Source organism: Apium graveolens, chromosome 1, assembly GCF_009905375.1.
Source record: "Apium graveolens cultivar Ventura chromosome 1, ASM990537v1, whole genome shotgun sequence".
Classification (NCBI taxonomy): Eukaryota; Viridiplantae; Streptophyta; class Magnoliopsida; order Apiales; family Apiaceae; genus Apium; species Apium graveolens.
In genome coordinates this window covers 140,056,427-140,128,515 of record NC_133647.1, presented here as the reverse complement: position 1 = coordinate 140,128,515, position 72,089 = coordinate 140,056,427, and the positions used below count along the sequence as shown (strand labels likewise).

The 72,089-nt window shown below is 36.0% G+C and overlaps 1 protein-coding gene and 1 pseudogene across 1 annotated transcript; one reads left to right on the top strand and one right to left on the bottom strand.

Moving 5' to 3' along the window:
• The first annotated feature begins 40,631 nt into the window (after positions 1 to 40,631).
• On the top strand, positions 40,632 to 41,886 carry LOC141707397 (uncharacterized). Its single transcript, XM_074510539.1, has 4 exons — positions 40,632 to 41,087; positions 41,162 to 41,428; positions 41,565 to 41,696; positions 41,794 to 41,886. Exons 1-4 carry the CDS (start codon positions 40,632 to 40,634, stop codon positions 41,884 to 41,886), a joined length of 948 nt encoding a protein of 315 aa, XP_074366640.1.
• A 1,905-nt stretch (positions 41,887 to 43,791) lies between these two features.
• LOC141707389 (uncharacterized) lies at positions 43,792 to 45,859 on the bottom strand (annotated as a pseudogene).
• Positions 45,860 to 72,089: the final 26,230 nt, after the last annotated feature.

The window sequence follows — 72,089 nt, the reverse complement described above, 5'->3', positions numbered from 1 at the left end:
TGAATAGGTTCTTGGTATTCTAAGCAGTGAATTCGTATTATCCGGATAGTCGCGATATGCTGAAAAGTATCCCTCACGATGTAGAATAAATATGATTAATTAATTAATCATATTTAATAAATTAGAGAATTTATATAAATAATGATAAAATAGTTTTATTATTATTTATTTCTACTACCGGCTTAATATTGAACCTACAGGGTCACACCATAAAAGAGAATGATTTAATGGTGGAGGAATTAATTAATAATGGCTGATAATTATTTATTTATGAAATAAATAATTAATTGGAAAATTTAATAATTGCTTAAATGAGATTTAATTGATTATAAATTAATTAAGAAAATGTTCTTAATATTATTAATTAAGAATTTAATTTTTGGAAATTAAATCAAGTGAGAGAATTGTTTCTAAAGAGTTTAGAAAAAGGATTAATAATTAAAAGGTGTTTTAATTATTAGTGAGAATAATAAAGGGTTAATAATAATATTTTATGGGAAAATTTTCAGCTGAAAATTTTTCCTATAAATATACTATTATAAATCCTATTTTTGCCAAAAACCAAAAAGATTTACAAAACCCTAATTCTCTCCATCTCCTCCTCCTTCATTACATCGTTTTCTTGGTGGATACTGGTGGAGTGCTTCACACTTGAGGAGCAGCTGCTAAGGATCTCCGTTCATCATTTTTGGATCGCCATTAAGGACCTCCATCTTTCCATTAACGTAAAGCTTCTTAAGGTAAACATACTGAACTACGAATTAAATATTATTTTCGCATGGATCCTGCGGAGGGTTTCGGTTTTTTTAAGATTTAAATTTACGTTTTCGCTGCGTTTATGTGCTAAAATCCCTTCAGTGGCATCAGAGCTACTTGCGAAAAGTTTTTAATTCGTTTATGTGTTTAACTGTTTTCGATATATGAGCATGTACGTGATTCGCCATGATTTGATGTTGATATAATATGCTTATATATGTAATCTGTATATATACTGATATATACATGATTTATGTTTGTTCTAATTATGAGAATCATATTAGATACGGATTCTGAATTGGCTGCTACAGATTTGCTGAAATCTGGGTCTGGTGTCCGATTTACACAAACGAATACCCTATTCCATAGGTAAACGAGCGGCTGAACAAAACTGATAGCTAAAGGTATCAACGACTCGTCTGTAAGGCGTTTGACGTCGTTTACTGCCCGTAAACAGTGATTTTTGTTTTTCTGATTTGATTCTGATTTTTCTGATTTTTGTCATATTTTCTTTTTATGATTAGATCATGGATAATATGATATGTTAAGATCATATTATGTGTTTTAACATGCTTTTATGTGTTGTATGAGCATGGTGGATGATTATGGCCTTTCGACCTTAGTGTAGTGGTTTTGGTTTTGGTTTTAAATACGACTTGCATGTCGTCAATCTTTGTAATCATAAATCTCGAATGTAACTCGATTTATTCTTGTAAGTTCATTAGATTAGTTTTACTTTCAATCATGTAATGTAATTGAAGACTCAAGAAGGCTATCCAATGGAGGTGATACAAAGAAGAAGATGAGGCATACAAGAAGTCTAAACAAAGAAGAAGACTTATGTAATAAGTAGTTGTATTTATTTCCATCACCATATTAGATTGACCTTGATCTTTATCATGAGCTTGATAAAAATCACATAGGATGGGGCCATAACCAAACACATTTACTTTATTGCACTTTACATTTACTTGTTTATTTAATTTTATATATGAGATATATGCCTATGTTTACCATGCGATGATAGATTTGGGTGAACTTAAATCAATATAAGGCGTGCTCTAGAAAATCTAGAATAGGAATCATTTCTTGCCTTAACAATAAATATTATGAATACGATCATGAGATTCTTGTGTTTATGAAACACATAATTGAATATGAATTTTCAATATTGAGAGAAAGAATGATTCTGTCAACAACAGATTTCTATCTGTAAGAAAGGGTTATTAAGTGCCTCTTGACAATGCTCCACCCGATCTGAGAATCATCCGATTATCGATTATTGATTTGAAATATTTAATTTAAAAGGAAGAATCTCTTTATAATATGATTATGATTGTAACATAATATAATCCCTCTAAAATTAAATAATATCAAGTAGTAATTGGCCAATGACACAACGGGCTTGTGTCGGTCATAGCCTTCCAACATGGTAGAAAGTGGTTCTTATTTTTAAATCATTGTCGTTTCGTGCTACAGCCGAGGGCTTTGATTTCGAAATAAGAAATACTTGTCTATTACATAGAGATGTGTACATTGAATTAGAATCTAAAGGTCGGTACGTGCTACAGCCGTTGGCCGTTGGAGACTGATTCAATTATACGAAACGTTAGGTTAGACTTGACTTAGAATATTGAGTTTGTCGTGCCACAGCCGTGACTCAATTATTCAAGAGGCTAAACTTATATTAGGGAATAACATAAGATGTAATTGACAAGAGTTGTCTACCTATTGAACATCACATGACGTTTCGTGCCACAACCGAGGTTGTGTGATGGAATGTAGGATCCCTATTCCCACTAGCATTATGAATGCTTAATTTTCACTTAGGGGGTTAAAAAAATTAGATAAACTAGTGGGAGACACTTATGAATAAAGACCCGATTCATATAGTGTTTTGAAATGAAATTGTTATGTGTTTATCATTTATAGATTTACTATATTCGTCATGTCTTCTGCACTATCACTCCGGAGCATACTAGATGCTCACAAGTTGACTGGTCCTAATTTAGCTGTTTGTTTTCACTGTAACAAGTTGGGGCACTGGAAGAGGAACTGCAAGGTTTACCTTGCAGAATTGAAGAAGAAGGGTAGTGAGACTACCGCTTCTGATTCATGCATGTTCATGATCGAAGTTAATATGTCACTAGGTCAAATTTCTACTTGGGTATTAGATACCGCCTGTGGTTCTCATATTTGCAATTCGTTGCAAGGACTAAAGGGAAGTAGGACTCTTGAAAAAGATGAGGTGATTCTACGTATGGGCAATGGAGCAAGGGTTGCGTCCATATCTGTAGGATCATTTAGTTTACATATGCCTACGGGCAAGACTATTATTCTGAATAATTGTTATTACGTTCCCTCTATTGTGAGGAATATTGTTTCTATCCCTATGTTGGATTTGGATGGTTTTTCATTTATTATTAAGAATAATGAATGTTCTATACTTAGAGATAATGTTCTTTATGGACGTGGTATTATAAATAATGGTCTGTATGTATGTGACGTAGAGCATTATTTACTTTAGATTGAACAAACTAATAAAAGAAAATGAGATGATGAAAATCTGACCTACTTATGGCACTGTATGCTAGGTCATATTAGTGAAAATAGACTGCGGACATTGCATAAGGAAGGGTTACTTGACCCCTTTGATTTTGAATCATATCCTACATGCGAGTCTTGTCTATTGGGTAAAATGACCAAATCTTCATTTAGTGGACATGGAGAGAGGGCTGCAGATTTGCTAGGATTGGTACACAAAGATGTATGTGGACCAATGTCTACGCAAGCCATGGGTGGATTTTCGTACTTCATTACTTTCATAGATGATAGATCTAGATTCGGATATGTGTATTTGATGAAACACAAGTTTGAAGCCTTTGAAAAGTTCAAAGAACATAAACATGAAGTGGAGAAACAAACCAAACACAGTATTCCTCTTCGATCAGATCGAGGTGGTGAATACTTGAATGGAGAGTTTCTAGATTATCTCAAAGAAAATGGTATAGTCTCCCAGTGGACTCCTCCATATACTCCACAGTTGAATGGGGTATCTGAAAGGAGAAATCAAACTTTGTTAGACATGGTTCGGTCCATGATGAGCTATGCGAATCTTCCAGTATTCCTATGGGGTTATGTATTGGAAACCTCAGCATATTTACTGAATAAGGTGCCTTCCAAATCTGTTCCTCAAACACCATATGAGATATGGAAAGAAAGGAAACCGAGTCTTAAACACGTTAAGATTTGGGGATGTCTAGCTTATGTCAAGAAAGTTGACCCAGATAAGCTGGAATCTCGATCCGTAAAATGTAATTTTGTGGGATATCCTAAAGAGACTTTGGGGTATTACTTTTACACCGATCATCGGGTGTTTGTCTCCAGACATGCTACCTTCTTGGAAAAGGAGTTTATCCTTGAAGGAAACAGTAGGAGCAAAATTGAACTTGATGAAGTTCAAGAAGCACAAACTACTACTGATCAAGTGGAAACACCTGTTCAGACTGGACAACCTTCTGTGGAACATCCCATTCTTTGGATAGGGAGAGTGTCTCGCCAACCTGAGAGGTATTATGGCCTTGTCATTGAGAATGGAAATGAGTTGTCAATCATTGATGATGATGACCCTGTGACCTATAATGAGGCTAGGAGTAGTGTTGACTCAGAGAAATGGCATAGTGCCATGAAATCTGAAATGGAATCTATGTATACCAACCAAGTATGGACTCTGGTTGAGGCGCCTGAAGGTGTTAAGCCTATTGGGTGCAAGTGGGTATACAAGGGAAAGATTGGAGTAGATGGCCAAGTGGAGACCTATAAGGCCAGGCTCGTGGCAAAAGGATTCAAACAAAGGCAAGGGATTGACTTTGATGAAACTTTTTCGCCTGTAGCCCTGTTAAAATCAATTCGGATTTTGCTTGCGATTGCTGCTTACTACGACTATGAGATCTGGCAAATGGACGTGAAAACGGCCTTCCTCAATGGGGAACTTGAGGAGGAAGTGTATATGACACAGCAAGAGGGTTTTCTTTCCAAGGGAAATGAACACCTAGTGTGTAAGCTGCTGCGAACCATATATGGTTTAAGGCAAGCTTCTCATAGATGGAACATCCGTTTTGATATGACAATCAAAGAGTTTGGTTTTATCAAAAACATAGATGAATCATGTGTCTACAAGAAGGTTAGTGGGAGCGCGGTAACATTTCTTGTATTGTATGTGGATGATATACTTCTTATAGGAAATGCTATACCGATGCTACAATCAGTCAAAGTATGGCTATCAAAGAACTTCACCATGAAGGACTTGGGAGAAACATCCTACATTCTCGGTATGAAGATCTATAGAGATAGATCTAGAAGAATGATAGGTCTTACCCAGGGTACATACATCCAGAAAGTGCTTAAAAGGTTTAGCATGGAAAACTCCGAAAGAGGTCTCATACCGATGAGCCATGGAGTGTCCCTTTCCGAAAAAATGTCTCCTAAGACACCTGAGGAAAGAGAGCGTATGAGTAAGATTCCTTATGCTTCAGCAATATGATCTATCATGTACGCGATGTTGTGTACAAGGCCTGATGTTGCTTATTTAATTAGTGTGACGAGCAGATATCAGTCCAATCCAGGTGAAGACCACTGAAAAGCAGTGAAAAACATCCTTAAGTACTTGCGAAGGACTCAGGACATTTTTCTTGTTTTTGGTGGTGAATCTGAGTTGAAAATAGAGGGTTATACTGACTCTAGTTTTCAATCAGAAAGTGATAGCAAATCCATGTCAGGGCTCTGAATGGTGGTCCAATTCAGATTGTTGAAAGAGGAGATGTCAACGTCGAGAGAGTTGACACACATAACAACGTAGCAGACCCACTCACAAAGCCACTTTATCAGAGTCACTTTGATCGTCATAAAGACAAGATGGGTATCAGATACCAGAGTGATTGGATTTAGTACAAGTGGGAGATTGAAATATATATGTCCTAATTCCAATCATGTATGAGGATTTAGGAATAACTTTTATGTAATCTGTTTTGATTTCATTGATATTAATAAAAGGCTTGTTTTGTTTTTATTGCGGGCTCTATCTATTTAAATGTTTAAATAAGATATACCACAGTTTAGAGTAAAGCTTTTTATGGATTGTGATGAGATCATAATAATGAGACCTAAAAGATGATAACTCTAAACTTAAATAGTTCATGGTCGTAGGATTACTAACTGGTAATTAATAATCCGCAAAGATCGGTACATTCTATGCTTGCTTCATTATGAAGGATGTCTGTTCTCATAGACATTTGTGTGGTGACACTATAGCTAGTATGTAGGTGCTTATTATAGAATAAGTTCACTGAACATGACTCACACAGCTGAACAACTGATGGAGTTCACTCACGTGTCAGCAGTTGTTCACATAGTGATAGTTGTACAAGTATCCTTAGACTTGAGGTCATCATAGTCATCTTGTGTACACTGAACTATGCTTTGGTTTAGTTCTTAGTCTCAAGGGACAATTATAAGGGCTCTACTGTGTATAGGAATTTGTACACGAAGATAGTGTATGATCAATAAAGGATCTACCCCTTCCAGTGTAGTAAGAGAATGTTCAATGCTGATCCACTTATGTTAGTTCAGGAATCTCTGGCCAGAGTGAATGAAATTAGAAAGCAGTTTCTAATTTACATTAAATAGAACTAAGCATAGTGAATGGGAAAGCAAGTGATTAAATAAGATAGGCTTGACAAAAGTTCCATGCCTTGTATTTAATCGTGACATTGCAGGGTAGAAGGAATTAATTGTACGGTAACTACTCACTGAATAGGTTCTTGGTATTCTAAGCAGTGAATTCGTATTATCCGGATAGTCGTGATATGCTGAGAAGTATCCCTCACGATGTACAATAAATATGATTAATTAATTAATCATATTTAATGAATTAGAGAATTTATATAAATAATGATAAAATAGTTTTATTATTATTTATTTCTACTACCGGCTTAATATTGAACCTACAGGGTCACACCAAAAAAGAGACTGATTTAATGGTGGAGGAATTAATTAATAATGGCTGATAATTATTTATTTATAAAATAAATAATTAATTGGCAAATTTAATAATTGATTAAATGAGATTTAATTGATTATAAATTAATTAAGAAAAAGTTCTTAATATTATTTATTAAGAATTTAATTTTTGGAAATTAAATCAAGTGAGAGAATTATTTCTAAAGAGTTTAGAAAAAGGATTAATAATTAAAAGGTGTTTTAATTATTAGTGAGAATAATAAAGGGTTAATAATAATAATATTTTATGAGAAAATTTTCAGCTGAAAATTTTGCCTATAAATATACTATTATAAACCCTATTTTTGCCAAAAACCAAAAAGATTTACAAAACCCTAATTCTCTCCATCTCCTCCTCCTTCATTACATCGTTTTCTTGGTGGATACCGGTGGAGTGCTTCACACTTGAGGAACAGCTGCTAAGGATCTCCGTTCATCATTTTTGGATCGCCATTAAAGACCTCCATCTTTCCATTAACGTAAAGCTTCTTAAGGTAAACATACTGAACTACGAATTAAATATTATTTTTCGCATGGATCCTGCGGAGGGTTTCGGTTTTTTTAAGATTTAAATTTACGTTTTCGCTGCGTTTATGTGCTAAAAACCCTTCACTTACAAGTTTGAACAACTAAAATTCAGAGAAATACTTACAGAATACAGCTTGATATTTTTCTGTGGAAAAATATATTTGCTTAGTTAATTGTTCTACTTGCTACACTAGATTTATATATCACCAAGTTTACATGACAATAAGACAAGATAATACAACAAAACATATCTAGTTTAACTCTTTGCTGCTTCACTACTCTATTCCATCATATTTGAATATCTTCACAATTGCATGGAAATAGTAATGCTTCTTTGTTCTCAAAATCCTTCTTAACAGGCTGCCATATTCCTTTTACAAACACCCAACGCATGTGACTGTGTTGTCACTGTCAACAGCTATTTGAATTTGATCATCCGTCGGGACTATGTTTGTCATCCGTCGGGAACTTTGTTGATCATCCATCGGGAGTCTTGTAGATCATCCATCGGGAGTCTATCTGTCACTTGACTCTATTTCACTTATACAGAATTATAAGACATCTCATATATACAATTAATCAACATATTCTGCATATCAATCTAGTAGTCAACATGACTTAGAAAACCCTACGCAATCTACTTGACTAATACATGTTATTTGCAGAAATGTGCTATAATACTCATTTGTTACATAAGCTATTCACTCGATGGATGTCAATTTGTCATCCCCCGGGACTATATTAGATCATCTGTCGAATGCTACAAATTTCACAAAGTTAAATCTACTAAGGTATTTTGTTTAACTTATCATCAAGTTCACAATATATTCCTAACAATCTCCCCCAATTTATGTCTACTGGAATTGTAGCCATAAATTAAGAGAAACTTGATGATAATAAAATACCCTAAAAATACAGATTAAAAAGTAGTAGATAAAACTAATAAGTGCTATAAAATATATTAAAAATTGAACAAAGCAAAGTGTACAAAGAGTTCTCACAATCATTTTCAAGGTGCTCCCCTAGTCTGAGCATATAATTCTATTTCCTTGATTGTCTGGATTTCTTCCCAAGCTTCCTGTTGTTTTCCTCTATTTGATTCTGGAGTTGTCTGTGGAATTTAATTTCATCAGCTTCAGATAGATCCAGCATTTCTTACATTTCCAATAGAGTCTCATTGGTAGAGATACTCAATTGGTCATCCAGTCTGAAGAATCTTCCAACTCCCTTATCATCCATGAATTCCATTAGCCAATAAGGCCTCAAATGCACTCTGTTTCCTATGAAGGGAATTGATAGGGTTTTTGGAAGTGCATCTTTGGCTTTATTACTCCTTAGCTCTCAATCTTCTTTAGAACTAATCTCCTTGCAGTCACATTAAATCCAAAGTTCTTCTTGAAGGATGAGTAGATCTTCATTAGTACTGAACAACTTTTTTCAAGAATCCTGTGAAGAGGCCATGTGATTTCTCTCCCTGCCTTGTACTTAAACACCAATCTTTCAGAAAGATGTCTGTGAGCATCAATTTCTCTTACTTCTTCCAGTTCATCCAAGTAGAGGTTTAAATCTGAAAACTCCTTGATATCACAGATATACAAAAGATCTTCCTTGTTGACTATAGGTTTAGATTTGGCTAAAGTCTTGGTTCTGAGAGTTACAAGCTTCAATTTCTTGGTTGCTTTAATCTTTGTCTTCTTTGGCTTGTTGAAGATAGGTAAGTTTAATTCAGGAATTGGTAGACTTTCCCAGTCTATTGGCTCATCCTTGGGAATAATAGGCTCACCATGAAAGTTCTTTGTTGGATCCACCTTGAATTCCTCATGCACCACTGAGGGCTTGGATGTTTGAGTTGAAGTTATAGACTGTTTGGGAATGAAGTCTTCTATTTTCTCATCACCAAAGTCCAATTTTTTTTAGAATGTAGCTTGTATCTGAATCTTCTTTTCTGTGGAGTTCATTTTGCATTTGTTGATTCTGAGCTCCAGTAATCACATGTGGTTTTTCAGAAATCTCAGTTGTAGATTTGATAACTTGAAGTTTGGCCAAGATAGCAACTTGCTCCTTCTTTTGTTTGAGCTTCTTAGCATCTAGAGCAGCCTGCTTCTTTTCTTGCTTGATCTTTTCTTTTTCTTCCTTTTTAGCTTCTACAAACAGAGGTTGTCTAGCCACTACACAGATTTCTTTTCCATTCCTGTAGATCTTGGAAATTCTCTTCTTTTGAACTGAATCAGATGGATCTTTATAAAATGCAATTGACCTTGCCAGCAGCTTCTTTTCATCTGGCCTAGGTGTCTCAAACAAAAGATCCACAGGGTGTTTTTCTTGAGAACTTTGAGTAGTTACTTTTAGGCTTCAGAATCATATTAGCTTTTAGAGATTTGATATATGAAGTTTGGCCTTTTTCCAAGTTGCCTAGACTCATTTCATGCACTGAGATATGTTTGACTTGAGAATGGTGATGAAAAGTCTTTTCTGGCTTCTGTAGATGTCCAAATTTCTTCTGAATATCTGCATCAATATTCTTCCATTTTCTATCTAGTTCCTTCTCAGCTGCTGCTACATCAATCTTTGTCAGTTTATCATTTTATTCCAGTTTTGCTGCTGTTAGATTGATGAGATCAATGCTATCCATAGCCGGTGGCTTAGTGAAAGCAATTGCCGGAATAATTACTTTGCTGACTTGAATGTTAAGCTGTTTCTCCCCCTCATTTGATGAACCTTTCTCCCCCTTTTTGTTAGCATCAAGTTGTTGAGATGAAGGGAGTTGTGCAGCTACCAACTGTTGGAGCAGAGCAGTCTCAGCTTCCTGATTAGCAAGTATTTTGGCCATTGACTTCTCCACATCAGATAACCTAGAGTCCATGGCCTCAACCTTTCTATTTAAATCAACTTCTTTCCTCAATTTCTGAGCTATCTCAGTCATGGTGGTTCCCGGAAGTCCAGCATCCAACCTTGCAATGAAATCCTGTTTTACATCAGAAATTTCTTGCTTCATTTCATCTACACTTTGACTGTGTTGGAGAGCTTGAATCTTGTGCAGCTGTAGAACTTCAAGATGTGCTGTAAGTTTGTGTTGGCACTTGTGGATGCTTGAATGGTTGTTTGGGTGTAATGAATGAGCTTGAACAATGTTGATTGGAGGTGTGAGTATGAACACACTTTGGTTAGCATCCAAGAAGGAATGTCCGCATCTCCCCCTATGCTCATGCTGTCTTCCTCATCATCCCTACCAGCACTCCCAAAAGAGTCTTCAGCTAGTTTAAAATCACTTCCAGTTGTTGATGGCATAGCAGTGATTGCATCCTTTGCCCTTTGTAGAGAAGCAGTTGTATGCACTAGGTTAAGCATCTTTTTCAGCCTCCTCATTGCCCTATCCCGCTAGAGTTTGATAAGTTGGAATATGATGAGTAAATGTCTCAGCATTCAGGGATATAGAATCTATGACAGCTTGATATTCTTGCTCAAATAGTTTCTTCCTTTCTGCATCACTGACATTCATTGACTCACTGGCAATGGTGTACACCCTTATAGCTCCAGTACCTGCATTTCTCTCGTGATCTCTCTTTTGTTGCATCAAGGGCTCCCCTAAGCTCACCACCCTCACACCCTCACCTTCACCTTCTAAGGTAGAACTCCCCTCACTCACTTTTTCCAGACCTGAAGAAATGGTTTGCATTGGTTCACTCCTTTCCTCTCCTTTTTCCTGGGAGCAACCCAGCCTCTCACTCAATTCACTCCCTGCCCTCAGTCCTAAGAGTGATTGTACTACTACTAGATCATTTGCACTTGTGATAATTATTGGGTTTTGAAGTTGTGCAGAGAGTACCTACGGATGAGGAACATCCATCGGAATAGTAGTTAGGTTAGCCGACGGATGACTACTGTTAGGCACATCCGTCGGGATACAATCACTACTCAACGGATGAATAATATCCACCGGGATAGAAGAAATGAAGGAGTTTGGAGTGGAGACTGTAGACTCTGTGTAGATTGATGAAAATTTAGGCACAGATGTTTCAATAGACTCAGAAAGAATTGGCAAGTGAGCCAACAAATCATCTAAAAGATGATGCTCACTTGCTTGGATTTTTGGCTTCTCCAATAAAGTTAAAGATGGAGAATTTGGAAGTGATGTATGAATCATGTCTACATCTAGTGAGTGTGTGGGTGAATTTGGTGTTTCAGGTACTTCAATTATTAATGATTTTGGCTGTGACTCCACATTTATTGGAGACACATCAAGCTGACTTTGAGATGGTGCAGTGACTGAGTCTTTAGCTCCAGTTTGCACTGTGTGTGTTCCCTGTGCATCCCCAAGGGTTTTAGATCTTTTCTTTCTGGCATAAGTCTGTGGTGAACTTGTGTCCCTAACCCTCTTGGCCCATGCCCCTGATTGGGAGCTTGTTTCAATAGTAACATCCTTTTGGGAGGATGAAACTAGAATTGAGCCGATTTCCTTATTAACAACCACAGTGTGTTGGGAAACTGTGGTGTGGCTAGGCTGGGGTACACTAATCTCACCAGCCTTATCCTTAGGGTTTCTTTGATTTTCACCCTGTCCCTCACCTAACTCACTCTCCTTCACACTCCCCTCTTTGTGTTTGGTAGTTTTTGCAACTGATTTCTTTTGAGAGAAATCGGAGGGGGCTTTCTTAGCTTTGAATTTTGAAATTGTTGTTTTGGTAGCTTGGGTAGGCATCTTTTGAGTCATTAACATAGATGCCATAGCTACACTTGAAGGCAAAGAAATTTGTGAGGTTTGAAGAGCAGGGACAGTGGTGCTTACCTCACTTACCTAAGGTCCTCCCATAATTGGAAAGTAGAAAAGGGGCACCTTTTAGTGGTGACTTGCTCTGTTGAGATCTACAATGATTCTCCTTTCTTGATCCCAACAATTCATTTTGTTGGTTGGGTTCTCAACAGCAATATTTTCAATAAGATGGTTAGCAAACATCATAAAGAATCTAGCATAATAGATACTTTTACCTCTCTTATTAAGTTCCCCTAACTTATAACCTAACTCAAACATGATCATGTCACTGAAGTTAAAGTACTTATCAATAACTAGCATATAAAGCATGTTAAGCATGACAATGTTAACAGAATCAAAATTACTTACTTTACCAGAAAATACTTTGGTAACTACATCACACACATAACTCCACTCTTTTCAAAGACCTAGTCTCCTAATTTCACTTAATTTAGAGGTAGGGAGAGCATAGCCAATAGAATTAAGCATTTTAACTAAATCAGTATCTGTGTGTGGAATAGTAGTAGTGTTTTCAGGAATTTTAAAGCAAGCTTGAATTGTATCACTGTTAATGCAGAACTGCTTACCTTTAAGAGTGAAAGTTATGGTCTTGTCAGAAGATTGGTACAAAGCAGTTGTCCATATCTCCTCCACAACTTCACAGTAGATTGTAGGTGATTCCAGCATAGTATAACTGAGTTTGCAGCCGTTCACAAAGTCCATCATTTTGTGAAAATCTCCAGATTGTGGAATCTCCTTGTTCACAAGAGCTACGGAGTTGTTCTTTTCATAGATGAATCCAGACTGGGACATGATTTTGACTACTGGTGCCATTGTTAAAGTATGGAAATTTACTGTTATTCCTAGTGAACTAACAATGAGATGTACAGAAGGGGGGTTGAATGTAAATCTCAAAACTTTTTTAAGTTTTGAGCAGTTTCAAAGGCTGTGTGTTTAAGATAAACAAGTGTGTGAATTGCTTTAAGCTAATACAGACAGATATATATTCAAGCACAAAAGTACAGAACACAACAGACCTTAAAAACTTTTCTGGTGGATTTGTTGTTCCACCAGAGATGGTATTTCAGAAAATCTGTGATTCAAGAAGTTGATCACAGCTGCATCCTAGTACAAACTAGATAATTTTTCTCAAGATTTTTCTAAACAGCTTTGGAAAAATTCTATTCTAATTACTAGCTGCTACTTGGTTTATATAACACCAAGTTTACAAGTGAAGACAAAGATAAAAAGTACAATAATAAAATAAGTTCTCCACTTGTTTCTTCTCCATTTTACTCCAGTGCATTGTTGACTTATTACCTCTTTATGCTAGAGTAGAACGGCTGCTTTTTTTGATGTTCCTGAAATAGGCTACCACATCTCAGTTATCTCTGTCAACCCACGTGCCTCTGTTTGTAGGTACAACTACCACTTGTCAACTGCTATTTAACAGAACATCCGTTGAAGCCTTCATCCGTTGATGGCTTTATCCGTTGATGTGTTAGCAGTTGAAGCTCTATCCGTTGATGCACTCATCCGTTGAAGGATGTTATCCGTTGAAGCTTTAGAGACATCCGTTGAAGCTTTGTTTCTCATCCATTGAAGGTCTTTAAGTTATCCGTTGACACCATTTCATTTATACAAAATTACAAGGCATGAAATATTTACAATTGGCCTTCCTATCTGCATATCCTTTAGTAGTCAACATGACTTATAATTTCCCTCAACATTTAAGAATTATATCTCAAATTCAGAGACTGAAATGTGCTACAACACTAGACTTATTTCTAAGTAAAGCTACACCATCAACGGATAGCCAAAGTGGTCTTATCCGTTGAGGCTACAAACACTAGATTTCTACATAAGTGTTTTGTTAAACATATCATCAAACTAATGCACATATATTCCTAACAATCTCCCCCTATTTATGTCTATAAGAATTGTAGACATAAATTCAAGGTTAACTTGATGATAACAAAACACTTAACAAATATATGAACTGAAACTAAGTAGAAATTTAAAAGTGCTGCAAAAGTGTATGTACTAGAAGGTAATTGAAGATTTACAGTGTTTCCAAGGGTGCTCCTCTAGCCTGAGCAAATCATCCTTTTTCTTCTTTGATCCCTGGTTTTCTTTCCTAGCCCTTTGTCATTTTCCTCAATTTGGAGTTGGAGTTGTCTGAAGAATTCAGCTTCATCTTCATCACTGATATCCAACTTAGATTGCATTTCTTTGAGAGTTTCATTGCTGGCAATCTTGAGTTGGTCTTCAAGTCTGAAAAATCTTCTGACTCCTTTATCATCTCTGAATTCCATCAACCAATGAGGTGATTTGTGAATTGTAGTTCCCCTTTCTTGAATGAGTAAGGTTCTGGGCAAAGCATTGGGCTCCCTCCAAGTTTTCCTTATGTTGGCAATCTTGTTGAGAATTTCAGTCTTGGCAGTCCTGGTAAAGCCAGAATCCTTTTGTATGGCTGAAAAGACTCTGATCAAGGTAGAGTAGCCTTCATTCAGAATCCTGTAGAGAGGCCATGTTCTTTCCCCAGCTCCTTTGTATCTGAACACCAATCTCTCTGGTAGCTGTCTGTAAGCAGCAATTCCCCTTACATCTTCCAGCTCATCCAGATAGAGTTCAATGTCTGAAATTTCTTTTATGTCACAGATGTGAACATAATCATCCTTAGAAATGGGTGGCTTAGGGTTAGGTTTATGTTTTTGAGTGAATTTCTTAGAGTTTAGGGGAGGTGTAGATTTGGATTTTCTTTTCTGTTTCTTTGGTAGTGGAAGAGTGGTTAAAAAGGTAGGCAAATTGATGGTGTCCCAATCAATAGGTTCCTCTTTTAGGATGATTGGTTCACCATGGATGTTTATAGTGGGATCAGCAACAAAGGGTTCAGGTATGGAAGGTAGAGATTTAGTTTCTTCAGTGTTGCCTTCACTCCTTCTATGTGCCTTGGCCTTTCTTCTGTTTCCCTTCTGCCATTCCTCTTTTTCCTCCATGTTTTCACCAAATATACTCCCAAAAACCTCATCTAAGTTTGCAATCTTGTCTTCACCCCTGACTTCAATTCCTTTCTCATTTTCAACTAGACTTGACTTTAGCTTTTGTTCAAGCTTTGCTTGTGCTCTTTTGTCAGCCTTGAGTTTTTCAGCTTCTTTCTTTAACCTTTTGGTTTCTTCCCTTTTGGCTATTGAGAATTTGGGATGTCCTTGCATCACACATATGCTCTTTCCCTCTCTAAAGATAATAGCCATGTTTCTCCTTACTGCCTCATCCATGGTCTCCTTGTGTTTCATGATGCTTGTACCCAAAACCTTGTCTTCATCAGGCTTTGGAAGAGTAAAGTCTACTTCTTTCATCTGAGCAAAGTCAAGAGGGTTCTTTGTGGAGTCCTTACTGGATCTGGTGTTGGGCTTGAGAACCATAGGTTTTAGATTCTTGAAAGAAGTCTCTCCAACCTTATTTCTCCTTTCTGGCTTGTGCTCCATATTGATTGGTTCAACCTTTGTGCTATGTTTCACAGATATTGATTTATCTTGTGTTGAGCCAAACAGTTGTTGCATCCTTTCATCAATTCTCCTCTTTTGCTCTTTCACTTAAATTTCAGCTGCTGCTAGCTGGATTAAATCAATTCCATCAGGCTTTCCTTTGATTTGAATGATTGGAGAAGTAGTGATGGCAGGAACTAGCACTTTAGATATTTGAATTTTTGTAGATGGCTCTCCTTCCCCTTCCCTTTTATTCTCCCCCTTTTTGTTATCATCAAGGAGAGGGGTCAAGCCCTGTGCTTTTGCCAGCTGCATAAGTAGATTTGTTTGAGATTGTTGGTTGTGAAGAATGGTGGCCACAGAATCTTCAATAACTTGAACTCTGTCTTCCAATTTGGCCAGCCTCTTTTCAGTATGTGATTCCTTTTTCAATCTCAACAAAATGTCCTGCATTGTACCAAAGGGCATGACTGAATCCAATTTTTCAGAATTGTAGGATTTCAAGTCAGCAATATCCTTTCTGAGTTCATCCACACTCAGATTCTGTCTTACTTGCTGCAACTTCATGAGATGCAGTGAGTCCAAGTGAGCTGTAAGGATAGCCTTTGTACCAGCATGAGAAGTTTTCTGAATGGCCTGTTTGATAGTACTGATTTGTTTGACTAAGGAGACATTGAATTGCCCTGTTGTAGACTCCTTTGTGAAGGCCCATTCAGGTAGATTTGGAATAGAACTAGGGCCTTCATCTCCCCCTAAGTTCATGCTTCCATCAGAAGAAACAAAGTCATCATCATCATCAGAATTTACTCCAAATTCTTCAAATGACTCACCAGCTGTTGAAGGCATCTTGTTAATAGCAGTTTTGTCCCTTTGAAGAGATGCTGTTGTATGTACTAGATGTAGTGTCTTTTCTGCCTCCACATTGCCCTGTGCAGCCAATACTTGATAGGCTGAAATAGGATGAGTAAAAGTGTCAGCATCCAAGGAAATGTTATCAATTACAGCTTTGTAATGTTGCTGAAATTGTCTTTCCTTTTCAGCATCATTCACAATCATTGACTCACTAGCAATGGCTGGATCCATCCTTATATCTGCTGTACCTGCCTTTCTCTCATTTTCTCTATGTTCTTGCATCAGGGGCTCCCCCTGGCTCACACAACTCACTCCCTCACCTTCACCTACTAAGGTGGTACTTCTCTCACTTACTTTTGCCATGCTGGAAGAAATAACATGCATATTTGAGCTCTCAATCTCTCCTTTTGCCTGGGAGCAACCCAGCCTCTCACTCAAATTGTCACTCCCTTCCCTCAGTCCTAGAATTGATTGTACAGTAATCAAGTCTTCTACACTTGGAATTGTTTCAGTTGTGTGTGTAGAGACTATCAACGGATGAGGAATAGCCGTTGAAGGTGAAACTGATGGTATCAACGGATAACTGCTGTTAAGCTTATCCGTTGAAGAACAACCACTTGTCAACGGATGAGTGATATCCGTTGAAGAAGGAAAAGAAGTAGAAGTTGAAAGTGATATAACTGTTGAATCTGTGTAGATTGATATGAGTTTTGGTGACACAGATCCTTCAATTACATCTGAAAGAATTTGCGAGTGATCCAACAAATCATCTAAAAGATGATGATCACCTGTATTTGAGTGGGGCTCCTCCCTGAGTTGTAAAGAGGGAGAATCAGGAATTGATGGGAATAACATATCCATATCTAGAGATGGTGAAGAAGTGTGTGGTGATTGATGTGTGTTAATTGTGAGAGAATGGGGCTGTGACTCCACATTTGTTGGGGCCACATCAAACTGAGTTTGAGAAGGCATAGATACAGATGGATGTATCTGTGCAGTGTGTGCACCCTGTGTAGAAGATTGGGTTCTAGCTCTCTTTCTTCTAATAAAGGCTTTTGTTGGTGAGTGTTTGGCTTTAGTGTCCCTCCCTCGTTTGTGTGTTCCTGGTTGGGAACTATTTTCAATAGTTACATCCTTTTGGGAGGATGCAGCTAGGGATATGCTAGTAACCTTTTCAACTACCACAACTTTTTGAGAAACTGTGGCTTGGCTAGCTTGGGAAGCACTTTTCTCTCCTTCCTTATCCTGGGGGTTTCTTTGATGTTCACCCCTCCCCTCACCACTCACACCCTGTTCACTCCCCTCAGGGTTAATGGTAGGTGTTACAACTGTTGTCTTTTGAGAAACAACAGAGGTGGTTTTCTTTGTCTTTGATTTTGAAAGTTTAGTTTTGGTGACCTTGGTAGGAATCTGTTGGGGCATTGTCACAGATTCCATGGCCACACTAGAAGATAAAGAAATAGAGGGGTTGTAAGAAGTAGGAGTTGTAGAAGCAATTACCTCACCTACCTGTGGTGCATTCATGATTGGTAAATATACCAATGGCACACTGCTGTTGAGATCCATTCTCAATAAATCTGCAAGAACTCTTTTCTCTTGTGCCCAGCACTTGAGTTTATTATTCTCATTCGTAATGACCAAACCTTCAGCAACATGGTTAGCCAATAACATAAAGAATCTAGCATAATAGATGGTATTAGGTCTATTAGCTTTGTTACCTAATCTAGTACCCAATTCTAGCATAATATAGTTGCTAAAATTAAAATACCTATCAGAAACAAGCATATAGAGCATATTAACAAGAGATGAAGTTATGGCATCAAAATTGCTAATTTTCCCATAGAAAACCTTGATAAAGGCATCCCCAAGAAAACTCCATTCTTTCCTAAGGCCTTTTCTTCTAATACTCCCTAAACTAGCAGAGTTAAGAGAATAACCTATGGAATCTAACATGCTGGATACATCATTATCAGTGTGTGGTGTCATGGCATTGTTCTCAGGTAATTTAAAACATGCTAGTAAGTCATCACAGTTAACACAGTGATTTTTACCTTTGAGAGTGAAGGAGATAGTCATATCTATGGAGTTGAACTCAGCAGATGTCCAAATCTCCTCAACTACTTCACAGTAAATCGTTGGGGCTTCCAGCATTGCATAGCTAAGTTTACAGTTTTTGATGAAGTCCATCATTTTGCGATAATCTGAGTGGGCTTCATTCTTTTCTACCAAAGCTATGAAATTGTTCTTCTCATAGATGAACCCAGATTGAGACATAATCTTTACTATTGGTGCCATTGTTGTGAGTAGAAATTGCAGAGAATAACTTGAAGGTTTTGCAGAGAGAAAATGGTAAAAGCTTTGAAATTTTAAGAAAGCGTAAAGTAAAAATGAAAAATCAGAAGGGCTTATATACTTTCTCAAATAAAAAAACATAAATAAGAGATTAAACAATAAATATGTGTAAGTGAATTTCAGCCGTTTAAGAATAAACTGTAAGTATTCTGAAAACTACCTTTAAAACAAATACATACAGCTGTATGTATGAGTATCAACGGTTAAGACAATAGAATCAACGGCTGTGAAACACTTGAATCGACTGATGTGATATTTCAACGGATAAGGTAAACTGTCATCCGTTGAAGAGCATTTCAGTTTTATCCGTTGACGGATAAAAATTCCAGAAATGTATATGACTTTCAACGGATAATGAACATCCGTTGACAGAACAATTTTGACTTTCAACGGATAGGGAATATCCGTTGATGAAATATTCTATGTTTAAAAATCAAATTTGTTCTTGCAGCTAATACATTTCAGGCTTCAATTCAAATTGCAAATAAGGACATGAATTTTAAGAGTAATTAAGCATACCTAGCTCACTTACCAATCTTATGAATGTTGATTCATCAAGTGGCTTAGTAAATATGTCTGCAATTTGTTGTTCACTTGGAACAAAATGAAGTTCCACTGTACCTTTCATCACATGTTCCTTAATGAAGTGGTACTTGATATCAATGTGCTTGGTCCTTGAGTGCTGCACATGATTCTCTGTTATGGCTATGGCACTTGTGTTGTCACAAAAAATAGGAATTCTATCAACATGTAGTCCATAATCAAGGAGTTGATTCCTCATCCATAACACTTGAGAGCAGCAACTTCCAGCAGCAATGTATTCAGCCTCAGCTGTAGAAGTAGAGACTGAATTTTGCTTTTTGTTAAACCATGATACAAGCTTGTTTCCCAGGAATTGGCAGGAGCCTGTTGTACTTTTCCTGTCTATTTTGCAACCTGCATAGTCTGCATCTGAGTAGCCAATTAGATCAAAACCAGACTCTCTAGGGTACCAAATTCCTAGATTTGGAGTCCCCTTGAGATATCTGAAAATTCTTTTAATAGCTACTAAGTGAGATTCTTTAGGGTCAGCTTGAAATCTAGCACAGAGACATGTAGAAAACATTATATCTGGTCTACTGGAAGTTAAATATAAAAGTGAACCAACCATGCCTCTATAACTTGTAATGTCCACAGACCTTTCAGTCTTATTTAATTCAAGTTTGGTGGCAGTGGCCATGGGAGTTTTTGCAGATGAACATTCTATTAAGTCTAACTTCTTTAAAAGATCATAAATATATTTAGTTTGACTAATGAAAATTCCATCACTAACTTGTTTAACTTATAAACCAAGAAAATAGGTTAGTTCTCCCATCAGGCTCATTTCATAATTACTTTGCATTAGCTTAGCAAACTTTTTACAAAGCTTATCATCTGTAGATCCAAATATTATGTCATCTACATAAATTTGAACAAGTATACTAGAGCCATTAACATTCCTAAAGAAGAGAGTTTTATCAACAGTACCTCTAGTGAAGTGATTCTCCAAAAGGAATTTTGATAAGGTTTCATACCAGGCTCTAGGTGCTTGCTTCAGTCCATAGAGTGCTTTCAACAGATAATACACATAGTCTGGAAAATTTGAATCTTCAAACCCTGGAGGTTGACTTACATAAACTTCTTCCTCCAATTTCCCATTTAGAAATGCACTCTTGACATCCATTTGATAGACTTTGAAATTGGCATGGGCTGCATAGGCTAGAAAAATTCTGATGGCTTCAAGTCTTGCAACAGGAGCATATGTCTCATCAAAATCTATTCCCTCTTGTTGAGAATAGCCTTTAGCAACCAATCTGGCTTTATTCCTTATGACAATGCCATTTTCATCCATCTTGTTTCTGAATACCCATTTTGTGTCAATAGGACTCTTGTTCTTTGGTTTGGGTACCAGCTTCCAAACTTTGTTTCTCTCAAATTGGTTCAGCTCTTCCTGCATAGCTAATATCCAATCTGGATCCAATAAAGCTTCTTCCACTTTCTTAGGTTCCTCCTGAGATAGAAAACTACTATACAGACATTCATCTTGAGTAGCTTTCCATGTTTGCACTTTAGATGATGCATCACCAATAATCAGTTCAAAGGGATGATTCTTGGTCCATTTCCTTTGAGGTGGAAGATGTGCTCTAGATGAGGTGGCCTCAGTATTGTCGTGATGTGAGACAGAGTTTTGATCAGTTGAAACTCCCCCTGAGTTGTTGGTCCTTTGCAGGGAACTTGGAGTTCTATCAACTGATGATGTAAATCGATTATCCGTTGATGAACTATGATCAACGGATGCTTCATTTTGTACTTCAACGGATGATGCACTATATCTTTCAACGGATACTGCATTGCCTCTATCAACGGATGCAGAATTTTGTGCATTATCCAAGGGCATGTTTTGAATTCCTTTTGAAGTGTCATCTCCATCAGTCTCCTCTTCACTATCATCACAATATATCTCAATGTTGTCAAATTTGAGTCTCTCATGGTGTCCCTTATCTGTTAGTCCATCAATCTCTTTATCATCAAACACAACATGCACAGATTCCATAACAATGTTGGTTCTTAGATTGTAGACCCTATAAGATTTTCCAGCTGAGTAACCAACAAATATCCCTTCATCAGCCTTTGCATCAAACTTCCCTTTATGGTCAGATTGATTTCTTAGTATAAAGCATTTACATCCAAAGACATGAAGAAAGTTTAGAGTTGGTTTTCTTCTCTTGAACAACTGATAAGGAGTCATGCCTTTAGCTTGATTGATCAAAGAAATATTCTGAGTGTAGCAGGCACAATTAACAGCTTCAGCCCAGAAATATGTTGGTAACTTTGATTCTTCAAGCATTGTTCTAGCAGCCTCAATTAAAGATCTGTTCTTTCTTTCAACTACCCCATTTTGCTGAGGTGTTCTTGGAGCTGAGAACTCATGCATGATTCCATTGTCTTCACAGAACAGCCTCATTGTCGAATTCTTGAACTCAGTTCCATTGTCACTCCTGATATTCCTAACCTTCAAGTCAGGATGATTATTGACTTGCCTGATGTGATTGATAATAATTTCACTTGCTTCATCCTTTGATCCAAGAAAATAGACCCATGAAAACTTTGAGAAATCATCTACAATCACTAAGCAATATCTTTTTCTTGCAATTGACAATACATTGACTGGTCCAAACAAATCCATATGTAGCAGCTGTAATGGTTCATCAATTGTTGTTTCAAGCTTCTTTTTGAATGATGCTTTCCTTTGTTTGCCTTTCTGACAAGCATCACACAAACCATCCCTTGAGAATTCAACAAGAGGAATTCCTCTAACTAAGTCCTTTTTGACTAGATCATTCATTGTCTTGAAATTCAAATGGGATAGCTTCTTGTGCCATAGCCAACTTTCAACTGGACTTGCTTTGCTGAAGAGACAAGTAATAGATTCTGCATCAGTAGAGTTGAAGTCAGCTAAGTACACATTTCCTTTTCTAACTCCAGTTAGAACCACTTTGTTGTCTTTCTTACTGGTGACAACACAGGCTTCAGAATTGAAGGAAATTGTATTCCCTCTATCACATAGTTGACTGATGCTCAGTAAGTTGTGCTTGAGACCATCAACTAATGCAACTTCATCAATGATGACATTCCTTGTTGAAATCAAGCCATATCCCATAGTAAACCCTTTGCTGTCATCTCCAAAGGTTATGCTAGGGCCAGCTCTCTCCTTAAACTCTGTGAGCAGGGAGAAATCTCCTGTCATGTGTCTTGAACAGCCACTGTCCAAGTACAATAGATTTCTTCTATTTCCCTGCACACCATAAAATCAATCAAGTTGATTTTGGTACCCAAATTTCCTTGGGTCCATTCATGTTAGCCTTTCTCCTAGACTTCATTCCTCCTGCATCTTTAGACTTAGGTAACTTTGAGTCAACCTTGATCTTAGATGTAGTTGGTTGAGGTGTAGGGTTAGTCACAGAATCATTTAGCACATTTGGAATTTGATAAGGCATGGATTGTGCAAACATGTTATTCCACATAGGCATATTGTATGGCATTTGAGGCATACTAAATGCAGCAAGATAAGGATTATTAAAGTATGGCATGTTTGCAAAATATACATAAGGATTCTGTTGAGACATAACAGGCATAGCATGCAGAGGTGATGCAGACATATTAGGCATGGAAGAGGGTACAGGTATGGGAGTTTTCTTAATAGATTTGCAATTAGCAGATAGATGATTAACACTATTACAATGCACACAGCTTTTTCTAGGAGCATACTTATCAGGTGTGTAATTGTTATGTTTGTTAACCCCTACCTTCCCATTTCTATTAGATTTCCTTTTAGTTTCCTTTTTATCCTCAACCACTTTGAGCCTATTCTTTAACTGTTCTAAGGTCATGTGTCCTATATTCACCTTACTGAAATCTTTGGATGTGCTTGCTTCTTCTTTGACAAAGTTCTTGGAAGTTGAACCAAACTTTTTGTTGAGTTTCTTTAGATTTTCACTTTTAGAAACATCTGCCTGTTTTAATTGAGGAACCTTCAACGGATGCTCCTTTTCTTCCTTCAACGGATAATTTTCATCATCCGTTGATTCCACATCCGTTGACAGCCCATCAATTAATTCCATTTTCTTTTTGTTTTTATCCCAGGCAGTCTCACAAAATGATTCAATTCCTTGGACCTTGACGATTTGAGCACTAACATCCCTAGATGTCTTCCAGGCTTTAATCACCTCTTGCTCTCTCTCTAATTGATTAGAAAGTATTTCTACTTTCTTAACAGATTCAGCTAGTTCATTTTCAACAGATATACAATGTAGCTTAGTTTTCTCTAGGTCAATCAACTTATCTTCTAACACAGCATTTCTATTACTTAAAAACAGATTGTTCTCTTTAATCCTACTATTTTCTTTAGCAAGAGATTTAAGAGACACACGCAAGTGATACAATTCAGTAGACATGTCATTAAAAGCATCATTGCACTCTTCTTTAGTAACCTGTGTTAAATCAGTAGTGATTACCTGGTTGCTTGATGAACTAACTTCATTTTCCTCAGAATCAGCCATGAGAGCCAAGTTGACATATTCCACATCTTCATCCTCTTCTTCTCCATCAGCTGCCCAGTCTTTTTCTTGAGTAATGAAAGCCTTCTCCTTTTGCTTGAGCAGATCAAAATATTTCTTTTTGTAATCTACTTGGTCAAATTTCTTCTTTTTAGAAGTTGGCTTTCTGCACTCACTTGCAAAGTGTCCACTTATACCACAATTGAAACACTTGAACTTGGATTTGTCCACCATGTTCTTATGAGGTTTAGGGGCTCTAGTGTTTTTCTTAAATTTCATCTTTGCAAATCTTCTGGACAGAAATGCAAGATGCTCATCAATACCATCAGAGTCATCTTGGCTGGAGTTGTCTTCATTCTCAGCAACTTGCTCCTTACCCTTGCTTGATTCTGATTTGCTTGTGCCATCTTTGGAGTTTAATGTTGATCTCACAGTTTCTTGTCTGCATTCTTTCTCATTTTCAGCTACCAAGGCAACTGAACCTCCTTTCTTTCTTCCCTTCTCCAATACCTCATCCTGTTCCAGCTCTAGTTCATAAGTCTTCAAGATTCCATATAATCTTTCAAGAGTGAAGTCCTTATAATCTTGAGAGTTTCTCAAGGAGACAGTCATGGGTTTCCATTCCTTTGGCAAGGATCTTAAAAATTTAAGATTTGAATCCTTCACCTGGTACACTCTACCATACAGCTTCAGTCCATTCAACAGCTTTTGGAATCTATTGAATGTGTCATTTAAAGATTCATTTTCTTCAAAATGAAAATACTCATACTGTTGAATGAGAAGCTGCATTTTGTTTTCTTTTACTTGTTCTGTACCTTCACACAGTAGCTGAACTGTGTCCCAAACCTCTTTGGCAGTTGTGCAATTTATCACATTATCAAACATATCCTTGTCAAGACCATTAAACAAAATGTTCATAGCCTTCTTATCCTTGTGGACTTCTTCTGTGTCTTCCATTGTCTATTCTGCTCTAGGTTTTGGAATGGATTGACAAACAACAATTGTGGTTGTAGCAACTGTGGCTACTTTGTGGGGAATGTGAGGACCATTCTCAATGCAGTTTACATAACCTTCATCTTGGGAGAGTAAGTGAAGGTGCATTTTCACCTTCCAATGGTGATAACTGTCTTTGTCAAGAACTGGGATTTTTACTCCAATATCCTTCTTACTCATCTTTGTTAGTTTCCAAGAACTTTAAACTCTTTGTATGTCAAGAGCCTGCTCTGATACCAATTGTTATTCCTAGTGAACTAACAATGAGATTTACAGAAGGGGGCTTGAATGTAAATCTCAAAACTTTTTCAAGTTTTGAGCAGTTTCAAAGGCTGTGTGTTTAAGATAAACAAGTGTGTGAATTGCTTTAAGCTAATACAGACAGATATATATTCAAGCACAAAAGTACAGAACACAACAGACCTTAAAAACTTTTCTGGTGGATTTGTTGTTCCACCAGAGATGGTATTTCAGAAAATCTGTGATTCAAGAAGTTGATCACAGCTGCATCCTAGTACAAACTAGATAATTTTTCTCAAGATTTTTCTAAACAGCTCTGGAAAAATTCTATTCTAATTACTAGCTGCTACTTGGTTTATATAACACCAAGTTTACAAGTGAAGACAAAGATAAAAAGTACAATAATAAAATAAGTTCTCCACTTGTTTCTTCTCCATTTTACTCCAGTGCATTGTTGACTTATTGCCTCTTTATGCTAGAGTAGAACGGCTGCTTTTTCTGATGTTCCTGAAATAGGCTACCACATCTCAGTTGTCTCTGTCAACCCATGTGCCTCTGTTTGTAGGTACAACTACCACTTGTCAACTGCTATTTAACAGAACATCCGTTGAAGCCTTCATCCGTTGATGGCTTTATCCGTTGATGTGTTAGCAGTTGAAGCTCTATCCATTGATGCACTCATCCGTTGAAGGATGTTATCCGTTGAAGCTTTAGAGACATCCGTTGAAGCTTTGTTTCTCATCCGTTGAAGGTCTTTAAGTTATCCGTTGACACCATTTCATTTATACAAAATTACAAGGCATGAAATATTTACAATTGGCCTTCCTATCTGCATATCCTTTAGTAGTCAACATGACTTATAATTTCTCTCAACATTTAAGAATTATATCTCAAATTCAGAGACTGAAATGTGCTACAACACTAGACTTATTTCTAAGTAAAGCTACACCATCAACGGATAGCCAAAGTGGTCTTATCCGTTGAGGCTACAAACACTAGATTTCTACTTAAGTGTTTTGTTAAACATATCATCAAACTAATGCACATATATTCCTAACAATCTCCCCCTATTTATGTCTATACGAATTGTAGACATAAATTCAAGGTTAACCTGATGATAACAAAACACTTAACAAATATATGAACTGAAACTAAGTAGAAATTTAAAAGTGCTGCAAAAGTGTATGTACTAGAAGGTAATTGAAGATTTACAGTATTTCCAAGGGTGCTCCTCTAGCCTGAGCAAATCATCCTTTTTCTTCTTTGATCCCTGGTTTTCTTTCCTAGCCCTTTGTCATTTTCCTCAATTTGGAGTTGGAGTTGTCTGAAGAATTCAGCTTCATCTTCATCACTGATATCCAACTTAGATTGCATTTCTTTGAGAGTTTCATTGCTGGCAATCTTGAGTTGGTCTTCAAGTCTGAAAAATCTTCTGACTCCTTTATCATCTCTGAATTCCATCAACCAATGAGGTGATTTATGAATTGTAGTTCCCCTTTCTTGAATGAGTAAGGTTCTGGGCAAAGCATTGGGCTCCCTCCAAGTTTTCCTTATGTTGGCAATCTTGTTGAGAATTTCAGTCTTGGCAGTCCTGGTAAAGCCAGAATCCTTTTGTATGGCTGAAAAGACTCTGATCAAGGTAGAGTAGCCTTCATTCAGAATCCTGTAGAGAGGCCATGTTCTTTCCCCAGCTCCTTTGTATCTGAACACCAATCTCTCTGGTAGCTGTCTGTAAGCAGCAATTCCCCTTACATCCTCCAGCTCATCCAGATAGAGTTCAATATCTGAAATTTCTTTTATGTCACAGATGTGAACATAATCATCCTTAGAAATGGGTGGCTTAGGGTTAGGTTTATGTTTTTGAGTGAATTTCTTAGAGTTTAGGGGAGGTGTAGATTTGGATTTTCTTTTTTGTTTCTTTGGTAGTGGAAGAGTGGTTAAAAAGGTAGGCAAATTGATGGTGTCCCAATCAATAGGTTCCTCTTTTGGGATGATTGGTTCACCATGGATGTTTATAGTGGGATCAGCAACAAAGGGTTCAGGTATGGAAGGTAGAGATTTAGTTTCTTCAGTGTTGCCTTCACTCCTTCTATGTGCCTTGGCCTTTCTTCTGTTTCCCTTCTGCCATTCCTCTTTTTCCTCCATGCTTTCACCAAATATACTCCCAAAAACCTCATCTAAGTTTGCAATCTTGTCTTCACCCCTGACTTCAATTCCTTTCTCATTTTCAACTAGACTTGACTTTAGCTTTTGTTCAAGCTTTGCTTGTGCTCTTTTGTCAGCCTTGAGTTTTTCAGCTTCTTTCTTTAACCTTTTGGTTTCTTCCCTTTTGGCTATTGAGAATTTGGGATATCCTTGCATCACACATATGCTCTTTCCCTCTCTAAAGATAATAGCCATGTTTCTCCTTACTGCCTCATCCATGGTCTCCTTGTGTTTCATGATGCTTGTACCCAAAACTTTGTCTTCATCAGGCTTTGGAAGAGGAAAGTCTACTTCTTTCATCTGAGCAAAGTCAAGAGGGTTCTTTGTGGAGTCCTTGCTGGATCTGGTGTTGGGCTTGAGAACCATAGGTTTTAGATTCTTGAAAGAAGTCTCTCCAACCTTATTTCTCCTTTCTGGCTTGTGCTCCATATTGATTGGTTCAACCTTTGTGCTATGTTTCACAGATATTGATTTATCTTGTGTTGAGCCAAACAGCTGTTGCATCCTTTCATCAATTCTCCTCCTTTGCTCTTTCACTTGAATTTCAGCTGCTGCTAGCTGGATTAAATCAATTCCATCAGGCTTTCCTTTGATTTGAATGATTGGAGAAGTAGTGATGGCAGGAACTAGCACTTTAGATATTTGGATTTTTGTAGATGGCTCTCCTTCCCCTTCCCTTTTATTCTCCCCCTTTTTGTTATCATCAAGGAGAGGGGTCAAGCCCTGTGCTTTTGCCAGCTGCATAAGTAGATTTGTTTGAGATTGTTGGTTGTGAAGAATGGTGGCCACAGAATCTTCAATAACTTGAACTCTGTCTTCCAATTTGGCCAGCCTCTTTTCAGTATGTGATTCCTTTTTCAATCTCAACAAAATGTCCTGCATTGTACCAAAGGGCATGACTGAATCCAATTTTTCAGAATTGTAGGATTTCAAGTCAGCAATATCCTTTCTGAGTTCATCCACACTCAGATTCTGTCTTACTTGCTGCAACTTCATGAGATGCAGTGAGTCCAAGTGAGCTGTAAGGATAGCCTTTGTACCAGCATGAGAAGTTTTCTGAATGGCCTGTTTGATAGTACTGATTTGTTTGACTAAGGAGACATTGAATTGCCCTGTTGTAGACTCCTTTGTGAAGGCCCATTCAGGTAGATTTGGAATAGAACTAGGGCCTTCATCTCCCCCTAAGTTCATGCTTCTATCAGAAGAAACAAAGTCATCATCATCAGAATTTACTCCAAATTCTTCAAATGACTCACCAGCTGTTGAAGGCATCTTGTTAATAGCAGTTTTGTCCCTTTGAAGAGATGTTGTTGTATGTACTAGATGTAGTGTCTTTTCTGCCTCCACATTGCCCTGTGCAGCCAATACTTGATAGGCTGAAACAGGATGAGTAAAAGTGTCAGCATCCAAGGAAATGTTATCAATTACAGCTTTGTAATGTTGCTGAAATTGTCTTTCCTTTTCAGCATCATTCACAATCATTGACTCACTAGCAATGGCTGGATCCATCCTTATATCTGCTGTACCTGCCTTTCTCTCATTTTCTCTATGTTCTTGCATCAGGGGCTCCCCCTGGCTCACACAACTCACTCCCTCACCTTCACCTACTAAGGTGGTACTTCTCTCACTTACTTTTGCCATGCTGGAAGAAATAGCATGCATATTTGAGCTCTCAATCTCTCCTTTTGCCTGGGAGCAACCCAGCCTCTCACTCAAATTGTCACTCCCTTCCCTCAGTCCTAGAAGTGATTGTACAGTAATCAAGTCTTCTACACTTGGAATTGTTTCAGTTGTGTGTGTAGAGACTATCAACGGATGAGGAATAGCCGTTGAAGGTGAAACTGATGGTATCAACGGATAACTGCTGTTAAGCTTATCCGTTGAAGAACAACCACTTGTCAACGGATGAGTGATATCCGTTGAAGAAGGAAAAGAAGTAGAAGTTGAAAGTGATATAACCATGCCCCTATAGCTTAAAATATCCACAGACTTTTCAGTAGTGTTTAATTCAAGTTTAGCTGCAGTGGCCATGGGAGTTTTTGTATATGTGCAATCCATTAGATTAAACTTCTTTAAAAGATCATGAATGTATTTTATTTGACTAATGAATATTCTATCACTAACTTGCTTAACTTGTAAACCAAGAAAGTAAGCTAGTTCTCCCATCATGCTCATTTCATACTTACTTTGCATCAATTTGGCAAACTTTTTGCAAAGTTTTTCATCTGTAGAGCCAAATATAATTTCATCTACATAAATTTGAACAAGTATACTAGAGCCATTAACATTTCTAAAGAATAAAGTTTTATCAACAATACCTCTTGTGATGTGATTTTCCAAAAGAAACTTTGATAAAGTGTCATACCAGGCTCTAGGTGCTTGCTTCAGTCCATAAAGAGCTTTCAAAAGATAGTAGACATATTCTGAAAAATTTGGATCTTCAAAACCAGGAGGCTGACTGACATATAATTCCTCCTCCAAATCTCCATTCAGAAAGGCACTTTTGACATCCATTTGATAGACCTTGAAATTGGCATGAGCTGCATAGGCTAAGAAAATTCTGATGGCTTCATGTCTTACAACAGGAGAAAAAGTTTCATCAAAATCTATTCCTTCTTGTTGACAGTAGCCCTTAGCAACCAATCTAGCTTTGTTCCTGACCACTATGCCATTTTCATCCATCTTGTTTCTGAATAACCACTTGGTGTCAATTGGATTCTTTCCTTTAGGTCTGGGTACCAGCTTCCATATCTTGTTCTTTCAAATTGGTTTAGCTCCTCCTGCATAGCTAAAATCCAATCAGGATCCAACAAAGCTTCTTCTACCTTCTTTGGTTCTTCCTTAAAAAGGAAGCTGCTATATAGACATTCTTCTTGAGTTGCTTTCCTTGTTTGAACTCTAGAAGATGCATCACCAATGATGAGCTCAAAAGGGTGATCTTTAGTCCATTTTCTTTGTTGAGGTAGATTAGTTCCAGATGAAGAGGCCTTATTGTTGTTTTGATGTGTGACTGAGTTTTGATTATGAGAAAATCCCCCTGAATTTGTGAATCTTTGATTTGAGAAAGGGGTACTTTCTATAGGTGATCTATTATGACTCTCAGCTTCTCTCATTGTTCCGACGGATAATACACTCAGTATTTCAACGGATGAAGCCGATTGTCTCCCGGCAGATAAGGCAGATTGTCTCCCGAAGGATGAAGCATTTTATAACTCGACAGATGTTGAATTATGTGCTTCATTAGTTGTAGATTTTTCTGCATTATCCTTAATCACTGTTTTTTGATCACTTTCATCATCACTGTCATCACTAACCATCTCCACCTTATCAAACTTGAGGCTATCATGGAAATCTCCATCTTGCAGTCCTTCAATCTTTTTATCATCGAACACAACATGTACTGATTCGATAACAATGTTGGTTCTTAGATTGTAGACTCTATATGCTTTTCCCATAGCATATCCAACAAAAATTCATTCATCTGCTTTAACATCAAACTTTCCATGTTGATCAGTTTGATTCCTTAAGATATAACATTTGCAGCCAAAGACATGAAGAAAATTTAGAGTTGGCTTCCTATTCTTGAATAATTGGTAGGGTGTCATGCACTTTGCTTGATTAACCAAAGAGATATTCTGAGTGTAGCAGACAGTATTCACAGCTTCAGCCCAAAAATATGTTGGTAACTTTGATTCTTCAAGCATTGTCCTTGTAGCTTTCATAAGAGATCTGTTCTTCCTTTCCACTACTCCATTTTGTTGTGGGGTTCTTGTTGCAGAAAATTCATGCATAATCCCATTCTCTTCACAAAATGATCTCATCACAGAATTCTTGAACTCAGTTTCATTGTCACTCCTGATTCTTCTTACTTTAAAGTCAGGATGATTATTGACTTGCCTTATGTGATTGATGATGATTTCACTAGCTTTATCTTTGGAATTTAGAAAATATGTCCAAGAGAACTTGGAGAAATCATCTACAATTACTAGACAATATCTTTTTCTTGATATGGATAACACATTGACTGGTCCAAATAAATCCATGTACAACAGTTGCAAAGGTTCTTTAATTGTTGAATCAAGCTTCTTTCTGAACGATGTTTTGATCTGCTTTCCTTTCTGGCAGGAATCACACAATCCATCCTTAGTAAACTCTACTTGAGGAATACCTCTAACCAGTTCTTTCTTGACAAGCTCATTCATGGTCTTGAAGTTTAGATGGGACAACTTCTTGTGTCATAGCCAACTTTCATCTTGACTTGCTTTATTGAGAAGACAAGTGACTGATTCTGCATTTGATGAGTTGAAGTCAGCTAGGTACACATTTCCTTTTCTCACTCCAGTGAGAACCACTTTGTTGCTCTTTATGTTTGTCATAACACAGGTTTCTGAATTGAAAGTGACTGAGTTGCCCTTATCACAAAGCTGGCTGATACTCAACAGATTATGTTTGAGTCCATCCACTAGGGCAACCTCTTCAATGATGACATTATTCTTTGAAATCAAGCCATATCCCACAGTATAACCCTTGTTGTCATCCCCAAAAGTGATACTTGGGCCAACTCTTTCCTTGAACTCAGTGAGCAGGGTAGAATCTCCAGTCATGTGCTTTGAGCAACCATTATCCAGATACCAAAGATTCTTTCTGTTTCCCTGCACACATCAAAATCAAATCAAGTTAATTTTGGTACCCAAGTTTCCTTGAGTCCTTCCTTGTTAGCTTTCTTCTTTGGTTTCTTAGGTTTGATCTCATTTGACTTGGGAATTTTCTGATTCATCCTTAGTCATTTGAGTTGGACCTTTGAAACCAGTCATTAGAACAAAATTAGCATGCACATTTTGATTAACAGGAAAGGCATGCTATTTGTAAACATGTTATTCCATTAAGGCATGCTAAATGGCATTTGAGGCATATTAAATACAGCATAATAAGAATTAGGTGCAAATGGCATATTAGCAAATGGTGCATTCATATTCTGAGTAGACGTATCATTTATAGGTATGGTAGGCATATCAGTCATGTTGGGACAAAAAGAGGGTGCAAACATGGAAGTAGGCATAACAAGTTTGCAATTAACAGACAAGTGATTAACACTACCACACTTAACACAAATTTTTCTTGGTGCATATTTATCAGGTGTGTAGTTGTTATGTTTGTTAATTCCTACTTTTTCATTTCTATTATTTTTCTTTTTAGCTTCTGTTTTAACCTCAATCTTTCTTAATCTTTCTTTCAATTGCATGATAGATAGATGACCAACATTAACTTTATTTCCTTCCCGACTTGACTTGATTCTCCTGGAATAAAGTTCTTAGAAACTGATCCATATTTCTCATTCAACTTAGCTAGCTTAGCTTTGCTAACTGGTTTACTAACAGCCGACGGATGTGGCTCCTTGTTACTCGTCCGATAATCCTTTTGATTATTCGACAGATGATTTTCATCATCCGTCGAGTCCACATCTGTCAACAATCCCTCAACCAAATTGGACTCAAGCTTCTCTTTACTCTTATTCCAGGCTGCATCACAAAAGGACTCAATACCTTGAACTTTAGTGATTTGAGCATGAACATCTCTGGATGATTTCCATGCCTTAATCACTTCCTGTTCTCGTTCAAGCTGCTTCTTTAAAATCTCTTCTTTCTTCAAGGACTCAGTTAATTCATCCCTAGCAATCTTACACTCAATTCTTAATTTCTCAAATTCAATAAATTGAGACTCCAACACATTATTCCTCTCACTTAAAAATAAATTATTTTCTTTAATTTTAGCATTTTCCTTAGTGAGGGACTTAAGTGTAACACGTAGGTGATATAATTCTGTGGACATATCATTTATTGCATCATTACACTCAACTTTAGATAAATGTTCTAGGTTAGTGGTGATTACCTGATTGCTTAAAGAACTTGTTTTTGTTTCATCAGATTTGGCCATTAGGGCTAGATTGACATAGCTTGTTTCTTCATCTTCATCCACTCCATCTGCTGCCCAGTCATCCTCCTGTGTAATGAAAGCCCTTTCCTTTTGTTTGAGAAGCTCAAAGTATTTTTATTTATAATCAACAGGCTCAAACTTCTTTTTGCTGGAATCAGACTTCCTACATTCATTGGCAAAATGACCTGCCAAGCCACATTTGAAACACTTGAATTTTGACTTATCAACCATATTTCTGTTTGGCTTCGCTGCTCCAAAATTCTTCTTTAATTTGAGCTTGGAAAATATCCTAGATAGGAATGCTAGATGTTCATCAATATCATCCATGTCATCTTGGCTCAACTGATCTTCATTTTCAGCTACCAGCCCTTTACCCTTGCTCTCACAGACCTTTGTTGTAGACTCAACATCTTCCACCTTCATCTCTTTCTCCTTCTCTAACTCAGCAACCAGTGCTATGGACCCTCCTTTCTTTCTTCCTTTCTCCGTCCTTTCATCTTGCTTTATTTCAAGCTCATAGGTTTTCAGGATGCCATACAGTCTCTCCAAGGTGAACTCCTTGTACTGCTGTGAATTTTTCAATGAGACTGTCATTGGCTTCCACTCCTTTAGAAGAGATCTAAGGAACTTGATTTTAGAGTTTTTTGTTTGATAGAATCTTCCATGCAACTTCAGAGCATTTAGTAACTTTTGAAATCTACTAAAAATATCAGTGAGAGACTCACTTTCTTCACAGTGGAAATGCTCATATTGCTGAATCTGTAGCTGCATCTTGTTCTCCCTTAATTGCTCAGTACCATCACAAATAATCTGGATTGTGTCCCAAACCTCTTTGGCTATTTTACAGTTAATGATGTTATCAAACATATCACCATCAACTCCATTGAATAATATTCATGGCCTTCTTGTCCTTTCTGACTTGTTCAATGTCAGGATCTGACCATTCATGCCTAGGTTTTGGAACAGATGGTTCATTGCCAGTTGCAGCTCTCATTGGTACATGAGGACCTCTCTCTATGTAGTCCACATAGGCCTCTTCTTAAGAAAGAAGATATAGGTGCATCTTCACCTTCCAGTGGTGATAGTTGTCTTTGTCCAAAAATGGGATCTTCACTTCAACATCCTTTCTGTTCATCTTGTTGTTTGTTGTGATCTTTATACTATTTTTTCTTCAAGAGCTTACTCTGATACCAATTGTTATTCCTTAACAATATAACAAGAATTACAGAAAGGGGATTGAATGTAATTTTAGCTACTTTTTCAGATTTTGAATTAGTCTTAACTAAATAAACATAACAGTGTTTGATTAGCAATTGTGCGGAATAAAAGAGTGATAGAAATTAAAACACTGAGTAATGAAAACACAAGCTTTTAAAACTTTTATGTGGATTTGAAAGTATCCACCAGAGATATATATATATATATCTATCAAATTGAGAACTCTGTGAAGCTTTTAATAGCTCACAGCTGCTTACAAATTTGAATAACTAAAATTCAGAGAAATACTTATAGAATATACGTTGATATGTTTCTTTGGAAAAATGTATTTGCTTAGTTAATTGTTCTACTTTCTACACTTGATTTATATATCACCAAGTTTACATGACAATAAGACAAGATAATAATCAACCTATTCTGCATATCAATCTAGTAGTCAATATGACTTAGAAAACCCTACACAATCTACTTGACTAATACATGTTGTTTGCAGAAATGTGCTACAATACTCATTTGTTACATAAGCTACTCACTCGATGGATGTCAATTTGTCATCCATCGGGACTATAAAGTTCATCCGTCAGGACTATATTAGATCATCCGTCGAGTGCTATAAATTTCACTAAGTTAATCTACTAAGGTGTTTTGTTTAACTTATCATCAAGTACACAATATATTCCTAACAGAGTTTATATCACATCCTGTAGTTGGGTGGCGCAATAATTGCGGTTGAAGCACGACTTCTTGTGGTTGCGTTGGCACACCAGCTTGTGGTTGAGGCATGAATCCTTGCGGTTGCGTTGACATAATAGCCTGTGGTTGAGGCGTGACTCCTGAAGGTTGCATTGGCACAACAACTTGTGATTATGGTCGGGTAGCAATCTGAGCATTGACCTTTTGTCGGTTTGCCGACCATTGATATTCTCCTTGTTGCCTCCTTTTACTATTATGAACGGGGATGCGTAGATCTCTATTTTCCCATTATTGTCGATATGTGAATTCTCGAGTATCGCTTCTACTTCGGTAGCCGTTGCTCTTGTGATCATCATCTTCAGGTTCTTTTTCCTTTTTCCTATATTCAAAGCTTCTTTTATTTTTTCCGTAGAAGGGTATCTATTGTCGTGAAGCCTTTCTTCCCTTGTTAGGGGTGTAGTATTTCGTCCATGAATCCTTATTTCATGCTGATCATTCTTTTGGGTTTCTCCAATTAAGTTCTTTAGATCTTCATCACTTATTTGGATGTCGAGACTCTCCTTTAAACGAAATAATCTCCTTCGTTGTTTTTTCAATCTCCAAATCGTCGCGACGGATTTCTCTATTAGTACGTCTTGAGCGATGTGCATGTAGGATTATCCTTCGTTCTTAATTTGGCTCCGGTTGAAGCCGTTGTTCATCATCTAGGATTTCTACAACTGGAACTCAGTGTATTGCAGGCGATGAGATGTTATCCCTTGACATCGTTAGTCATGGAATACATGACCTTCTTTGTTTTTCTTTTCATAATTTCCCTTAGGTTTTTCTTGAGTAGAAGCTCTATTGGAGCAATGCTTGTGAGAATATTGTTAATCATGCTTCTTCTTATTTTTTACATAGACTTCAATTTTTCTCCAAAGCGATTAAGCATATCGCCCATGCGATAGAGTTGTTCCATTATATCGGTGTTGCTGATGAGTAATAGCGGTGTTCCGCTAACAAGCAGTAGAGGGGTTTCGTGCACATCGTAGCGTCCAGACTCATGTTCATATTGTTGGTAGCATCCATTTTCATGTTGATCTTGATTGTAGCATCCATCTTCATGTTGATCTTGGGTGTAACATTCATATTCATCAGAGTTGTAGCCGTTGTTGCGAGAGTTTCCATCATTGTTAGACATCTCTTTCTCTTAAGATCGATTTGACTCAAGCCCCTCCTTCTAGCGCCAATTTGTTAATGGAGGAATTTGGTTAACAAATATTTGAGGCTCGCGGCTGGAATCAAAATCTGCACCGATGATCGGTGATCAGAGATATCACCGGAGTACGTTGATTTGTGCTTAGAAAATGACTGAGATTGCTAGGGATTATGTTTGCGTTCTCAGAGCTCTCAAACATGTCCCCCCAAAATGTGCCTACGTACCTCCTTTTATAGAGGATCAATCCGGAGGTAGTTTTTGGGGAACAAAAAACCTAAATGGACTTGGCTTCTCATTCTGTGGCCCAATAGGAGTTGTCGAACCAACTTACTATTATTACTCGAACATTGATTTACTTTAGAAGTGCCCAACGATGTGGCCTAGTCACAAAGACCCAAGGCTTGGTTACGACTTTGGACCTTCACGGATAAGGAAATTTCCGGCCGATGGATATCCCATCCGCTACTGCTATCTTCGTCTATCGTAATCCCGGGTATAGCCATGACTTACCGCAAATTCCCAAGCGCATCCTTACCCCCCGATAAGAATAATCAACCAGACTACATGACAAGTGATCTCAAGCGTATAAGTGCAAAGTACGAGATAACCCTAAAGTCTGCCGGCGAGGACAACCCAACAAATGCAGAGACACGGTTCCCAAAGTAGACACTAAGTGTTTACGACCATTCCCATATGAGGAAAACTCGCAAGACTATAGAACGACGTCTTCAACATATTTTCGGGGGCGTCGGGCTCCCTGAGACCCACTTTCCTGTGAAGGATTGAAGTCCTCCAGAGGCCTTTTTTATGCCTAGGGCGCTCCGGGGCTCCTCTTATTCTCTTGTATGCTTTATTTACTTCCAAGTTTAGTTGTGTGAGCAACCTCCTTATTAATTTTTCTTAGTCATTTCATTTGCATTGCGGAGCGGCCATCCTGTGCGGCCATTTAGCATGGGGCGCGCCGTAGGAGGGTCCAGGAACATTTTTCCGGAGCCCGGATCAATCTTTGTTCCTTGATTGCTTTACTCTTTCGTCCTTAGCTTAAAATCATCGTTTATAGACTCTTTATTAATACTTGTTCTTCGTTGTCTTCTACTATAACGACCGTCGTAACGTCGTCATAGCGGCCGGCGTAGCATCGTCGTCGTAACGGCCGTCACACACCTTCTTCACTATGGTTGTTGTAATCTCCCGTTCTGATGATCGTCGTAAACCTTCATGTAAAACTTCACCAATCATCGTCGTAACTTCTCGTCGTCAGTAGTCGTCGTAAGCGACTCCAATATAAGGGCTAGCCCTATATAAGGCGCGCCCGGTGCGCGCTCGGGGCTCCGAAGAGCTCGTCCTTCTTCTTTCTTTAACGAAGATATGACCTATTTTCTTAAAGATCCGATAAATGGCTAGCCCTATATAAGGCGCGCCCGGTGAGCGCTCGGGGCTCCGAAGAGCTCGTCCTTCTTCTTTCTTTAACGAAGATATGACCTATTTTCTTAAAGATCCGATAAAATAGCCATAACGATTTTATGGCATCGTTTATGATCACATAATCAATTCAAATATTTTATTAATTTTTTGATATTGAACTAGTTTTATTTTGAGTTAAAAAAGAAATTTCTCCTTTATACAAATTTAAAAAAGTATTGAAACGTAGTTTTTTAATCTTGCAACGAAAAAATGATGGAATGACCGGAATAAAAATCGGTATAAACCGGGCGGATTCATATATTATATTAGTGATTGCAAAGAATAAATTTAGAATCAACTGGTTTTCTAATATTATTTACTACTAAGTTGATAAGAGATTTTATTCTTTGCATGTTGGGAATAGCTAGAACCAAATCGCATAAGTCATAGATCTTCTAACATTATTAAGAACCGGAGAAGCCATAATAACAATATGTATTCCATATTATGCAGATATGTTGATATCTAAGTTAGCATGTTACCCAGAAAAAATTATACATAAACATTATAAACAAAGCTCTTATATAGAAATACCGCATTAGCCATGAGATCATACAAACCATTTACTAATATTGGTTGGTACAATCTACACACTTAAACAAGGATTGGACAGCCTGGTCCAATATTCCTTCTTCCGGGATACTCTGCACTCTGCAGTACAAAGCATGAACAAAATGGAGTGTTTTGGATCCATAACGGAAGAAGATTGGACTTCTTTATATGCCATGTACTCTATTGAAAAATCCAAAGTTATGGCGCAGTTCCTCCATTCTTGTTCCATTCCAACTGACTTGCATTTCGAATGAAGCATATGTATTCCCTTTCACAATACTAAGGGGGTGTAGTGAAATCAGGGGTGAGCAACGGGTCATAACCGGACCGAACTGAAGTGGAACCGAAAGAACCGAGAACCGAAATAGGAATATTTTAAGAACCGAACGGTGACCCGTTTATATGTAAGAACCGAACCGGAACCGAACCGTAAATTTCGGTTCGGTTCGGTTCTTAACCGAAAGAACCGAATTTATATTTTATTTCATATATATTTACTTTTTATATTATTTTATATTCTAACTTTTTAAATTTTGACTAGTTTTTATTATTTATTGAGGGTAACTTAATAAAAGAAGATTCTTATTAGTGGTGGATCATTTTGAATCGATTACTTTCTAATATTTATGAAGAAAAATATTTATAAAAATATTCAAAACTCCATAACTATTTAAAGAAACGGGTAATACAATAAAAATCATAGTTTTCTTAAAATTTATTAAAGTATTAAAAATAAGAAAACATAATACGTAATATATATACATATATTTATATATATTTTTGTATTTATTCATTTATATACGGTTCGGTTCGGTTTTTACGGTTCTAGTATGTTAAGAACTAAACCGAACCAAGAACCGAAATTTTTAGAAAAACAAGAACCGAACTTGACCCGTATTAGTTAAGAACCGAACCAGAACCGCAATTTTTGATCCGTTCGGTTCGGTTCTCGGTTCCGAACCGGGAAATGCTCACTCCTAATTGAAATAGGATTTTAATGCATTATATATAATTCATGAATCTTAATGGATTATATCAATTTTGATTTTACGCGGATTCTAGATAAATGTCTTTAGGATTTAAACCCAATTCTTCAAAATCTCATGAATTATGGTGGGATTTCAAAAACCATAAAATATATTGAACAATCCCACGGAATCCATCATTTTATTAGTCCAAAAAAATCAGTCAGCGTGTGATTACTATCAAATTTTAATGGATTTTAAATAATATCAGTTGAATACCATCAGATTTCTAAGTATAATTTAAAATCACAATTGAATACCAACAAATTTTGTAGCATAATTTAAAATCCTAGTTTAATACCATAAAATTATGATACATTTTTAAAAAATCCCAATTAAATACATCTAAATTTCATGAATGAAAAAAATCGTTTAAAATCTCAATTCAATACATCCCCTAAAACTAATTTGTGACCAAAGTTCAATCAATTTTACCGCGATAAGCCAAGAATTATGACACGGAGAGGGCATTCGCGAGTGTATGTAAATTTATCTCCAGACTGGTATTTGAGCATGTTACTCAAAATAGAAGCTGCAATATGTATGAGACAAACTATTTTCTAAAATACCACATGAGCCATGAGATCATGCTAATCATTATAATTAATATTGGTTGGTATGATCTTCACACTTAATAACCAGGCTTATACAACCTGGTTTTGAAAACATTTTTAGGAAAATACTTTCAAAACTTCTGCATTCGCCATAACCTTTACACGCATCTTATCTTTTAATTATCAAATTTCGAATTTTCAACCTCTCATAGACAGAGAGCGAGAAATACATGCGCTTTACCAGATATGATGAGACTTTTATCATATCAGCTGAAAAACTACTCTTAAATCTAAAATTAAACACAGGTTTTCTTGTTTCACTTCAAATTATCCGAAATCAAATTCAGAAGTACGCGTGTGACAAAATAGTTAATAAAAATTTTAGATGACTCAGAATGCTTCTAAATAGCAGATTTCCAGGTCTCAAGGAAACGTGGCTTTATTTATATCTAATATTCCTTCAACTTAATTCCATTTGAGCTGTACTTTTGTCCCATTAACATTACAGATTCGTATACAATTTATTACCAATCATTGTTCATATAATATGACAAAGAGAATATAGTTTTAGTCAATCAGAATGCAACATCATTATTTCACTAATATAAATACTTGGATTTTGGTTTTCTCTTCATAGTCCAATAAGCTTAGCATTCTAAGACAGGAAAAAGAAACTCTGCACAATATAGCAAGTAACATGGAGTCTTTTGGATCAATACTAGAGGGAGACTGGAGTTCTTTATATGCCCAGTTCTCAACTGAAGAATCCGAATTTATGGAGCACTTAATTATCGATTACTGTTCCGTTCCAAATGACTTGCATTTCGATTCAAGCTTCACAATTCCCTCTGACAATTCTAATATTGATCCGTGTGACAACACTTGTTTTTACCCCTCTTTAAACCATAACAGCTACTATGCAGGTGATTTTGATCACATTTTGGCAACAAACGACAATTCCATATTCTGGAATGAGGAAGCTAAAGACAAGAATCCAACATCGGTTGAGATCTTGTCTTTTGCTGATATACATGAAGATGTACTTATGCAGCTTGATCTAGAAAATATCATGGCGGACACTGGAACACACAAGAATATTGTAGCAAGCAATGCAGAGAAAAAAACTAAGAAAAGATCTATCAACTCTAGAGATGCAAGTATAAATAGCAACAAGTTCAATTATCTTTTTTCTTCCAGATTTCCTAATAGACACTTTTCATAATGTAGGTTCAGAAGAACAAGAGGAGTGTGAAGGCAAAGAAGAATCAGAAGATAGAAATGACGAGCTGCACAAAGAACAAGGAGAAAAATGCAGCAGTACAGACGCGAGGTTCAAGCAGCTGCAGCTCAGATAATGACCCCATTGCTACTGATGAACAAATTGGAGTTGCATCAAATTCTTCAGACTCAAAAGAAGTTACAAATTTCAGTTCAAATGGTGAAATGCGAGTTGTTAGGGGATCAGCAACTGATCCGCAGAGCCTTTATGCAAGGGTGAGTGATTAGATATTCAGTTACATTTCATGAATAGAGCTTCTTTTATTCCAGCAGTTAGCACAATCTTTACCATTATGTTTGAAGTAAATAAGCTGCTACAGTTTATTGACTGAGATATCAATACATTTTGTAGAAACGAAGAGAGCGAATAAACGAGAAATTGAGGACATTGCAGAACCTTGTGCCCAATGGAACAAAAGTTGATATTAGTACAATGCTTGAAGATGCTGTACAATACGTGAAGTTCTTGCAACTCCAAATTAAAGCAAGTACAAAGAATAACGACTACGCACTATCTACTTTTACTTGAACATTATAAAAACTTCTGGTACTAATTGTGTATAATATATCTGTGTTTGCAGCTCTTAAGCTCTGATAAGTGGATGTATGCACCCATTGCCTACAATGGAACTGATCTCAGGCTTGATTCAAACATCTCCCCACCATTATATTGAGCATTACACGGAATTAAGTGTAATGATTTTTCATAGTAGTACAAGAAACCTAGCCTTGTTACATAGTACCAATATAATTCACAACATCTTAAGTCATAAGAAATGGAAGGGCACGATTCTTTTTTATTTGTAGCTTGAGTGTTGTAAAGGAAATTTATCGTATAGTAAAACTCTCTCTTTTTTCTGTTGTTGCTAGTTTTGTGTAGTAATAACACTGGTAACAAAAAAATCAACTTATAAATAACATGTAATATATCTCTACTCTGCTTAGCAAAGGCCAACACAAGGCAATATATGTGCGTAACAGCATAAGTGCATTAATATTTCCTGATGAGTGATCAACCTAAAGTAACAATTTGTATGCCAAAAGACCCACCACACAAACAAATATTGCCACTAATAACAGAGGTAATAATTTTGAGGAATACAGTAATATATCACTTTAAGCTGTCTGGTAATATACCAGTCATTGCACCATCTGCAGAGCCTCCTACATATCCAAACAGTCAACCACAAATCGAGAACATTAGTGGAATTGTTCCTGATCACTGTATTAGACATTTGATTACATGAACTTCATTTAAAATGTCACCAGGGATAACTTAATTATAAATGCAGGATGCAGCTTTAAGTAGTTATGCGGTTCAAGCATCAATCGAAAATGTTAAATTAAACCAAAACATGTATACGAAGTAATTATACCACCTTGTCAAAGGGGAAAGTGCAAGATCAAATACTGATGCGGGTAAAAAGCAGCTCGAGGAACTGGTACAGTGGCTATACTTTACAACTCCAGGCAACATCCAGACCCTTCCTCTGATATTAAATTTTAATGTAATTGGATGCTTACGCTTAGAACAGCCTCTTCGCGCTTAGCAACACTCAACCTGACTCCTGACAGCATTACCAAAGACATTCTTACTCTCCTGTATCAAGGATACTGCTTTAGTCCTAGGTCTTGATTCATCAACAAAAATCTTTCAAAACCCAAGCAGCAAAATACAAAAAACTGTATCTTGTTCTGCTAAATCTCAATTTTTACTACACACTTGCACAACAAAATAGTAAGCCAAAACAATAACACCATATTCAATTACTAAAAGTAGCTTAGCAAAGATTTGTAAAAGAGGGTCAAACTACTACTACTCGGGGTTTGAAAACATTGTTTTTATTTCAAATAAGTAATTTCAATTCTAAAATTTGAAATTCAGAATTTTGAATTCCAGATTTTTTGTTTGGAAATTCAAGAAATTAAATTTCAAAACATTTTTTATAAAGATTTTTCTAGAACTTGCAATATATTTATTTTTTAAATTTTTTTGTCGGAAAATTGAAATATTATATATATATATATATATTTCAGGATAAATTGCTGAAATACAATTTTTGAAAATAATTTTCCGAAAAAATTCTCGGTGAAAAAATTCCCGGAAAATATTTCCTCGAAAATTTTTCGTTAGAGCAACTGCAGTGGTAGTGCCTCTTTTAATATTGACTCAACCCATTCTTTACTCCACATATGCAAATATGACCCCGCAAAAATGGTGAATGCATGTTTTCAACGCAGGATCATTTTAATATATTTTTCAGAATTATGTTTACCATATTTTACAGTTTGATGTCCGATTGTAGTCATTTAGTTATACACTAGTTTAATAATTTATTAATTTTTTTTAATTTATTTTGTAAATATAACTTGATTATATTAGTTTAAAATTTTGAATTAATTAATAATTTTAAAATTACAATAATTAAATAAAGTGTGATTAAAATTTTAAATATATGAATTAAATAAGACAAAAAAATATAATTAAAATGTATCATGTTATTGAAAAATATTAAATGAAAATACATTAAATTTAAATATTACAATTTTTTTTAAAAAAATTAACGATTATTATGAAACTACGAGATATGCTCAACGAGATCATTTTTTAGCTGACGGTGTGTCTGTCTATCACGCATCTGCATACTGTTTTGAACATATGTTTCATACGGAACAAAAGGTTCTTCCCCTAAATTTGGTTCAGGTAAGCAATCTGTTGTATCATCATAGGTTGGTAGTGGACCAAATTGAGTGGCATATGTGTCTCTCTCATCTTCGACGATCATATTATGTATTATGATGCATGCTCTCATGATACTTCCAAGATCTGCTCTATCCCAAAAACGTGTCGAACCACGTACAATTGCGAAACGGGACTGTAACACACCAAACGCTTTTTGTTGGCTTTCTTGATATTTTGCAAATAATTTTTTTTCTCACTATGTGGACGAGGTATTGTTTTAACGAATGTTGACCATTCAGGATAGATTCCATCTGTTAAGTAATATCCCATATTATAATTATTTCGATTGACATTATAATTTACCTCTAGAGCACGACCCTGTAGCAAATCATCAAATACTGGTGACCGATCTAAGACATTTATGTCATTATTTGATCCAGCAACTCCAAAAAATGCATGACATATCCATAAATCCGATGAAGCAACTGCTTCCAGTATAATTGTTGCAACTCCTTTGTGACCACCCATGAACATTCCCTTCCATGCTTTTGGACAATTTTTCCATTGCCAGTGCATGCAATCAATACTTCCCATCATACCAGGAAAGCTACGAGCTTCACCCATCTGTAATAAACGTTGCACATCATTTGAGTTCGGCTTTCGTAAGTATTTACCCTCAAATGTTGTACATACAGTGGAGACGAATTTTTTCAAGCATTCAACCGCAGTACTCTCTCCAATACGAACGTAGTCATTACAGCATCAACAGAAACACCGTATGCCAACATACGCATTGCCGCGGTGCATATTTGTAAATGTGATAAACCTTTTCTTCCCACTGCATCAATCTTTTGTTTAAAGTATGGATCATAATTTGAAACAGCATCCACAATACGAAGAAAGACATGTCTTCCCATACAAAATCTTCGTCGGAATATATTTTTTGGGTATACTGGATTCGGTGAAAAATAATCATTCACTAGACGTTGATGACCTGCTTCACGATTTCTGTAAATACTTTGACGAGGCGCGGATGTTGTTGAGCTTTGTCCAAATATTTTTTGAAAAAGTTCAAGTTGACGATTATGTTTGGTGTCATCACAAAACTCTTCAATGAATTCTTCAGTGAATTCCTTAGAAAAATTTTCTAATGTGGGTGTTTGATTTATGTTAGTGTTTGATGTGAATTGAAAGAACTAACACATCTAGTTTATATAAAAAATAATATATTCCAACGACTAGTTTACAAACAAGAAAAGACAAACACTAACTTCCAACTGTAAGTTTATACACAAATAAAAACAAATAAGAAATGACAAACACTAGCTTCCAACAACTAGTTTACAAACAAATAAAAACAAACAAGAAAAGACAAATACTAGCTAGTTTCTTGTCATAATTTTTTCAAGCAGTTTAGCATGAGCCATTCGCTGAGCATCGTTCATTTGAGTAGTATCTGCCATAATAACTTGTAAATCCAGTTCACTTTGCTTCATCGCAAGCTCCTTTAGTCGAATTTCATTTAGTGATTCCATTATATCCATTCTTCTTTTGTGTGCAACTTGTATAGATTCATATTCAGCAACTTCTGCAGCTGTGGCCTTCCCCTTTCCCTTCCTACTAGTTGCAGCTTTTGTACCTTTAGGACGAACCAGTTCAAATTCATTAGATGTTGGCGTATCGTTATTTCCTTCTGATGAGTAAACTCCAGAACTACTTAATTTAGTTCTTTTAGAACTTGCACTAGTTTGAGGAGCTCTCCACTTGGGATGTCTACGAAGCTTACGCCAATGAAGCTCAAAGTTAGACTTTTTCTTGAAATTCGTTAAATGATAATCGCGAGCTTTCTCAATTAAATTGTCCAAATTTGTACCGCTCCCGGCTGTTTGTTGAGCCTCATCATAAGCCGCTCTAAATTTATGAGCACCTTCATTTATTCGTTGCCATCTTTTTTTAATTGCCATAACTCCTCTATTAATGACACCGGGAGATTCATCTTCGCAATATTGTTGAATTCAATTCCAGAATGCTTCGGCCTTTTGATCAGTACCGATTAGTGGATCAATTGAAACATTCAACCATGCACTTATTAGGAGTTTATCTTCAACCCACTTCCACTGACCGGTATTTTCTGGTACATCTTCGCTTTCTTTGCAACCATCATTTAGATCAATAATATTTTCGTGGCCAAAGACCGACACTTGTGTTTCAGAAGAATTTTGGATATTAATTGGTGTTTGCTGGGTTTCAAATTGTGAAATTGGAAATGGAGGAAATGGAAAGTGATAGGGTGAATTTTGAGGATATGAAAATGGAAATTGAGAATTTTGAGAATGTGAAAATTGATACGGAGAATTCAAATTTTGAGAATTTAAATTTAAATTTTGTGGTTTGGAAAATAGGGATTTGAATATGGATATGGAAATTGTTGGTTTATATTTTGAGAATTTGAATTTTGATTTGAAAATGGGGGATTATTTGGATTCATTTTTTGCTAAGATTTTTTTGGAGTAAGGAGTGTAAATAATAAAGGTATAGAAATTGGTATTTATAGAAGTAAAAATATTACCGTTTATAATCGTTGGAATTTATACATTATATTATAGCCGTTGTTTTAACAGAGTAAAGCTACATAACTCACATACATGTTCAGTTCAAATTAAAAAGTAATATTAAAATATAAATTCATGGTCGAGTGACCCAGCCCAGGAAAGTGACACTAGCCATTTTAAAGAGTTTCCTGCAATGCTATTCTTTTTAGTTGTCCAGCTATTTGGACACTTTGTGAGTCCCAAGACATGAAGCGGCCTCGCGCTGCAGATGGTCTTATAGAAAATTTTCCCGATAAACAATTTCAATCGGAAAAAGTTTTCAAGGAAAATTTTTCTTGAATATATTTTTCTGAAAAAAGTTTTCAAAGGAAAATATTCCCAAAAAACATTATCGAGAAAAAATTTCCGGGAAAAAAATTCTCGGGAAGAAAATTTCCCGAGAAAAGTTTCTCAGGAAAAATTTCCCGAGAAAAAATTCTCGGAAAATTATATGAAAAATAAATTCGTAAAAAAAATTCACGGAAATTTTCATTTGAAATGACATGTATTTTATTAGTATTTCAAATTCTAATATTTAAACTTATTTTTTGATTGTGTTGGATTTGAACAAATTCCAAATCCAAATTCTTAATATTTACCAAACACCTGATTTGATCAAATTCAGGATGAAAGTACTATTGTCAATCCAAATGGTGGCCCGAGAGCTGTTATAGGATCAACCACTAATCAATAAAAACTCCCTATCATGTAAGTGCGGAGATATATCCAGCTACTAATCTCGAGATTATTTGATCATAGAAGTTAGCGCTATTTATAAGTCATTTAATCTAGATGTTTATAAATCATTCGATCTACATATGCGATTTAATTTACATAGTGTGCCTGTTTAGCAACCCGTATGTGGGCTAAAAGCCCTTTAGCAATTTTACTTTAAGTGTTTGGCCAAAGAAGATGAATGGCCATATAACAAGATGAACGGGGAAAACTGAATGTTGGCTACTAGGTACATTCCAATTCTCATATGCCCACATTTCTTGAGCACCTATACATGTATTATTTTATCTCCTTTCCCAGTTGATAATTATATATATCATAACCTTTCTTTTTAATTTTACATTTATACATCAAAGTTAATATGTTAAAAATGTTAATTTCTTGATTTTTTTAAACTTATAAATTGTGCTTTTATCAAACAAATTGATTTATAAATAAAATTATCCAAACACTATAATTTGTAATTTACTTATCACTCTATGTGCCACTTATTTACTTTATATCGTAAGTTTTTCTATTTAAGATAACCTAAACGGGCTTATGGTAATAACTGGCTATCATTATCCTTATTATTAAAATTTTTCTTTATTATTTTATATTTACATATTAAAATTATTAGCTTATGTAATTTGTAATTTGCATTTTAATTTTGTTTCAAAAAAAAATTATACTTATAATTTATTGTTGTGCGAGACATGCCTTCACATAACAAGACTAAGTCAATTTGACAATCCCAAGTTTTAGTTGACTTGTAATTTTATGTATTTTGTAATGTTGTTTGCGAGTCTGTAAAATTGATTAAATAGACTAGACAAAAGTATTTTTCAGTAAATAACTAACAAGCTAGGAATAAGTTTCCGGAAGAAGATCAAACATGATCATGCCTCAGAATGAAGATAAACTGTTTGGTGAAAAATAATGCTGTAGATTGAAAAATGTTCTAAGTCAAGTGTCAATCAATAACAAATCAAGTGATGTCGAGAAGTCTATCGAGAAGTCATATAAGCTTATAGAGAAGTCATTCCACTTGTAGAGAAGTCCAAGGCTATGTAGAGAAGTGGAGATATGGACAAGTCAAAGTTATATGTAGAGAAGTGAAGATATCGACAAGTCAAAATATATGTAGAGAAATGGAGATATCGACAAATCAAAAGTATATGTAAAGAAGTGGAGATATCGACAATCCAAACTGCATATAGATAACTGGAGATATCGACAAGTTAAAATGCATATAGAGAACGGGAGATATCGATAAGTCAAATTGCATATAGAGAACTAGAGATATCGACAAGTCAAAATACATATAGAGAACTGGAGATATCAAGTCAAACTGCATATATAGAACGGGAGATATCGACAAGTCAAACTGCATTTAGAGAATTGGAGATATCGAGAAGTCAGTCTATATATCGATATGAGACATCTCTATACAATAATGCAGATCTCGATAACAACTTCAATTATAGAATGCAACCAACTTGAAGATCCAAGATTATTAGTCAACAAACCGTTTTATCACTGAAATAGAAAGTGTACAAATGCAACTTGAAGAGTGCAAGATCAAAGGCCAAGATGAACTGGACAAAGGATATGTAGCACTTGAAATAGAATTAGACAAATTAGCTTTAGAAACCGTGTTAGTCTATTTTAGTGCAATTTCTTTAAACTATGCATGTTGATCTATAAAACACGTCATGGGTCCTTTGTTCAGTGGTAACGGAAATATATCTAAAAATCTTGTACTCTCTCGAGAGAAGTAGCTGAGTTCTTATTATTCAAGAACAAAAATTTGTAGTACAACTAATTTGATTTTTAATAAAAGATCAAGTAAGTTTTGATAATTGCTTCTGTGTCTTTTACATTAAGTCAATTATCACTGCAAACATATTAGATCTTGGAAGTATGAGTGCACAAAAACTTAGCAGTATCAAGATCCATGTATTTGACAAAGGAAACTACCTCTATGGAAGAAGAAGATGATATTGTTCATCAGGATGGCTAATCTACTATATCTTGAAATTCTCAATCATGGACCCTTCATTCCTATGATAAGGGTACCTGAAGCAACTAAAGGTGATGTAGTCACTATGCTCCTAAAGATCCATATACATACACTAAACTAGAAAATGAGAAAGTTTCACTTGACAACAGCTTGTAACTCCTTCAAATTGAATCTCTTGATAATGTTATGTATAACAAAATTATCAACTGTGAGTCAACCAAGAAAATTTGGGAGAAGATAAATATCCCGTGTGAAGGTACTGAGGAAGTGAGGTCAAACTAGAGAAGAATTCTGATTTCACAATAAGAGGGTTTCATGGCCAAATCTAAAGAAGGCATTACTGAGGTTTTTGAAAGGTTCGACAAATTGATAAATGACTTGCAACGGCATGACAAGTTCTATGAAACTGATGAGGTCACCCTGAAGTTCTTTCTCACTCTTCCTGACCATTTGGAATAAAAGATCTCTGCAATAAGAGAAGGGGGAGATCTAGAGAGAATAACTTTAAAGTTTTTATATGGTATTCTTAAAACCTATGAGCTGGAGATGATGCATAGAAAATCATTAAAGCTGGGTCGAGGACATGTTGTGGATGTGTCAAGTGCCTTAATAGCCAATGATCAGAAAATAATTGAAAATGAAACTGAATCTCAAGCTCAAGTTATACAACTTGTTGAGTAGAAGAACAAGGAACTTCAAAGCAAGTCATTCTGAAGTTGGAAGAGGATAAGTATTACACACTTGATGAGTTGGATGAAATGGACCAGTCTATGGCTTACCTAGAAAGGAAGTTTTCAAACATAAGAGGTTAAGAATCCCAGGTATTTCAAGGGTAAAGTTCAAACATCCTACAACAACAATTGGAAGGAAAAAACTCAGACAAATGCAATTGGCAAAGGTGGTTATAAATCAGGATCTGTGGACAGATCTAAGATTAGGTGCTATAATTGTGATGAGCTTGGCCACTTTGCCATATAATGCAGAAATCTAAAAAGAGTGAAGAAAGATAAGGCATACTTGGAGTTTGAGGCTAAGTATGCTTTCTGAAAAAGCAACATGGAAAACCTTATATTGCCGAGGGAAAGAGTTGGGATGACACAGATGATGAAGATGACAATGAAGAATATGGAAACTATGCTCTCATGGCCTTGGAGGAAGGAGAATCATCTGCATCAAAGTCTGAGGTACTTATTATAACCACCATTGATTTGAATGTCTCACAAATATAAGGAAATGGTTGAAAAGATGAGTATGGAAATGTTTCACATTCACATAAGCATGGTGGCTGCTAATGAGGAAATGAATAGAATACCAACAGTGAATGAGAAACTGGAAATTGAGAAACAAGAACTAGAGCTGCAGCTTGTGAGCCTAGAATTAGTTTGGAAAGAAAATGAATATCTTAAAAACAAGCTGAAATGTGCTGAGGAGATAGAGGCTGCATAAAGAGATAAAATTGATAAAAATGAACTTATACTTAAGTCATTTAAAAATGCTTCTCAACTAGTTGGCCAATATCATGAAAAGAATAAACCATGTGCTAACATAGCAATTGGTCTGGACTATGATGCTAGTTCATCTTAAAAGAAAAATCAAATTGATAAAGGCAAAGAAAGTGTAAACAAGGAAGTTCTTGTTGAGCTTCAAAAGGTAAATGCACCCTTGTTCAAAGCATATGAGGTGAATTTTAGTGAAAAAGGGCTTATCATCAAGTAAGATGTTGCAGATGAAGATGAAAGCAAGAAAAATGTAAAATGAACTATTAACACTGAAAGTGAGAAAAAGCCTGAGACTAGTTCAATCATCTAGACATCTAAAACTGAAGCAAATAATGAAAGCACAGTGAAGAAAAATAAAAAGAGGAATGGGAAAATTGGAGTCAACAAAAGTAACAACTATACATATGTTACAGATGCCCCTAGGAAACAGTGTCAGAACTGTGGCTCAACAAATCACTTAACTCATCTTTGTAAAAAGATTGTCAGTGAGCCAAAGTATGGAGCATGAAAATACAATGACGCACAAACTGATGATCCTTATTCTTTTTTGTGATAAGTTTGATTGAATACTCTGGAACATGAAGGTTATGACTAGCTGTCATAAGTTAAGAAAAGATCTAAAAAAAATCAATCTTGGATCTGAGGTCAAAAATGAAAATGCTAATCAACCTAGAAAAACTGTTTCTTTTGATAACTCAAGTTCTACTATTGTTAACTCTACAAAAAAGAAGAATGTGCCCAACACTGCTTGGTTAGCTAAAAATACTTCTCATTGCGTACAGAGAAAGAAGAATAAAGTCATGTGGATCATTGATAGTGGATGTTCCAGGCACATGACATATGATAAAGCCTTACTATCATAGTTGGAGGAGTTGGTTGGCTCTTTGGTGACCTTTGGAGACAACAACCAGGGATTCACAATGGGATATGACGGTTTGATTTGTGGAAATGTTGTCATTTAAGATGTAGCACTAGTTAGAGGACTTGAGGTTAATTTTCTAAGTATCATTCAATTTACAGATAAAGGTTTTAAAGTTACTTTTGACAAAGAAGATTGCTCAATTACAAACAAAAAGACTGGTAAAATTGCTCTTAAAGGAGTAAGAAAATGAAACTTGTTTGTGGAAGACATGAACTCAGCAAGGAAGGACAAAATTTGTTGCTTCCACACTAAGGCATCAAGTGAGGAAAGCAGACTTTGGCATAAAAAACTCTCTCACGTAAACTTCAAAGGAATCAACACTCATGTGAAAGAGAATTGGTGAGAGACATGCTAGCCTTGTCTATAAAGCTTGTCAGAAAGGAAAGATGAAGAAATTAAGTCAAAGAAAAACTGTGAATTCTATCAATGCTCCACTATAACTTATCCATATGAATTTGTTTTGTCCTGTAATGTCATGTCCATTTCTAAGAAGAGATATGCACAGCTAATGGTGGATGACTACTTAAGATACACTAGGGTGGAATTTATGTATTCTAAAGATGAAACTCCATACATTATCATTAAGCATATAAAGAAGATTGAGACACAAGTTGAAGATGATAATTCTGTGAAAAGATTGACAAGTGAAAATGGTACTGAGTTCATAAATTACATTCTAAATGATTTCTGTAATGACAATGGCATCATTTAAGAGTTTTCAGCTCTTAGAACACCTCAATAAAATGGTGTGGTTGAAAGAAAGAACATAACTTTTGTTAAAGCTGCAAGAACAATGTTGCAGGATGCCAAGCTGCAAACAAACTTTTGGGTGGAAGATGTTAACACAACATATTATACTCAGAACATATACTTGGTGAATAAAAGCATTGGCAAGTCATTTTACTCAATCATGTCAAAGAAAAAGCCTACGATTAAACATCTTCATGTGTTTGGAAGCAAATACTTTGTGTTAAAAGACAACTTTAAATATGTTGGAACATTTAACTTTAAAGTATTTGAAGCTATCTTTCTTGGTTATTCATCTAAAATAACTACTTATTGGGTCAATGTATTTGAGCAAAGAAAGATCATGGAAAGCATTGATGTGACTTTTGATGATGACAAGTATCCAGGTTTGGATTGCGATGAAAGTGAAACTAAATCCTTGAAATTTTAAAATCTCAATCTTGACAATGATTATGAAGATGAAGATGGAAAAAATATAGACAACATATAAGAAGAAGCTGGCAATCCAATAAATTCTGTAAATGAGAATTCGTCTGAAGACAAAAACTCACCTGAATTTGATAGCACAAATACTGGGGGAGAAAGAGACGATAGTTCGGCAAGTCATGCCAATAATGAAGAAAATGAGGACACCTATGGTCATCAAAATCAACATACCATAAAATGGGACAGAATCCACATTAGGGACACTATTATTGGTGATCCCAGTGCTGGTGTGAGAACTAGAAGTGCTACTATAAATGAATGTCTATATGTCTGCTTCTTGTCTCAAATTGAGCCTAGAAAAAATGAAGAAGCTTAAATTGGTCCTGATTGGATAACTGCTATGCAAGAAGAGCTAAATCAATTTGAAAGAAACGAAGTTTGGGAGTTGGTTTCTACACCAAGAAACAGAAGCATCATTGGAACAAAGTGGGTGTACAGGAACAAAATGGATAAATATGGTGTTGTTACCATAAACAAAGAAAGACTTGTTGCTAAAGGCTACTCACAAGAAGAAGGAATTGATTATGATGAAACTTTTGCTCCAGTTGCAAGACTTGAAGCATTAAGAATTTTCCCTGCATTTGCTGCACACTCAAATTTTAAAGTGTATCAAATGGATGTGAAAAGTGCATTTCTCAATGGTGAAATAGAAAAAAAAGTCTATGTGCAACAACCTCCTGGCTTTGAAGATTCAGAATTTTCATATTTTATTTACAGACTATTAAAGGCTCCTTATGGTTTGAAGCAAGCACCAAGAGCATGGTATGACACTTTGTCAGAATTCTTGATCAAGAATGGATTCACTAGAGGCACAATTGATAAAACTCTATTTTACAAGCAACACGGTGATGACATTATCTTAGTTCAAATATATGTGGATGATATCATCTTTGGTTCTACTAATGAGAAGTTTGGTCAAAGATTCTTAAAACTCATGCAAAGCGAATATGAGATGAGCATGATGGGAGAATTAAGTTACTTTCTTGGCCTAAGTGATGGAATTTTCATTAGTCAAACTAAGTATGTCAAAGATCTTTTAAAGAAATTTGGAGTTGTGGATTGTTCACCTGCATCGACTTCTATGTCTACAGCTACCAAATTGGATGAAGATAAGAAAGAAAATAGTGTAGACATTTCAAGCTATATGGGAATGATCAGATGTTTACTTTTTTGACTGTAAGTAGACCAGACCTCATGTTTGCTACATGACTGTGTGCAAGATTTCAAGAAAATCCTAAAGAATCACACCTAATGACTGTCGATTTTCAGATATTTGAAGGGTACTCCAAACTTGGGATTGTGATATTCTAAGGGAACTAGTTTTGAAGCTGTTGGATACACAGATGCAGATTTTACTGGATGTAGGGTAGATATTAAGAGTACTAGTGGAAGCTGTCAATTCCTTGGTCAAATACTTGTATCATGGTATAGTAAGAAATAGCAATCTGTGTCAACTTCCACAGTTGAGGCTGAATACATAGCTGCTGGAAGTTGATGTGCTTAAGTGATTTGGATTAGAAATCAACCAATGAATTATGGTCTAGTGTTACAAAAGATTCCTATCACGTGTGACGATACTTGTGCAGTATTCATGATTGCTAATCCTGTTAACCATTCTACAACTAAGCACATTGATGTAAGGTACCATTTTATTAGAGAACATGCGCAAATGGTACCACTGAGCTTACTTTTGTTCAAACAGAAAAATAGTTAGCTGACATTTGTACTAAACCTTTAGATGAAGCCACCTTTACAAGACTTGTAAGTGAAATTAGTAAGCTAAATTCTTCATCTTAAGGAAAGAACTCAGCTAACATGTTGCAGCAGATTAATTCTTAATGAATCAAAATTAATTTGATTTAATTAGGAATTAACTGGAATATGATTTATAAATATTTCAGAATTCTCTGCATATTTTTTTCCAGAAATAAATCTAACTTGGAATTTTTCTAATTCTAAGACAAACTGTACCAATATTAATTCATATTGTTGACATGTGAAATTGATTAAGACAACATTAGTCCCAAAGTATCATATAAGGGGGGTTGAATACGATACCTACAATCTTTTTCGATTCATTTCATGTTCTTCGTTCAATTTATGAAATCAAAATAGATACAAAATAATCTGAGGAATATATTATTTTATTAATAAAAACCTTGAGGTTGTTACACTCTAATCAATCAAATGATTTTAGCTACAATAAATTCAACAACATAACAATATGTTTACAAGCTAATAAAAGGTCTTCAATGGAGCTTCATAAAAATATAGTTGGTTTTGGACAAGGGGCTTCTTTTTAGCCACAAAACCAAAACATTTATTTCCTTGATTCAATGAATTTTACAACACATTACTGGCGACAAGAAGGAATAACACTGCCTTAGATTTTCTTCTTTACTTGCACATACATGGGAGTCTTCCTTAACTTTGTATTTCTTTACTGGCGAGTACAATGAAGCATTTTTTAGACAAATTAAACTCCTTACTTGCGAGCACAAGGCAAATTATTGCCTTAGAGATTTTCCCTTTTGATGGCGACCATATGGATAAAGCTTTGCCTTAAGGAATCTTTCTAACTTGCGAGTACAACGCAAGTTATTGCCTTAGAGATTTTCTCCTTACTTGTGAGTAATAGGAGAAAATCCTTGCCTTAATTAATCCTTACTTGAAGGCACAAGGATTATATTCCTTGGATATAATTTTGACTAAGACAAATTTTTATCTCTTGAACCCCTGTAATTTGTATCAACACTAAATCTTCTGCATGATCAAATTAATTCATTTTTGATGTGTTGATGCTTGGTGCACTGGTCTGGTTCATAAACAACTAACACTGAATTGATTTAATTTAATTTCTTTTACAATTCTGAGCTGATATAACTTGGTTGGTTATTCATTGCTTTATTCACTAACACTGGAAGTCCTTTGATATTTTATTTTTCATGGAGGCTTGAAAATATTAATGAACTTCTTTCCATGATTGGTTATGGACTTAGAGCATTAATTTCATCTTTTGATTCTTTGTATTTATCCAGTCTTCATCTTCAGGGTTCTTGTGCTTCACAATTAATATTATTTATATGTTTCTTTTTCATGTTGAGTTATATATCCTCAGTTACATATTACATTAAATTATGTTTTACAGATAGAATCAGTTTGAAATAAAAGTATGTAGAGAATGATTCTTGATAAGTCTAAATGACTTGTCGATAAGTCTTTAATGACCTCTCGATAGAGTTCTCGATAAGTCTTTTTAATGACTTCTCGATAAGCCATGTAGAGATCTCGATTTACTTATCAATATGAAGTTCTTTACAATTCAATTTTAGACTTCTCGATAACTCAGACTGGAATAATTTAATTCAATAAATTAATTCAATAAAATACTTTTGATATAAAATCAATTCTGAATTTATGTTGTATTTTCACAATATATATTAGAATAAATTAGTCCAAGTGGACAAACTGGGTATTTGTACAACATATCGATATGTCACTATCTAGTTCTCGATAAGAGTCAAGAAAATGACATCTCGATATGAGTTCTCTATAAGCCACATGTGACTTATCGATATAACTTTTTACCATTTCCAATTATATCTGTCGTGATGTCACATCTCTATCCTATAAATATCCCAGACATCTCGACATAACTACTCTTTACTCTTTCGAGATCTCAATTGACCTGATTACAACATCTTCTCTCAAAATCCACTCTCTTCTTCTCAAAACTTACTCTCTCATTTCTTTTAAACTCACAAATGGCTTCACACACAAACACTCAAAGATCTTTAATCCCCAAGGATGGAACTAACTTTTTAGCTTTTATTAACCTAAGACAAGCACCTGATAATTTCAAATGCGTTGTGAAGTTGTGGCTGATTCCTACCTTGTATAAGCCCTAACAACAAACCCTATGTTGTACTTGGATGTTCTCGATGAAGTTTGGAACTATGCTATACTTACCATCCATGATTATGACAACCAAATAATGACAAATGGTGGTGAACTGCAGTATCAAGGGAGTAGCTGCGGAGTTCAATGCTCTTAACTTGAACAATGCACTGGGAATCTCCATAGAGAAGATGGGTGCAACTCATAGCTCAGAGGAGATCTTATAATTTATGGATTTCATTTATTATGGAGACAAAATTGACCTGGCCAGACTCAACAAAAAGCATTTAAAGAAGGAATGGTCTTTTATGTTTGACACAATCATCAGGTCTTTCACATACAGGAAGACAGACTTTGACAACATCTCAAATATGGTCTAGAAGCTTGTCTAATCAATGGCATATGACAAGCACCTTGATGTTGGAAGCCTCATCCTAGGGGAGCTCAGCAACATGCTAATAATGCCTTTGGTAAGTAGAGGTAATGAAATCTTCTTTTCTAGATTCATTATGCCTGCTTTAAATTATAAAGTGAATGACATACATTTAACTCAAGGGATAGATGCTAGTCAAATAAGAAAATGTAAGTTAATGTCCAAAATCCTATTTAGACAACCGAATACTAAAAATTAGGTAAAGGTAAGTCTAAATATCACCAACTTTATGTCAGAGAAATTCAAGACTTAAACTTACCCAATGCTTAAACACTCCAAGCTCTAGTACAACTATAGCTCCTGGTCCTGTAGAAGAACCCAAACAGGATAACCCAAAGGGGCCTATCACAGCTGAGACCACTTCTTCTCAATCAACAGATGCTAGCAAACAACCTGCTTCATCCTCTCAAAAAGGTGGAGTCAGTAAGAAGAAAAAAAATAAATAAACCTTAGTGTTGTCAATGAGAGTGGAGGGGGACCAAGTGAGGACTGAAGTCACCTGGTCAAAAAGCCAAGGAGAAAGAAAATTGAGTTGACCACTCAAATGACCACCCCTGCATCTTCTCAAAAAGATGCAGTTGTAAATAAGGGAATCAATCAGACTCTGGTGACATCTTCTCAACAAGATGTTACTATTGAACCAAGCACTCTGCCATGTGCATCTTGTATAGAGTCTACACCCCTCTTGAGCACTCTCAAGAGGGTAAAAGAAGTAATTTGGCTGGAACACCCAATACTGAGAGCACATAACTTGAAACTCCCTCATCCATTTAAGGGGAGTTGCCAACACTCACACCTGAGATCACAACTCTTATCTCTAAAGTTTCTTCTTCATATAATGAAGTACTTGAATCCACTTCTCAAGTCCTGCCAAAATCAAGTGACACATTTCATGAAACTTTTCTCACCACTCTGGAACAAAAATTTAGATGGTGTGAGGCCAAATGCTGATTTCAGCGGAAAGAGCACATCACACAAGAACCTGATTCTCAAAGGGTTTCAGCAGCTGTTCAAGCTCCAGTCACACAAAACCACTCTCTCAAAGTGAGAGTACAGACACACTTATTCAAAGGACAATTCCCGACACTGCTCAAGGTGGTCCTGATTCTGTGGAAACTGAGGTTACAGCCCATGTGCAACAAAAGGAAGCTCATCAGGATCATTAGGCTAAGTTGGATGTAGTGATCAATGATCTACTATTTGAGGGAAGCCCACAAGAACCTCCAACTCAAAGGATTGAAGAAGCTTCACAGCCTCGTGTCACATTAGAACTATCAGTTCAAAGTACTGATGCAGACTAAGATGCAATTCCCGATTCCAGGTTAAATCCTGACGCTGCTCATCCTGATCCTGATGCCGCAAATCCCGACGCTACAATTTCTGATCCCGATGTTGACATAGTGGCTATAAACCAGAACACTAGAGCTATCTTGGTGACTCTTATCACTATTATGCCTTTGGAATCAAACACACAAGGTACAATTTCTACTCACACTTCTAATTTATCTGTCAGTATGAATATAAATAGACCTTTGCATGAGAATATCCCTATTTACATGACTGCAGACCACTCCTTTCAGCCATCTCTTATTTCTTCTCTTGTGACTGACTCAAGCCTTTGTAGTGAGATTAAGAGAAAATAATTAGTGAAAAATCAAATTAATGAGAGGCGGTCTTCTGTACTGGCAAAAGAAGAGGTAGAATTAAGAGAAAAGAGTAAGTAAGATATTACTATTGAAAGTAACATATGTGTGAGAAGTGATGAGATCACTTTAAATGAACATAGAGACTTGGGTATTACTGGTTCTTTTACTTTAGGCTCTTCTCAGGACACTGGTCTTCCTAAATAAAAGGCTGACTAAAAGCTCAAAAGCTTAAATAAAGATCCAGTTCCTGATGATCATGACATTTATGATGAGTTCAGTACTGACAGTAATGATGATGATTGTGATCCTGATGCAACTCAACTTAAAGCTATCTTGGAAGCTTCTAAACATTCTACATATGGATCTTCATCTCGCCATGCTACTCTCAATGCTCACAGAGCTCATGAATGGAATCACTAATGGAGACTTGCTAGTGAAAGGATTTCTTATGATGCTGCTCACATTGTAGTAGATCATGTTGTCAATATAATTGCTAATTCTGAGATAATATCTGCTGTCAAAGCTACTACAGTTTTGGTAAAAGGGATGTCGTATACTCTTTCTGATCTCAAAGATTCAAATATTGGATTTAAAAGAGGAAGTTGCTAACCTATCAGTTACTATCAAAGGCACTAACAAGCATAATGGTCTGGTTAAAAGAATGATGAATGTTGAGTCTAATCAGGAATTGATGAATGAAAGGTTGAGTGCTATTGAATCCACTCAACGGGCTATAAATGAAAAACTAAATGTTATTTTCTTCTTGTTACAGGGTCTTGATGTGAAAAAGGGGAGATAGTAGCTCAGACAAAATATGCACCTGATCAGTATTGAGGAAAGATTATGCCAATCCTGGATGATGGTAGAAATCAAGGCACATGGACCTCTGATATTGTTGCGGTATAATCAAGAGCTGGAATCAAGACTTAAACACAAACCACACAGTCAACTCATGTCCCTATAAGTGGTTCAAAGATTGTTAAAACTGAGACAATGACTCACTCTCAAATACTGATGGAAAAGCAAACTCTATATGCAATTTCCGAGTAGGATGAAGTGATCATTGATAATCCTGAAGATGTTCAAAGGTTCTACAGGTCTTACAAGACAAAGGCAGGTGAAGTTGTGACTCTTTATCAAAAATATAAAAGAGTTGAAGATTTATTTCATAGAAAAGCCTTCACTCATCTAGTTGAAGAGTTTCCTGATATGAATGAAGAAGAAATGCTAAGGAAACAAGAAGAAATTCTGAAGCAATTTCAGACTGAAAATCAAGAATCTTCTAGAGGTAGAAGAGATGGAAGAGCTAGAGGGTCTAGGAGTGCAAGAAGGGGAGGAAGGAATCCCAGAACTGATCAATCCATTATTTTCTCTCAAAGAAAGACAAGGTCAAGTGGGGTCAGGATTAAAGAAATTCCTGAAACATCTCTGGCTCTAAGAATGCTTATTGATCCAAAGTTTCTAATCCTGTACCAAGGACAAGTGAGATATCTAATTTTAATATCTTCACATAAGAATCTCATGAGGAAGTGGAAACTCAATTATCTATAAGATCAAGACAACTTCAGATTACTCCAACTCCTGGCATTACTAATCCTGACACAGGAATTCCTGACATAGTCAATCCTGACAGTTTAATTTATGATACTGATATAAGGTCTAATGCTGCAAATCTTGATGTTGATGGAGATGAAGATCAAGAATTCCTGAATCAGTTAAATATTCAAATCCTTTTTGTCTTTGTTGATTCTTATAATTTTGAAATCGATGAAAAGAAAGAAGAGAAGAAGCAAGAATCAGGAAGGTATTGAACAAGGCTAATGATGAGTTTAATAATATGCTTTGAAGATCTGGAAGGGAGAGATGGCGTATTACAAATCTAGAAGATCTTGGAGAGAAGAAAAAGACAAGAACTTATTTTCCTAACAGAAAAAAGACTATAAATGGAAAAAGATTGATGAAGTAAAGTATTTTGGTAAAATAAATTTTATCCCTGGAGGAATCAGACATGAAAATCAAGTTGAATCTGCTGTGAACAATAATACAAATTCACCCTCTTGGTTGAGACAAGCACAAGGTCTCAGATTGTTGGGGCCACACCCAAGAGCAGGAATTAAGCATCATGAAGCTGAGTTTATAACTCCAAGAATGGTAAATTTCATATTGGCTAATAGACCTGGTCAGGAAATTACTACTGATCATCTTAACAAGCTTGAAGCTGTAAAAATTATCATTGACAAGCATGATGGCTCAGAACCAAAGGTGAAGATTATGCTGATGTTGAAGGAGATCAAGTTCAAGTATTTTCTTCTGATGAGCTACTGATGATGTCAACCAAAGAGCTGAAATATATACATTACTAATGTTGAGAATCAAGCATCTAAGGAATGTTCAGATTTGATTTTCAGTTCAATCAGAAGAAGAATTCAAGATAGAGGCTTTGAGTACTTTGGATATTTCATCCCTATGTACATGAACTACAAACATCAGGAAGTGGGAATGAGTAGAGGGCAGCTGTGATTGAAATAATTCTTACTTCGAGACAGCTGGCATTAAATCCCGATGGTCTGAGAGCTAATTATGTACTACTTGATGATTTGATGATAGAGAGGACTCCAATTGAGAACTTGAGAGCTTCCATATATCAGTTGTTTGAAGAAACTAATTATGAAAGAAGTTAAAAGATCAAGCTAAAGCAACTTCTCAGAAAGAAGATAGATGAGAGAGTCAAGGCTTTTGTCAAGAGATACTCAAGGGTTAATGAAGAACCAGGAAATTGATATTAACATCAATTACTGTATGTTCTACAACTTTCTACACAACATTTTATCTTCCTATTTTTGGCATCAAACAGAGCATATAATTTATGCATATTCTACAAAATATAAATTGGGGGAGATTGTTAGGTGAAAATGCTCTAAGTCAGAATCAAGATTTTCCGGGAATCAACATCTGTCATTCGTCAGGATTTGCATGTCATCAGGATATGGCATCAGGATGAAGACAATCATTAGGATATGACTGGTTGTCAGGATTACAGAATAAATCAGGATCTACTGATTTATATAGTCCCAGTAATTGAGGAGTAGATTAGTTGTCGGTTCCTGATTTGCTTGAACATAGCTGTTAATTGAGATATGTATAGAAACTAGATAAATATCTTTTTGACATATCTTGTAATAGATAGAGCTGCTGTGTATTATATAAACACATAATAGGTTATCATTGTTGATTAGATTTTATATGAGAATCATTGTAACCTAGCAGCTCTTAAGAACATCACAATTTATATCAGAATTAATAAACTGTTATTGATCTTATATCCTGATTTCGATTTATTGATATAATTGTGTCCTACCCCCTTAAAAAATTATATCTTTACTGGGTAACAAAGTAGACTAGATTGGAGAATTTTTCAGTAAATAGCCAACAAGCTAAGAATAAGTTCTTGGAAGAAGATCAAGCCTGATCATGCCTCGGAATGAAGATAAACTACTTGGTGAAGAATAATTATGTAGATTGAAAAATATTCTAAGTCAAGTGTCAAGAAGTAACAGGTCAAGTGATGTCAAGAAATCTATCGAGAAGTCAGATAAGCTTATAGAGAAGTCACTCTAATTGTAGAGAAGTCCAAAGCTATGTAGATAAGTAAAGATATCAACAAGTCAAAGATATATGTAGAGAAATGGAGATATCGATAAGTTAAAAATATATGTAATGAAGTGAAGATATTCACAAGTCAAAAGTATATGTATGAAAGTAGAGATATCTTCAACCCAAACTGCATATAGAGAACTGGCAAGACAAAATGCATATAGAGAACTGGAGATATCGACAAGTCATTCTGCATATAGAGAATTGGAGATATCGACAAGTCAAAATGCATATAGAGAACTGAAGACATCGATAAGTCAAACTGCATGTAGAGAACTGGAGATATCGATAAGTCAATCTACATATCGATATGAGACATCTCTAAGCAGTAATGCAGATATCGATAATAGCTTCAATTACATAATACAACCAACTTGAAGATCCAAGATTGTCAGTCAACAAACCGTTTTATCACTGAAATGGAAAGTCTACATTTGCATCTTGAAGAGTGCAGGATCAAAGGCCAAGATGAACTAGACAAAGGAGTGTAATCGGCCTGAAAGATTCTACACATATATGTAGCATTTGACATAAAAATAGACAAATTAACTTTAAAAACTATGTTAATTTATTTTAGTGTAATTTCTGTAAACTGTGCATGTTGATCCATAAAACATGTCACATGTCATTTGTTCAGTAGTAACAAAAACAGATCTAGAAATCTTGTATTCTCTCAAAAGAAGTAGCTGAGTTCTTATTATTCAAGAACATACAATTATAGCATAACTAATTTGATTTTTGAAAAAAAGATCAAGTAAGTTTTGATAATTGCTTCTGTGTCTTTTAAAGTAAGTCAATTATCACTGTAAACAATATCTAGCTATTAAGTTCCATAGCCTAACACAAAACTTAATTTTTAAGCAAGAAAAATCAAGAAACACATATTTACCCCCCTCTGTGTGTATTTCATACCTAACATTTATGATTTACCAAACACATTATCAATTTATAATTGACTTATATATAAAATTATCCAAACACTTAAATAACTTATAAGTTACTACATCCATATCACTTATAAGACACTTTTCACCTTTAAGTCATAAGTTATATTTTTTAAGAAACTCCAAACGGGCCAGTCTATTAGATCTATAATTAAACCCGCCAAATTAAATACCCTGATCAACCTACAAGATATAACAACTTATATGCCAAATAATATACCACACTAACAGATACAAACAAAAAATGGATGAAAAATGGAGTAATAAAAAAAACTTAAAATTCGACTTGAATAATAAAAATAGTTTAAGTCAGGCATGGTATTCAATAAACTAGTCATAAATCCTACATATCCAAAACCAGTTAAATCAAATTAAACCGCATCATTCATATTCTCAAACACTTTAATCAATTAGGAAAAATGAAAATTAGACATTAGAGGAAAGTTCCCAAATATGGCAAGAGAAAATTAAGTAATTTTATTGTTTCTTCATTTTGTGAGACCAGCTCTAGGCTCACTTTCACCAGGATAATCAATAACATTTTCGAAATCGATTGCATCATGATAATTTAATTCTTTGATCAAAATTGAGGCACCACGGAAGCGTAGAAAAAATAAGCACTAATCCTCGAAAGTACTCTTACACGAGAAATCCTTTAATATCTTGAATCCACAAGGATTTTCTTGAATACACAAGAAAGATAAAGAGAAAAACTCTTATGGTTTAATTTCAATTGAAGATTATCATATGTTACATCATAAGCTTGTTTATATAGTAATAGAAAATCCTAAAATAAAATAAAAATAAATCCTAATTGTCACACCCCCAACTTAACAATACATAATATATAACTATTACAATATTTAAAAGAAAGTAAATACAACTGAATCCAAGATCTTACAGTTTAGGGTTTGGAACAACCCAACACTACTAACTATTACAACTGGTTTTAATATCGGGTCCTCACACAAAACTATCTCTATTCTACCTGAACTCGGACATACGCATCGGCATCACAAGTCTTACATGCTGTCTGCTTGAATCTAACCATAGCTGCTAGCTGTAATATCAGGGTTAAAGCAAGTAGTGAGCCAAATGCTCAACAAGTGCTAAACAATATGATACAAAACATAAATCGAGATATATATTAAAGAATGACAATGTGAAGATATAACTAATAATAACAAGAGATGAACTTTTGGGTGATGGAATCATTTGCTTGTATCAAAACATTTTCAAAATCATATCTTAATCGAAAACCATTTTATGACGCTACAGATTACAGCCGGTGATCAGCCGCAAAGTAATCCCGAACCTCGCTGGGTTCTAAAATATTAATGGGATCCCTAGGCAACTTTTAAGCCTACAATATCAGTGTGGAAAGGACTTGCGTCTCAGTCCAGATTCACTATTTAAAGAACACATTTATCCCCCTTTGGGACTGAAAATCCAAATTTTAATAATTTCAAAAAAGAATGATGCCGATTGATAATAAAATTTCTTAAACAGTAAACATCTTTATCAAGGGATTGTAGATTGACTTGAAACACTAGAATTATGTTCACTAAATCTTAGGGCCATGATTCACTAGACTTTACTCTATCAGGATAATTGAAAGGTTTCCATTTACAAGAATTTTGACAAGGAGATTTAGTAGGGTTATTGGATAATATGAAAAAGTAATTCCAAACTAGGCTTAAAGCAATGGTTTTAGATAAGGTATAGGTATTAGAACATCAAGAAGATAAGCATTACTGGTTACAAGTATGATAGATGTGTTAAAATATAAAGAAGTGATCATTAGCTCAAGGTATATCAGGATGTCAAGCTTTAGGGTAAGGATATGGTTATCAAACAATCTTGAACAACTTTAAAGAATATCTGGCTTTTAGGTATCAAGATAAAGTTTCTATCGGGGTTCTTACAAGAGTTAAATCAAGCATCAGGGTGCAAAATCGAGATATCTCAGGAATCAATAGCATGTTAATCAAAAGGATCAATCAAGTATTATAATAAATCTCTATTTTATCATGGCATCACAATTACTTTGGTATACTAGCATGGTATGACTTTTGATCTACTGGCAATAAGTACTTGAGGGTTCATGGCATTTCTATATAATACGAAGATAGATTTGAGAATCACTTGGTCCAGGTATAACAAGATAAATCAGGATACTCGCATCATATATATAAGAACTAGTTATCACACATTCGTAGTGTAAACTAAAAAGTAGGTTGAATCACTTGCCTTGAGAAGGCTGGACTGGACTGGACTGGAAAGTAGGAGCAATAGGAAGCTTTAATCGACCTTTATAGAAAGTTTACCCTCTTCTCGAGATCTTATACAATTAATAATAACCTCATTATAATATATTCTCACCAACGCAACCTATTTACAACCCGAAATTAAAAATAAATGGCACTTAGGCCTATATGCACGCAATTTATAATCACCTTATAAACATAATAGTACACATAGCCACATATAATCACATTCCATATTTTAAATACCAAACAATATCATACACACACTATATTGCCACACTAGGCTAGGCTAGGATGATCTCGTTCCACAACTTAAGTCACTTGAACGCTAAACTAGAAAAGTCTCCAAATTTTGGCCTCCTAACTCGATGTGCCTTTACTAAACTATCCAAAACCAGTTGACCCTCACTTGGGCCTTTCACTCTACTGACTTTATGCTATCTTGCAACTATAGTGGTCAACCTAGGCCTCACTCATAAATGCTCTAAAACTATGTGATAAGTGAAGGTGCTTACTAAGGTAAATTTCAGAATGACATCTATGATTTTTTGTGTGCATTAGACACTCTTACACTACAAGTTTACCTCCAAAACTTCTACACTTGACTCTTCTGATCTTAAGGCAACTCCCAAACTTGATGTGGCTCAAGGGCCTAGCTTGGGCCTCCCTAGACCTAAGCTTAAAGTCCATGGTTCCCCTGTTTTTCTGGGCAGAAAAGGTCCTGACTTGAACTAACTTGTGACACCTTATTCTAACTCAAATCCTATGAACTATGGCTGGAAAAACTCCTCTGACACTCCCTCTAACTAAGACCCAACAGGGCCTAATGAGGACCTACCTATGACATGGTCAAAACTTCCTATTTCTAAGTTGCAACAAAACTGTCCCCTGCTGGACAGATTTTATGATTCCACTCGTGTACCTAACCAAACGTCTTACAAACCTCCAACAAACACCTAAAACCTATTATATACTCCTAGTTCTAGCTTCTGGTGGCTTGGGCCTCAGAGTGCACAACAAATGCTCATTCAAAACTTCCCCATAAACTAGTGCATCAAATCTGGAAAAATGCAAACACTAACTAATCCCTTTCCACCTTGGCTCCCACTTATTAACCAAATATCCAACCTTTACCAAAGCAAATCTAGTGCATCAACATCCTAAAATAGGGCCTCAACAGGAGTGGAGATCATCCATGCCCTAGAACACCAACATGCAAATAAAAATATAACATGCAACTCATGGAAAACACTTAACAAGATTTCGGCTAAAACATAGAGTTTAAATTCTTGTAAATTCGACTTGTACCTATTACTCAACCTTAATAATCATGAAATATATATTCTTTTAACTATTATTAAGAAATATATCATGGAAACAATCTATTTCAAGCACAAATAATTCGAATTTATAGATTTTTAAACATGAAAACATGATTTCAAGAAGAGTAGCATACACAACATGGTAGATCATCATATTAACATCTTAAAACTAGCATGCATGGCTAAACATGATTATATAGTGAAATTTTAGTAACATGCAAAGATTTTTAAAGCATGGTTTCTCCATAAAATACTTAGTTAAAATATACATAAAATGTATCTCATAGAGAGCTCTTGAATTCACAAGAATCAAGAGTTTCTCTTTGGAAATCACACAAAAGCTACACATGCAACCATGAAACTTCATCTCCCAAATCACAAAACTCTTGGGAAGTATATAAATAAATGTAGGTGGAAGAATTACACTAGGGAAGATGAGAAATGGGATGGAAAAATGGAAGGGAGTGGGGGAGGGGGTTCTCGACCGAGAGCAAGGAGAGGGAGGGGGAGGAGATAAAAAGAGAGGTGAGTTGGAGTGTGGAGTGAGTGAAATGATTTCTCATATTTTGTTTTTGGTTTTATGCCTTTGATTGAATAAAAGAAATGAGTGGAAATGAGAATGTACAAGAATACCCTCTACCTAAAGTTAGGCCATTTTGCATGCAAGGTTAATGTGAAAATTTGGTTAACAACAAGTGATTTAGTGGGGTTGGAAAGGTCTACTTTGCCCTTTAATAGAATGGAAGAGTGATTTGCACGCAAGGGTTTCCATGTAATTTGCTAATTATAACAAATAAATTTTTAAAGATTTATTTTTATAAAATAAAATACAAGTTCAAAAATTATAAAATTTATACCATAAAATAACTTGGATTTTTAGAAATTTTATAAGATCACTTTTGAAATTTGTGAAAGAAATAACTTTTAAAAGAAAATTTTTCCAAGGTTTAGAATATTCCTTATAAATCAAAAATAAGGGAAATAAATAAACTTTTGCTTTGAAAAATCATATTCTCCATAAAGCAATTTATAATGCAGAAATTTTCATTCACACAACGTACAATCATTAAGTATATTTACATTCGGCCCTAATATTATACAAAGCTCACAAATAATATTACACAAAATGCCGGTCGTAACATCCTTTCCCCCTTAAGGGATTCTGTCCCCAGAATCTAAGAGAACAGGTGAGGATACCGAGAACGCATATCAGACTCTAACTCCCTAGTTGATTCTTCGACCTTGGGGTTCCTCCAAAGTACTTTCACTAACTTTACCGACTTATTCCTAAGACTCTTTACTTGCCAGTCGAGTAATTTGACAGGTTGCTTCACAAATGACAGGTCTGCCTGAATTTCTACAGGTTCATATTCTATCACATGGTTGGCATCAGGATTGTACTTCTTAAGCAATGATACATGAAACACATTATGCAATGATACTCAAAAGGACCTATATATCAAGGTGCTAACTTCCCTTTCTTGCCAAATCTAGACAACCCTTTCCTTGGTGACACCTTCAGCAAAACGGCTTCGCCTACTTGGAATCTAACATCCTTACGCGCTGGATCCGCATACTTTCTCTGTCTATCTTAAGCAGCAACCAACCTTTTCTGAATTAACTTGACTGTCTCATGTAACTGTTGTACCAAATCCGAGCCTAGAATCTTTCCTTCTCCTACTTCATCCCAACTTGTCGGTGATCTACATTTTCGCCCGTTCAAAGCTTCGTATGGTGGCATGCCAATACTGGAGTGATAGCTGTTATTATAGGAAAATTCTACTAATGGCAAGTGGTCATCCCAACTTCCTGCAAAATCGATTGCACAACTGCGCAACATGTCTTCGATTATTTGAATTATCCTTTCGCTCTGACCATCAGTCTGCGGGTGATACGCCGTACTCTTGTTCAACTTCGTGCCAAGACTCTCTTGAAATTGCTTCCAGAATCTCGAGTTAAATCGGGGATCTCTGTCTGAAACTATCGATACAGGTACTCCATGTCTTAGTACGATTTCACGCACATACAGATGAACCAATCTGTCCAATGACGACTTCTCATTAATTGGAAGGAAATGCGCCGACTTAGTAAGGCGATCAACTATAACCCATATAGCGTCATGTCCGGATTTTGTTCACGGTAGTCCCACTATAAAGTCCATAGCAATATTTTCCCATTTCCATTCTGGAATCTTTAGGGGCTGAATTAATCCGCTTGGTCATTGATGTTCTGCCTTCACTTTCTGACAAGTATAACACTTCACAAACCATTCTGCCACCTCTCGCTCAATATTTGGCCACCAAAAATTCTGCTTCAAGTCCCGATACATCTTGGTGCTTCCCGGATGGATTGAAAATCTCGAATTGTGGACTTTTTGCAAAATCTCATTCTTCAATTCAGGTACACGAGGAATCCAAATTCTTGAGAAAAACCTTAGTATACCTTGCTCATCCTTTTGAGTACCAATCTCTTCTCCAGTTAGCTGATTCTTCTCTTTCTCCATTACTTCTTCTTGACATTTCCTTATCTTTTCCACTAGTGTTGGCTGAAAAGTCATTGCACAACAAACTTCTTCAACTATTCCACAATCACAAAGTTCCAATCCAAATATCTTAATCTCTTCAGATAATTCTTTTGGTGTTGCTATCATATTCAATCTTTCCTTCCTACTTAAAGCATCGGCTACAACGTTCGCCTTTCCAGGATGATAATTTATCGAGCAATCGTAGTCCTTAATCAATTCTAACCATCTCCTTTGCCTTATATTGAGCTCCTTCTGAGTGAAAATGTACTTTAAACTCATGTGATCCGTGTAGATTTCACACTTTTCCCCGTAGAGGTAATGTCTCCAAATCTTAAGTGCGAACACTATGGCGGCTAGTTACAAGTCATGCGTCGGGTACTTCAATTCATGTGGTTTTAACTGTCTTGACGCATACGCGATCACCTTATTGTGTTGCATTAGCACACAGCCCAATCCTTTATGTGAAGCTTCGCTGAAAATCATAAAGTTTCCTTGGTCGTCTGGTAGTACTAACACCGGAGCTATCACCAATCTCTGTTTCAACTCTTGACAGCTATCCTCACATTCTGCATTCCATTCGAACTTCTGATTCTTCCTGGTTAACTTAGTCAATGGCGTGGCGATTTTCGAAAAATCCTTGATAAATCTTCTATAATACCCTGCCAATCCTAGAAAACTTCGCACTTCCGTAGGTGTCTTTGGCCTCTCCCAAATCATAATCATCTCAATCTTTGCCGGATCTACTTTAACTCCTTCATCTCCAATGATGTGCCCCAAAAATTGAACTTCCTTTAACCAAAACTCACATTTAGAAAACTTGGCATACAACTTCTCTTGTCGGAGTATCTCCAATACTATCCATAGATGCTACTTATGTTCTTCTTCCGACTTTGAATAAATAAGGATGACATCAATGAATATCACTACGAACTTGTCCAAATACTTTTTAAATACCTGATTCATCAGATCCATAAATGCTGCCGGGGCATTAGTCAATCAAAAAGGCATTACTAAGAATTCATAATGTCTGTATCTTGTCCTGAATGCTATCTTTGGGATATCTTCTTCTTTGATCTTTAATTGATGGTATCCTGATCTTAAGTCAATCTTTGAAAAGCACTTTTCTCCTTTCAGCTGATCAAATAGGTCATCTATTCTTGGTAGCGGGTATCGGTTCTTAATCGTCACCTTATTCAACTCCTGATAATCTATACATAACCGCATACTTCCATCTTTCTTCTTTACGAACAAGACAGGTGCTCCCCATGGCGACGTACTTGGTCATATCACTCCTTTGTCCAACAATTCTTGTAGCTGGCTCGCCAACTCTTTCATTTCTGCTGGTGCCATCCTATATGGGGCCTTCGAAACTGCTTCTGTGCCCGGAGCAAGGTTGATCTCGAACTTGATTTGTCGATCTGGCGGTAAGCCTAGTAGTTCGTCTGGAAACACATCTGGAAATTCGTTAACTACGGGAATACCTTCTATGCCGAGGTTGCCCTTTTCTGAATTCAATACATAAGCTAGGAACGACTCACAACCTTTTCTAAGTAACTTCTTAGCCTGAACGATTGTAAGAAACAGTTGCTCTTGCCTATGTCCCTTAAATACTACTTTCTCTCCACTCTTCGTCTTTAAATACACTTTCTTGGACTTACAATTAATCTGGGCGTTATTCTTCCTTAACCAATCCATACCTAAAATTATATCGAACTCTCCCAACTTGAAGAGTATCAAGTCGGCTGAAAACTTATACCCCGAAATATCCATCTCACACTTCAGACAGAGTTAACTTACATGAATCTTCTCTTGGTTCGCAATTATCACATTTACTACCTCGTTCATAACCATTTTATTACATTGAAGTTTATCAACAAAAGTTTCTGATATGAAAGGTCTCGTTGCTCCCGAATCAATCAATACTTTAGCTTCGACATTATTTAGAAAAAGTGTACCTGCTATCACCTCAGAGTTCTAAACAGCGTCCTTCATTTTCAAATCGAATATCCTTGTTGTTGCTTGCGGAGTTGTTGTAGGTGGTGGAGGTAATGCCAATACCTCAGCTGGCACGTTTGCACTGGTACATGCCACATTCATCAGAGCTTTAACTGGTCCGGTTGTCTTGCACTCCCTAGCTATGTGTCCAGTCTTTTCACACTTGTAACATGTAACTCCTGGCTTCGGCATCTTACACTCATTTGCCAAATATCCCTTCTGGTTGCACCTATAGCATGTCATGCTCATCTTATTACACAATCCGGGGTGCCTTCTTCCACAATGCTTGCATTCTGGTCTCTGAAATCTGCTCTCTCCAACTTGTCCTTGGCTTGCCTGGTTGTTCCCCTTTGATTCTTGTCTTTTGCTCAAATTTCCCTTCTTTTGAAAATTTCCGCCCTTATGGAATCCAATCCTCTTTACATTCCGATCTTGTGAATTTACGGCTTCAGACTTTTCTCCATAAAATGGAACCTTTCTCTTCTTGTTATCCCTTTCCTTTCTTGACTGCATCCCATTATTCCCAATCA

What these genes read in the sequence shown, in the direction of transcription:
- LOC141707397 (XM_074510539.1), top strand. Translation starts at nt 40,632, where the DNA reads ATGGAGTCTTTTGGATCAATACTAGAGGGAGACTGGAGTTCTTTATAT. An exon ending in GATCTATCAACTCTAGAGAT is followed by an intron (nt 41,088 to 41,161) that starts GCAAGTATAAAT and finishes TTCATAATGTAG; the next exon opens with GTTCAGAAGAACAAGAGGAG. An exon ending in CGCAGAGCCTTTATGCAAGG is followed by an intron (nt 41,429 to 41,564) that starts GTGAGTGATTAG and finishes TACATTTTGTAG; the next exon opens with AAACGAAGAGAGCGAATAAA.